The 72,089-nt window shown below is 40.2% G+C and overlaps 1 long non-coding RNA gene across 1 annotated transcript; it reads right to left on the bottom strand.

Moving 5' to 3' along the window:
• Positions 1-42,673: 42,673 nt before the first annotated feature.
• LOC147027599 (uncharacterized) lies at positions 42,674-44,052 on the bottom strand. The gene is made up of 3 exons (XR_015056887.1): positions 43,695-44,052; positions 43,412-43,600; positions 42,674-43,014 (listed from the first exon to the last, which is right to left on the bottom strand). It is a non-coding gene; the product is annotated as an uncharacterized LOC147027599 (long non-coding RNA).
• Between the last annotated feature and the right edge of the window lie 28,037 nt (positions 44,053-72,089).

Raw genomic sequence — 72,089 nt, 5'->3', positions numbered from 1 at the left:
CAAGTATTACTTGTATCATTTTGTGTGCTTCTTCCATGTTCGTTACGCTTTATTCTTGAGGTTTACTGTTGTCGTACCATTGGAACCGCGACATTAAAGCTCCAGGCCGTGCTTTTCTCGATCATGGAAAGACAGTCTTTTAAAACGGGTTGTTGTTTGTTTGTTTTTTCATGATTAAACGTACACAAATTTTTAGTTCAAGTAAATCGATTATTAGCTTTCCAACAATACCATTTTTAATACTGTACAACAGCAGGAACCCTTCAGAATAAAGTGTGATTGATGGATGCTTCTCATTTTAGTTATAGAAACAGAAGTTGTATTTTGACCTTTGAACTTGAATCAGAAGAGGGAGGGGGGAACCCATTTAATGAATGTGAATGGGGGCGGGGGGGGTCAGAAAGGAGGGAACAGGGGATTGGCAAACAAAATAAAACCACAAAGTTCCAAGAACACGTTACCCCATCCAGTGTTCAGGTATAGGTATTCTTCAGTTTAAATAAAATAATGATTTTAAAGATGGTTTAAACATTTTTTTTTTCCCAAGTGTAGCACTATTGAATCGGTTTTATACACCACCCTTGTACTTGTACACCAACAATATACACCACCCTTAAGATGTCCAATACTGTGGAACGGAAGGGTTTTGAAAATGCATAGAAGGTGATTTGAGTTCTACTGTTCAAGTATATAATTCAATTAAAATGAAATAAAGATTGTAAAGGTCGAATAAATAAATGTATTCCCGAATTTACCACCATTGACGCAGTGTCTATTACATCACCCCCATCCGACATGTTATCTCAGTTATTCATGCCTGTTGTTTGTGTCCTTTATGACATTCTTAAAAACAGGAAGTTGCATGTTTGGAATGATTTTCAATTTTGTTTGACTGCCAGACAGGCAAACAGTAAAAAAAAAGGTTATCTTACTCCTCTCTGCACATGTACGATCAGGACAAATTCAGAGACAAAGTACTCTTAAACGGCAAATTTGTCTTCCGCTTCATGTTCAATTTTTTAACATTGAATTTAACTACGCTGTTCCTCAATCATAAACTGATGTTTACAGACAGACGGACGGACATGAACCAATTTCTTAACCTTGTTCCTCGCTTTGCGAGCGCTGGGTGAAAGGGGGGTGGGGGGAGAGTGATTTTGGGAGGGTAAGAGTGAAGAGAAAAATAAGTGTGTGAGGAGATGAGAATAATGGAAGGGGAGGAAAGAGGGCATGTAAGGTGCATCACTCAGAAGGAGAGGGGTTTGGGTGCCACCAATTTTCAGCAATATTAGCCAACGTGTAATAGATGCACCATTCTGCTTCTTTTTCTTTTTTTTTTCATTCTAAAAGAAATCTTGTCATCCAAGTGATGATGCACATGAAAGCAATTAATGTGACTGTGTCATACCAAGATGTATTCAGTAAAAAAAAGGCATGAAATATATCGTGTTGGGAGTAAAGCTGATACAACGCTTCAACTTTTAGTTTAAGACGCGTCGATTCTTTTAAGGTTGACCAATGTATGCGATGGTCCGGCACCCTCTGGGAAATGGTCCCTTCGAGGCGAACTCCAGCAACGTGATGTGTACGCATAGTTAACCCCTTACACCACGTGAGGGCAGGCTTGTACCGTGTTTTCCTCGAGTTTGTAAAGTAATGATTCGTACAATTAATCCCTCCAAACAATGAGCAACCCAACACACTCAAAATGGCCACAAAACCTGAAATAACACCGCTCAACAAATCACCGCAACATCTGCGGATAAAATGAGAGCTTTATGGAAAACGAAAGAAAAAGGAACCTGCCATTTTGCAGGATGTATTGAAGCTAAACCAGTGTAGATGTTTATTGGAGCTTCTTGAGAAGACTCCACGGAAGTGCTGTCTTCGTGGAAATTAAAAAGAGAGAGAGAGAGAGAGAGACAGACAGACAGACAGACAGACAGACAGACAACGTGATGAAAGTGATGAAAGCCACGTCCTAAGGAATGAAAGCTGAAAAACCTTGCCTTAGTGCCATTAATTCCCATAAGTGACGCCACCGCCACGAAAGAAAACGGCATTTACCGTCGCCGTGCAGAGATTGCATCCATCACCTTGTTGGTTAATTTACTACATCGTCAAACACCGCCGCGTATTAAACACGTGCAACGTTGCTTCTTCAGCATCTGGCAGGCGGCCAAGCAATGGAACCAGCGGTTCTGTGTTTAATTATCAAGCCGTTTATGGCTGGCAAGTAATTAAAGGGGAGATAATTAAGATGCAGTAATGAGTGCAGCGGTGTTTAATTACATGGTTAAATGGAGTAACAAGGTGAATGCGCTGTATACGCGATCCTGCCACGAACATCACGAGACACGCGCGCGAGCCCGTGTCGAGCGCTTTCGCAATTTCATTCCATTTGCTTTATCTGGCACTCTTGTTGATTTAAAAAAAATATATTTTTTAATTGTTGTCGAATTGATATATATATATATATATATATATATATATATATATATATATATATATATATATATTTAAATATATTTAAGGGGATTGCACCTGCCTTTCTGAACGTGTTGATCTGTGCTGTTTATCTTCATCTGAGGTGTGCTCTCAAGTTGAGTCGACGCAGGTATAACGCGTGACCCTGAATCCTTCGAGAGCTCCAACTTGTGCGATGTCGAGGTGGCTACGGGAGGAGGAGGAGGAGGAGGTGGTGGGTCAAAAGTAAGGGTGTGTAAATGATGAGAAAACGTCGCCTCTGAGTCGGCCATTGTGAAATCATATGTTGCACGTCTTCATGGGGATCCCCGCTTTGTACCTGATGTAGTTGGGGTGCGGGCCTCGTAGATAGTTCCTGGAAGACTGCACAAGCATCATCCCCCCTCTCTCTCTCTCTCCCCCTTGCTTCACCGTTCCCCCGAGTTAGTCGAAGGCCTACATTATTAATCTTCTTTCAATCCCGACAAAAGAAACTGTGAACTGGACTGGAAAACACGTTTAAACTTGTGACTTGGACGTTCTAAAATTTCTGCTGCCCCGTCTATCATCTCATCATTAAACATTAAACTAAATGTATTTCAACGAAATGCGAATTGGGATTTTTTGGGGGGTTTTAATACGGTAACTACTTCTCTGTGTGCGGATGAAATGCCGAGGGCTCCAACTGTGCACCCTCGATGTCTTGCTGCTTTCACGACTTGTACATCCAGAAAGCTGTCTTAACCTCAAAGCTTATTCCACTAACAAGGTACTGAAACCTTGTGTGGGTGGGGGAGGGGGGTGGTGTGTGTGCACCTCTCGGGGTGCCTGCTGACTTGCATAGCACTCGACGTTATGATGACAGGTCCATTTTACAGGATTCGCGTTTCCACAAGATCTTCGTGTGAATGGTTTCTATACATTAATTTATCGATATTGCAAGGTGCAAATTGTCGATAATCTCAGCTCATTGGGAAACTATAGATGGCACTGGAAGGTGCATGAGGTCTTTGTAAAAAGTAATGAGAAGATAGATTTCCAACTTCTGTCTATCCAATATCCATGAAAGCACAACAAGAAGGGAGAGGGGTTGGTGTGGGTGTTTGGGTGGGATGGGAGGGAGGAGGTGCTTTGGTGGTTGTGATTGTGTTGATTAAGGGCTTGAGTGCAAGTTTACAAGCAACACCTTATCACCGAATGGAACATGAAAGAACTAGAAAGGCACTCGGTAGAGTACCTACCTCCAACCCGCAATGCCGGATCCACAAGAACATATCGGGCCCAATACATTTTTGAAATATCATGTTTATACATCGTTTTTGGCCTAATCTCTCCATCTCTCCATGGTGAAGAATCAGTTAAAATTAAATAATTCTCGTATCCAGATCCGGATTCGGATCTTCAGCAAAATCAAATAAATTCTTTCTTGCAACACACTTTCTTTCTTTTCTTCTTTATTTTTATGACGTCATCATTAAGAGGACGAGGATCTTAGCTCATTTGAGCTTGTTTGTTAACCCCTTCATTCATGGCATCCTTTTCGATTTAAGTCGGGAGACTTTTCATAAATTCCATTTTAACCACTTTGTTATTATTTTTTATTTTACTTTTTTTGCACACAAAGTTGAGGCTCAGGTCAGGTTAGGTATGGGAGCATGCGCCCGAGCAGCACGTCGCTGCATCCACTTTCCACCAGTACTCCAGGGGCCTCTGTCTTGCCATCCCCCAGGCTGATGCCTGGCCCATCCCCATCTCCTTTAGATGCTGATCCACCTACTGCAACCACGAGGCACATGGTCGGCCCATTTCCTGACTCCACTCATGAGACTCCCTTGCTGAGAGAGTCTGATGAGCAGGACCAGCATCAGGAGAATGAGCCACATGTCCAAACAGCCGCATCTGATGCTCACGGACTATGCAGGTTACAAATCTCATTTGAGTCTCTCTCAGCAACCGCTCATTGGACAGAAAGTCTGACCAGCGATAGCCAAGGATTCTCCAAAGAGACCTTGTACAAAAGGAATAAAGTCTCCCTCTCAGATCCCTGGTCAGAGTCTGAGTCTCACATCCATAGAGCAAGACTGGAAGCACCAAGGACCTGAAGTCTCGGACTTTCATCCTCCTGCACAGGTACCGGCAGCACCACACCCCATGATCCAGTGAATCCTAGTAAATAGTCAGAGATGGTACCACCACATCTCACAGCACTCTCAGTACCAGAGTATAGTTCACATATCAGATCGATCAGTTTTGGTGGCACCCCACGAAGACAAAGAATCCTCCAGAGGACATCCCGATTCACTGAATCAAACGCTTTACAGAGATCAACATAGGCTGCAAGCAGCCCCTGCCGAAACTCTCATATGTGTTCAATTAGGACCGGAAGAGCAAGGATACGGTCAATCGTTGACCTCTTTAGTGTAAAGCCTGACTGCTCTGGATGCTGGTGCTCAAGCAGATTGTGGCGAACCCTATCAAGAATTATCTGAGCAAAGACCTTGCCCGGCACCGAGAGCAGCATCACCCCTCGGTAGTTGTTGCAGTCCTGGCGATCACCCTTCCCTTTCCAAAGAGGGACAACAAGGCCCCTCTTCAAGTCAGTTGGGATGATGCCTGTGTTCCAGGCAGAGCACAGAACTGCATGCAACGACACAAGTACAGCATTTTCACCAGCCTTGAGAAGTTCAGCATGGATGCCACAGATTCCTGAAGCTTTACCCCTTTTTAACTGGTTCACCGCAGCCCGTGTTTCCACAAACGAAGGTGGACCACTGTTGATTGGAGGGTCAGCAACAGGGATTGTAACACCCCTGACGTCCAACTCGACAGCTGATCGATCAGCCTGGTACAACCGCTCAAAGTAACCGGCCCAGCGGGCCTTAACTTCGGCTCCTCTGTCAAGAGCCCACCATCCTCTGCTGTAACTGCAGTACACCGAGGGATGGGCTTGGATGAACACAATGCGCAAATTCCCCTGAAAGCAGGAGGAGAATCACTTGACCACAGGTGATGCTCTACCCACTCACAGATTCCTCGCACATAGGCCTCCTTGTCCACCCTTAGTGCACGTACAGTTGTATGCCTCAGCTCCCTGAACAGCTCAGCTCTGTCATTAAGCCTGGCCCTGCAACTCTGGTCAATGGTATCCAGTGTTCCCTGACAGACAAAATTCTTCTTCGCCCTACAGTGAGTTACAAGACATCCACCTGCAACATCAAGGATGGTGGTCTTGAAGGCACTCCACAACTCTTCAGGATTCCCCAAAGCCCCCAGACCCTCCAAATCCCTACCCTGCCTGTTTGCCAACTCCTCAGCTACCCTCTCCTGTTTGAGCTTGCCAACATCTAGCCGAGGCTGGGATGGTACCATTCTTCTGGATTTAAGCTGAAACTTCCGAGTTTCGACCACAAGCCTGTGGTCGATATTGAGGTACTGAGCACTTCGGAAGGCCCTGCAGTTCTGCATCATCCTCCAGCGACCCTCACCAAGCACATGGCCAATCTCCTTTGCCACACCACCGGTGTGAGAATACCAAGTCCAGCGATGAGCCTGTTGGCGCTGAAACCATGAACCAGCCACCCGAAGTCCATGACTTCCTGCAAAGTCAAGCAACCTAGTTCTATTCTTGTTCACAGTTCCAGACCCATGGGGACCAACATATGTCTCGTTGCCATCCCTATCAGTGCCAGTCGATGCATTGAAATCCCCCAAGACTGGAAGAGAATCTCGCCTGGGGCACTGATCAACCACAGACTCGAGTGTGGCATAGAAGGCGTCCTTCACGGTGAGATCACTCACCTTTGTTGGAGTAGATACAGAGACCAGAGAAATGACACCCAGGAGTGATGATGAATCCTTAGTCTCATAATACGCTTGTTAACCGATGTGACCTCAATTATCAATGGAGTCAGCTTTTTGGACATGGCTACAGCAACTCCTTGGGCATGGTAACCATCAGAGCGACCAGACCAAGAGTAAGTGTAACCACCCACCATGATCTCACTGCTGCAATACCGATTTTCAAACGCTTGAGCTCAGATGATAACAGAGACAGGTGATCATCCTCTCGTTGAGATAGTACATTCCAGACACACACCCAAAGGGACCACCTCAGGTTAACCCATGGAGACCGCTGTCTGGTGGACAACATCTCAGCACCATCCTGATGCACAGTACCGCAATCTGACCCAGGAAGTTTACCCCGTGGTTTTCTTCCTATCATCAAAGAGTGGGGGTCCTTACGGCTTTGCCCGTATCCCTTCATGCGGTGAGCTGCCTTGCGGAGGCCAGTTGCACAGGAGTTACTCCCACGGAGTGGGTTTTCAATTTTATTTGCGTAATGAAGGGTTTTATGGTGGCCAGAGTGAAAATCCTGCCACGAACCTCTTAAAAAAAATTTGGAACCCAAATGTCGGAGGACATCCACAGACACAGTTGGGCACGAGATATGGATGGCCGTTGGCTCACGAGGAGCTCCTTCACCCTTCGACAGTTTTTGTTTTTAAACCTGCTGGGTGGCCATATCATACACCCTCCTCACCAAGAAACTTGGGGGGGGAGACAGTTTAGTCGCCGACAACCCGACCATGGAACAGGTTAGTACAGGTTTACATGGTACCTGCAGCAAGTCCCAGATCTAATTTGGACTGACTGTCATTTTTCCAACCTCAGACAGATGACAAACTGAGTCAACCCACCTGGTATTATCTCATGGCACGACAGGAGCTTGAGCTCAAGACCCCAAGATCCGAAGTCAGCCACTTGAACCTTTAATCAATCACTCGGCTTCGGCTCTGCACTGACAAATGCTCGGTCTTGTCTTTTTTTTTCTTAACCCCTTCATTCATCGTGTCCTTTTAGATTTTAGTCGGGAGACTTTTTCAAGTTCCATTTTACCCACTTCTTTTCTTGTTTTGGATACTAAGTCGAGGCTCGTGTCAGAGCAAATACACAGAAACATAGAACGAGGCAGGAGATGAGAGGGAGGCACAAAATGGTGGGGAACAAAGACAATAGGATATCTGTGTAAGGCAGAGGGATGGGGCAGGTTACACAGGGTAAACAAGAATGTACCAAAGGGACTTTCAGGAAGGAAAACAGGGAATTTGAAGAAGGTGAATTTGGGGTGGATTAATGGGGGTAGTAAAGATCAAGATTTTGTATGGGCGAAGATATGACATGGTGGTGAACAGCTGTTTTGAAGAATTGGAGGGAAGAGTGGGATTGAAGAGAGTGTGGGAGTTTGTTCCAGAGGTGGAAAAAAGAGGAATCAAAGAGTGAAGGAAAGCAGTGATTCTTAATTTTGGTAGTTTTACCAGAAGGGTTTTTTTTTGTATACCTTGTCGACGCTCGTGTGAGAGCAAATACACAACGCACAGCAAGGGGGAGGCATGAGACAAGAGGGGCAGGAGTGGGAGGGACAAAACAGTGGGGAACAGAGACATTCGGAGATCTGTGGAAGGGAGTGGAATCGGGTGGGGAACATGGGGAATACAAGATGGACATTACAGGGACTTTCAGGAAGGAAAGCAGGGAATTTGAAGGAGGTGGGTTTGGGGTGAATTGACGTGGGTAGAAAAGATCGAGGATTTGGATGGGGGATGATAAGAGGTGGTGGTGAACAGCTGTTTTGAAAGCCTGGAGGGAAGAATGGGATTGAACAGAGTGAGGGAGTTTATTCCAAAGGTGGGAAAAAGAGGAATGAAAGAGTGAAGGTGAGCAGTGGTTCGTGATTTTGGTAGTTTTACCAGAAAGGGGTTGTTGGCGGACCTTGAGCGCCCTGCGGAAATGTGGTGGGGACAAATCGCAGAGAGAGCAGGGGGGGGGGGGTCGAGGCTGGAGAGGAGACGGTAGAAGACAGAAAGACCACCGACCAGCCTGCAGTGAGAGAGTGAGAGGCCCAAAGACTCAGCCTCATTGCGGGAGATGCCAATGATCCGAAATGCCTTGTTTCCACAGCGTGAAGCCGAGAAAGGTGGGAGGCAGGAGCACCAGCCCAGAGGGGAGAACAGTACTCCATCAGGCTGCGGACGAAAGCTTTGTAAGTGGTCAGGAGCTCAGGTGGGCCGAGGAAGGACTTCACACGATGGAGGATTCTCAGTCGGCGACTGGCTTTGGGGGCGAGGTTTGAAATGTGGCTTTCCCAGGAAAGGTCATGGCAGATGGTGAGACCCAGAAGCTTGAAAGAAAGGACTTATTCCAGAGGATTGTTGAGAAAGTGGATGGGGGGGGGGGGTTCAAGACGGTCCTTTCGGAGAGACATAGTGAGAGTGTGAGATTTGTCTGGATTGAAAGACATGTTCCACGTGTTGGACCAGTTTGTGATTTTATCCAGATCTGCAGTGAGCGAAGAAGCTGCTGCTTGCCGATCTGAGGGATGACAGATGGTACGGCAGAGGGTGGAGTCATCAGCAAAGAGATATAGAGGATTTTCCAGAGAGTCGGAGAGATCATTGATGAAAACCAGAAAAAGAACAGGGCCCAGAACGCTACCTTGAGGAACTCCAGCCTTGACAGGAAGAGGGGATGAAAGAACTCCATTTAGGGCCACACGTTGACTGCGACAGGAAAGGAAGTCTGCGAGCCATGAGTGGTGATGGCCTTGGATTCCATGGGAAGAGAGTTTGGTGAACAGGGCAGGGTGCCAGACTGTCAAAAGCACGTGATATGTCCAAGGATACGGCTTGGATTTCCTGTCTAGCATTGAGTACGTCCATCCATTGTTGGGAGAGCAGAAGCAACATATCCAGGGTAGAGTGACCTGGTTTGAAACCAAATTGATGATCGGAAATCAAGCCATTGGAGAAGAGGAAGGATTTAATATCTGAAGCGATGATGGATTCCATAACCTTGCTGATGATTGGGAGAAGGCTGATTGGTCTGGAGTTGCAGGGATCTGTTTTTGTACCTTTTTTATGCAGGGCAGTGATGTTTGCTGATTTCCAAGCAGATGGCAGATGACCTTGAGCAAATGAGAGGGTGAATAGAACAGAGAGAGGGTGAGCAAGAGCAGAAGAACAGGTTTTTAGGACACGTGGCCTTATGCCGTCTGGACTGGTTGCAGAATCTGAGTCGAGGTTTGACAGCAAGCTCTCCACCTTGTCAGGAGAAAAGGACACAGAGTCCAGGGACAGTTGGGTGCGACTGGGTGAGGTGGGTAGAGAAAGTGATGGGTTTTGGAAACAAGATTTAGCTGCAAACACCGAGTTTCGTCATTCAGCTTTTTCACATGCGGTATCAGCAGTGTGGCCATTTGAGGTAAGGGAGGGGATGGAGGGGGAACATACACCAGAAACAGATTTGATTTGGCGCCACCAGGATTTTGAGGATGGAGAGAGGTTTGAATGTTCAGACTTGAGCTTTTAAAGATGTTGTTTTCTGACTCTCCTGAGGGTAGATACAAACTTGTTCCGAGCTTTACGGAAGGAACTGAGATTACCCTCAGTTGGGTTTGCTTTCCATGAGGCAAAGGCAAGTTACTTCAGGACAACTGCCTCACCACAAGCTCCAGTGAACCAAGGGCGCGAGGAAGGGTAGGGATAAATCTGTGCATGAGGGAGAGCAAGTTTCTTTGAAAGAATTCCCAGGATGAGTTGATGTTTGAGAAAGCAGCGATAGGATACCAGCCTAGAAGTTTAATGGCTGCTTGGAGACCCTGCCAGTCGGCTTGAGTGAAATGCCAGACTCGACGGCGGTGAGGTGGTTCTCTGATAATAGCTGGAGAGATGTCCACTTTGACAAGGACGTGGTCAGAAGAACCGATTGGAGCGGAAGAAGAGCAGCAGATATTGTCAGGGAAATTTGTCAAAATCAGATCCAGAAGAGATGGAGTACCGTTGGTTGAGATCCGGGTCGGGAAGTTGACTGATTGAGTCAGTCCCAATGAGTCGCAGAAAGATTTTGCTGAAGGGCCATGACAGGTGAGAGAGGTACCCACACCGAACCAACTGGCATGATGACAATTGATGTCACTACATCTGAGGAAGAGAGAGTTTGGATGAGACGATAGAAGTTGGTCATGTTTTTGGATAGTGAGTTGTAGATGGAATCATCACTGTAAGGTAGATGGAACAGTACACAAATAAACATGAGGTAGGAGTGGAGGGGAAGCGTTGGGGGTGTGGGGGAGTGAAGGCAGTGCATGGAGAGTGAGGAATAGAGTCTTTGATGAAGAGAACAACTCCTCCACCAGGACGAGGGTCAGGTCTATCATACCGGAGGAGGGAGTCAGACACGTCTTGGGGGAGGAAAGTTTCTGTTCGGCAAATTATGTCTGGTTTGTCAGTGGCAACCTGTATGGAAAGATCTGTCATTTTTGAGCGAAGGCCCCGAATTTTTGAGGTCCACACTATTAATGAAGAGGGAGGGGAGGAGGCTTTGGGTGCAGGGGATGGGAAGGGAGGGGAGGGGAGGACAAGGGACGAGGGGGGGAGGTAATGAGGGTTGTTGAAAGAGTATGGGGATTGCAGAATAGCTTGGGGAGGGGCCGGATGAGGAGGAGAACAGGCTCTGTGGTGCTGGTGGAGAGGGGGGACAAGAGAGGGGGAAGAAGGGAGTTGAGGATTTGAGGAGGTGGAGTGAAGAGATGGAGGTGTGAAGGGAAGGAGGCAGCTTTGTGGATGAGAGGGGGGGGGGCAACTTTTAGAAGGATGAGTGAGGGGGGTGAATGGTGGGAGAAAGGTGAGGGGGGAGTTTTTGAGAGAGGTGAGAGGGAGGCTTGGAGGGAGAAGAGTGGGATGGTTGTTTTGAGAGTGAGGGGTGAGAGGGGTGAGTTGGCACTGAAATTGGAAAAAAAAGAATGGTTGATGGAAAGCGAACATTCAAAGCAAACTGGGTATTTTTAATCTTTTGGTCAGAGATGCGATTTAACACGTTTCTTGATGGATGCAATAAAGGCGAATTCAGAGAATACCACATGTGTGAAAGAGGAAGATGAAGCATTATGAGAGATCGTTTTTATTTTTATTATTATTGTTTGAGAGAGTTTTCATCAGATGAGGTCATGGAAGTGTTGTAGAAAAAAAAATTGTGAGGTGAATGGTGAAATTGAATTGATAAACGCAGGGGCTGGAAACAGATCACGTGGTTACGGGAGAAGCACGTGGTTCTGGGAGGTGTATCGTCAAAAGTGAAATTATTTATTTTAAATAAGGATTGCGTAACATTTGGAAAAGGGAAGGTTGAAGTAAAATCGTGGAAGTGTGTGGTGAATTTGGAACAGTAAACGCAGTGTGAAGCTGCTGGGTCGATGAAAAGTACCAAGGAGAGAGAGAGAGAGAGAGAGAGAGAGAGAGAGAGAGAGAGAGAGAGAGAGAGAGAGAGACAGACAGACAGACAGACAGACAGACAGACAGACAGACAGACAGACAGACAGACAGACAGACAGACAGACAGACAGACAGACAGACAGACAGAGACACACGTGGTTACAGGAGGTTTTGACGAACCTTGAGCACCTTGAGGAAATATACGGGGACACATCACAGACAGAGCTGAGGGGGGCAAGGCCGGAGAGCAGATGGTAGAAGAGAGAAAGACCACCGTCCTGCCTCCGGTGAGAGAGTGAGAGACCCAAAGACTCAGCTTCATCGCAGGAGATGCCAATGATCCTAAAATTCTTGTTTTCCACAGCGTGGTCGAGTTAGGTGTGAGGCAGAGGCACACTCCCAGAGGAGGGAGCAGTACTCCATCAGACTGCGGATGAAAAATTTGTACGTGGTCAGGAGCTCATTTGTGCCAAAGAAAGACTTTGCACGACGGAGGATGTCCAGTCGATCTGGCTTTGTCCTGGCTTTGTCCTGCTGATGAATCCAATGAGGTGGAGACAACACTCTCCAGTGCTGGTGTCATTGTAAACTTGAGGATGTGTGTTTCTCTTTCACGTGACAATTTCATGCATATGAAGATGCACTCGTGTACTTTTAAATCAATGACAAAGATGTCACACCAGGTTTAGTGTTGAAATTTGCTAGTTATTTGCACAATTAAAAATTGTAGTTTAATCTCAATTATAAATTTCCAAACATTACTTGCTTTATCTTTTTCTTTTCTTTTTTGTGCATACTCACATTAAGGATGATCCAATTCCCAATTTTGTTGTTTGCCTGCTCGCAAGTTTGTTCTGTGAAAGTGTAAGGAAAAAGAATAGCGAAGCATCAGTTGAGGTCTAAAAATCATCAAAAATATTTGAGATAGAGGGAGGAGAGTGAGGGGTATAGAGGGTAAGTCATCAGGTTGAGTTTATCGGGAGGGTGGGGGTAGGGAGGGTTGACTCTTTGGATCATATAATGAACACAGACTAGTTGGTGGCCAAGTATTTGATTGCCTAACTTTTGGTCTCATCTCACATGTCCTATCAGGTGTTTGTCCCTCACAAGTTCGACCAGGCTGCACTTGCTCAGCTAGCAACTCAAGCAAGCAAACTTTTTACCCTCTCATAAATTCAGGCAGACTGCTGATATCCACTCTTTTGTCCCGTTATTTCTTAACTGTGGAAATGCCTTTCTGAGTGTCCAATCATTTTGTACTCTGCACAACTTTATAATGTTGAGCCATCACCATCTATTGTTGTTCCCTGTTCCTATTCTCCATCTTTTATATTCTCAATGATTCTCATTTCCAGTCCTCCCACACTCGTTAACATTTACCCTGTTTGCAGCTTTTATTGTGTGTTTACATGTTCCTTGGTTACTTGGCCAACTCAGTTCCTGAGTTTTGTCCACATATCCTGTCTTATCATGCTCTCTCTTTGCTTGTTCCTTCTCCATGTCTTTACCCCCCCACCCCCCACCCCCGCTCCCTTTTACGACGCCTGTCTGCTCCATCCATCACTCTGTGAATGTCATCCCTTTGTCATTCAGTTCTTCCATGAGCCTTGATTCCTAAATTAAACTAGAAGGGCACTCTTTGATGTTGCGACATCGCCGGTTATGCCTCTGCCCACATTATTGCATCATTATATTTGTACAAAGTTTAATTTAAATCCATGAACACGGATTCAAAAATTTAAATAATTCTAGCTGCCACACCATGCTCCACTCAGGTTGAAATTTAAACCATGTATTCTCCACGACAACTGGATCATCATTGGGAAGTTTCACAATGATTGATGAAGTGGTTCAAGAGATAATTTTTTAAAGATTGTTGTTCAATACAATATGGCTGTCAGAACATGTGACCTATTAATTATTCGTCCATGCCCTGTTATCCCCAAGGCTTGGGAAATATGTTGGTGACGTTTCCCCTCGATCTGTCAAGCCATTCTGGAGAAGATTTTTTAAAAGGTTTATTATTCAAAAAATCATACCATGTGACCGAAGATGTCATCGGTGGAGAACCTTTTGTTCCTCATGGATAGGTGATCATACCCATCATATTTTGCCTCGATTTGTTCAGCCGTTTCAAAAAAGGTTTTTGAAGGTTTTTATGTTTTAAAAAAATATGTTGTTGCCGAACCATGTGACCAATGACTTCATCAATCCCCCCCCCCTGCACTCCCATTCAATCAGTTTTTCCTATTTTTCAACATGGCTGCCACACCATGTGACCTATGATGTCATAATTATCATTAAGGCCGAAGTCACATTTGCTCTACGGCGAGGATACGGCGGCCGTACGCCCTCTGAATTGACAGAAACGTGCTGCGGCCGCAGAGTTTCTGCGGTGGCCTCAGGGTGGACCTACGCCGTTTGGCTATATTTTACAGGTCGTAAGGTCGCCATGGAATTATATCGTGGAGTTGTAACTTTTTTCATTTCTACGTTCGCCATAGCAATTCAACAAGCCAAAAAAAGAACTGGTAAAAATTTTTTTTAAATATTAACCCATTCGTTACCGTCCGTCTGGCGCACGTTCGCCTTAGGGCCCCCTGCAGTCGCCTTGCAGGCACCTGGAGGCTACCTTGCGTCTGCCTTGAAAATTCTATGGCCACCGCAGGGCCCCCTTAAGGTCACCGTGCGACATCAAATCAAAGACCGTACGGCAAACCCACGTTTTCGGTCTCCACAATTTCTAAGACCTCGGCCTAAGTCACATTTGCTCTACGGCGAGGATACGGCGGCCGTACGCCCTCTGAATTGACAGAAACGTGCGGCAGCCGCAGAGTTTCTGAGGTGGCCCTATGCCGTATGGCTATATTTTACAGGCCGTAAGGTCGCCGTGGAATTATAACGCGGAGTTGTAACTTTTTTCATTTCTACGTTCGCCGTAGCAATTCGACAAGCCGAAAAAAAAAAAAAACTGGTTAAAAAAAATATATATTAACCCATTCGTTACCGTCTGTCTGGCCGCACGTTCGCCTTAGGGCCCCCCTGCGGTCGCCTTGCGGGCACCTTGCGTCTGCTTTGAAAATTCTATGGCCGCTGCAGGAGCGCCCTCAGGTCACAGTGCGATATCAAATCAAAGACCGTACGGCAACCCCACGTTTTCGGTCTCCACAATTTATAAATGCGCCGTGCAGCTCCCCGAAAAATAAAAACATATGTGACTGCTACATTGTGTGACCGTGCAAATACTGCGGCCGCCATATAATTGCTAGTGGCCGTAGATTTTGGAGACCCCACGGCCTCCGTGGCAAATGTTATTGGCAAAACATTATTTTGAGTGATGGCATGAACAATGTTTCTGTGTCTTTCATCCAAGCTACTGCTGCTGCTTCTCCAAAATCCTACTTTAGAGGCATGCTTCTCCTTTCTTGATTTGGAATTCGTGCTCATAAATCAAAGTAGGAATTGAAATATAGAAAATGCAATACACAGATTGCACAACATATCAGTCTTTTCCATGATGACTAGCTAAGTTTGGCTGTGCAAAGTAAAAGTATATTCAGAGGTGAACAAATGCACGTGTTTTGCATTTGCAGCTGATGCTTAATACTTTTGCATAAATGATGTAATTATGCTGCCTGGAAGTAGAATAATTGTTACAAAAGCAAAGTAACCTCACTTCGGCTCTCAATTTAAATGAAGAAAATCCTGAAGCCTAGAAGCCTTTGCACCCATCCCCCGGGGGTGATGAGAGGAGAGGAGATGGGGGGTGGGGGGGGGTGAGGGCAAGCGGGGTAACTACTCGGGACCCAGACCTAATAGGAGCCTGTAATTATTCCTTCACTTTTTCGGGAGGTTTTTTCATATATAAAAATGATTGTGAAGATAAAACACCGGGGACAACTTTATTTGTGTCTCCCTCCAAGCCACTCAGGGTGATTTCCCCAGCATGCATTGCCATGGACAAACACCCTCCCTCGTAAAATATACTACTGTGGGAACAATTTACATAATCGCAATTGCAGTAATGACATAAATGAACACAGGAGTGATGGCCATACCCATCCGGATGAAGTGTGTTTAACGAATATACAAGTAGGAATAAGTGAATAACACCCCAACTTCCCTTAAACACGGCATGTGTTTCTGATGATGATAATACAGAAACCTCCATGTAGGTTGTTAAGAAAAATTTGAAGGGGGCCCGACACTCAGAATTGCCTCAGGGCCCAATCTGGCTCTCAGTGGCCCTGCATTACCCCACACCCCCCGTCCAACCTCTCCCCTCTTCAGATGGTCCAAGAAATAATGTAAGGCCTGTTGCTTCCAGAGAAAACAAGTAAAAAAGACATTAAATATCATAGCCCCCATTGTTTTAGTAATTTTGCTGTGCAGAGTTGAAGGGCTAGCCCATATTAGTGTGCAACTAAAATGAGGGCCAGTCTACCAGGCGGCCTTCTTTGATCAGGTCGTAAAATAAAGTGAGGGGCATGTGTATGCCATTATGTACTGTGCTTGTGCCAAGATTGAACAAAATCGGACCATGCATGTCTGAGAAATGGTTGGGGACACATTTAAGTAACAAAATGGCCACCAGTCAGCAATCTTGGATCTGATCTCAGGGAAGAAAGAGGACATGCTGATGTAAGCCATCATTCTTTATCTGGGTATCAAGTTTGAACAACATCGATAAATGTGTGTCTGAGAAATGGTTGAGTACGTGTTTGACACGGTTCTTTTTTGCAACTAAAATGGCCGAGAAAAAAACTAAAAAATACAACATGTGAAAGACGGGGATTAAACACAGTCAAAAACCTAAAAACAATGTATGTTCTGTGATTATCTTCTAATGAATGACAATAAAAAATATAAAAAGGAATATAATTCTTTGAGATTTACACAAAAAAATGAATTACTTTACAAGATTGATTAGAGAAATGAATGTAAAGTATGAGGGTGATAATACACCTTTACTTGCAAGAGAAGAGTCTGAAAGAATGATGACTATGTTTCGTGGATTGGTGATTTATATGATTAACGATTGTCATTTTCAGGGAAATATCAACACAAGATATTGTATAAATAAAATAATGGATTATCTTGAAATTAAACCTGAAATTTGGATAAAACAAAGAGCTTCCAAAAAAGCCAATAAAAAATTAAATAATCTGTTTTCCAAATATATAAATGAATGATTTTTTTTACCCATTTGGGAAAATAAGATAAAATTTAACAACCATAAAAATCTTCCAAATTCATGAAGATGTCTCATCGTTGGTTCAAGCGGGTGTTGAAAAACCTGGTACTTTTAAAGATGCTCCTTACTCCCAACTTTTTGGATAATGATAATTTAATAATTTTCACAAAGTCGAATTTTCAACCTGAGTATCAACTACTCTCACAAGGTTTTAATGCTGGTCTTCAAAAAGAAGATATAATCAGTTTATTTAAATTTCAAAACAAACTAAATGATGACAACATTGAAGATATAATACAAATATTTTGTAATACACAGAGATAAAAAGAAATCAAAACTGATAACTTGTATTCTTAGTGATAATACCGATGATATACCTTCTCCCCAAGATTTGGACAAATCAAAAAAGAACCTCGTTATCTTTGATGATTGTGTTAATGAGAGAAACCAAATGGTAATGGATAGCGACTACACAAGAGGGAGACATTCTTCTTATAATTGTATTTATCTTAGTGAATCATACTTTCAACTCCCTCGTTGCTCAATAAGAAATGATGCGAATACTTTTATTTTATTCAAGTTAAATTCAATAGATATAAACAATTTTTGGAGAGACATTTGTTCTACATCATGTTGTACATCTATAAATGACAACTATTATTATAAATCTTGTGGGTAATTCTGCTTCTTGAAAAAACTTTCATAAAACAAGGTTCTTGTATAGTACAAATGAGAATATTGTAAATTTGCTTAATAAGCACCATGTTGTTCGTATTTTATCAACAACGAGAGCAATAAGACCTGGCGAAGTAGAAGGTGAAGATTATTACTATATTTCAGTGGAGGAATATATGTGATTGAGGAATGAAGGTGAAATATTTTAGGAGGTTTCTCTTGGTCCAACAAAATATTCACATTGTAAGAGTGAGTTAAAGAAACTAAAATCTAGTGGTCTTGGGATGTTAGAAACTAATCCAGAAGGAATGAGACAAATTATTAAACATCTGAGTGGTAATGGGGTTAAGATTTTATCATTCGGCTTTGATGTTTAAGAAGAAACTCAACGCAAACGCATGAAAAGCAGAGACACAAGTGTGAGTGAAGAAGAAATTACAACTCGTATTAATGTAAATAATGAATTTGATGAAATATTTAAAGAAAAGGATTTATTTGAACACATCTACATTAATGATGAAGAAAAGGAAAAATTCCCTGTTGACCTTTATAATTCAGTGAATGATATTTTCCAACAAATAAATGGATGCGAAAGGAAGAGCAAGAAGATTTAAGGAGCATCAACAGTTGGTTTCAAAAGTTGTAAAACAACAGGAAGACATAAAGAAGGAATGCAGACAGAAACTAATGGGTGAAGAAGCATTTGAAAGAAAACAAAAGAAATTTTTAAAACCACTTTTAAAAACTTCCCAAGAAAAAATTATACATGCTTCCACAGTTCCCACAATATGTTCCCACAATATGTTCCCACAGTTCCCACGAATATACTCTGAAAAAACTTCAAATGTTAAATGATTTGTCAAATGAAGGAGGAAGAATAAGGGCATATAGGAGAATTAGAATATGATGATGGATTATTTCAACAACTGGAAGAGATTAATCAACCCCCTGATTATATTGTGAAGGCTCTTCAAAACAATGAATATTCAGCAGATTCAAAAACCAAAGCAGGACTCATTCCAACAGAACAACCAGCAATATTTCATCTTGTTCAAGAAAAGGGATTGATATTTAATGATGAATTAAGATTCTTGAGTTCTGCTCAACCTCCTGTGAAACTGACTCTGAGATTAATGTTTCTTCGAACAAAAGATGGAAAGCAAAGGTTCAACTGTGAGGGATGAATCAAAGTATTTTGATAAACCATTGGATATGAAAAATAAGGATGATAGAGTATATATTGATGTGCTCGACTCTCTTAATTATAGGGTTAATCTATCTAGTAAAAGTAGGAAGAATGAGAAGGAGAAACACATTATTCAGGCTTGAAGTAGGCTTGGTTCAGGTTTTGGTTTTCTTCCAAATGACCCATCGCAATTTGTTAATAGACTGTTTTGCTGTCAGGTTGTAAGAAGGCTGGAAATAACAATTGTTTCAATGAAGCATCAGCCATTTTAGACCAGTTGATGAACATGAAAATAATGAATAAATGTCAAAACAAAGACATTTTATCCCATATTAAATAAGATGAGAAGCCCTAGCCTTCGTTTTAATTTCACAAGCGACCACACATCTTCATTCCCAGACCCACTACAACTTGACGCAACAAAAAATATGAGGTGTCTGGAAGGTGAATATACTGATTCTGGCTCACTTTTCCCCATGTAAATGAATAGGGGATTTTCAGCGATTCATTTTTTTTCCCGAAAAAGTAAACCCCCTTTTTATCCCAAGGTATATTTATGTCTCCCCTTTTAACCTCGGGACACTTTTTTTCAAATAACCAATGCAATAAGATAAAGATTTGTTCAAGTAGTAAAGTAGTAATGCGATTTGTTAAAGGTTATTCCAAAGAAATATCTGAAACGTCTAAGCCTCGGTACACTCTTTTTCAAATAACCAATGCATATTGTTTAGCTCACTCATTGAACCTAGAAAGATTTGTTTATTCTCAAATTCCTTCAATAGTTTAATTTTCTTTGCACAATAATCCCCATCTAAAATATTTAAAAACAAAACATTTGAATCTTTATATTTTTTAAGATACCCCTTTTGTGCCATTACGAAATGATAAACTTCTCTTAATGCTCTTGTTTGACCACCTCCTGAGCCACAAGTTATTTTTGTTAAGCCACGCCCACTTTTCGTAAGCCCCGCCCACGTTCTCATGAAAATTTATAAGCCACGCCCACTTTAATTTAAGTCCCGCCCACTTTTCATGAGGTATTTCCGAAAGCCATGCCCACTTCCGCTAAGCCCCGCCCACTTTTGCCAAGCTCCACCCACTTTTCCCTAAGCCCCACCCCTTTTCATGAGGTAGTTTCATAAGCCACGCCCACTTTCCTAAACCCCGCCCACCTTTCCCTATGCCCCACCCACTTTATGAGGTATTTTCATAAGCCACGCCCACTTTTCCTAAGCCCCGCCCACTTTTATGGGGTATTCCGTAAGCCACGCCCACTTTCCCGAAGCCCCGCCCACTTTTGCTAAGCCCCACCAACTCTTACATCATTTCCAGTTCATCTCTGACTCACAAAGAAATCACCAGAAAATTCGAGAATGTTATGCTTTTGAAAAATTTGCCTGGGCTTGCCCAGGGAATTTCCAAAGGAAACCACACCCACCAGTCTTTCCCAAGAAAAGCTTCAAGCCCAGGCTCCATTTTAAACATTTTTTTTGCTGGCAATGGTGTGCTGGTGTGCTTGCCTGGAGATCGACTCCTTGAATGGAACTAAACCTTCAAGTTGATGAACTGAATTCAAACCTCTTATCCATTGAGGTAAGATTTTATTTCCCTATTTTCAGTTTGATTTCAGCATCGACTCATTTAATAATTAAATAACTTAATTAATACATTATTATTTTCTCTCACAGGAAATTGTATCTGAAAATACTGATTTTGCCACAACTTGGGGCGAAATTGTTGGCTTGGTTGAAGACCTTGTGAGCGACCAAGACCCACAGAACGAGCTTAGCCTTGAGTGGGATGACTTTGGGGTTCCTTGGAGATCGACTACTTGTATGAAACTAAACCTTCAAGTTGATGAACTGGATTCAAACCTCTTATCTGTTGAGGTAAGATTTTATTTTTCTATTTTCAAAGTTTGATTGAAGCATACTCATTTAATAATTAAATCACTTCATTAATACATTATTATTTTCTCTCACAGGAAATTGTATCTGAAATACGAAATGAAAACACTGCTTTTGCTACAACTTGGGGCGAAATTGTTGGCTTGGTTGAAGACCTTGTGAGCGACCAAGACCCACAGAACGAGTTCGTCCTTGATGACCCAACCAAAGAGTTATACCTTGGAGACCAGCAAAGTCCTGAAAAAGAGTTTTGCAACAATAGTACTCATTGTGAGTTATCAAGACAATACCCCCTGAACAAGTTATACCTTGATGAGCCAGAATACAAGTTTTACCTTGGAGACTCACAAATTTCAGACATTTTGAAAAATGGAGTTTTCCTTGATGATCCACAGTTATACGATGTGAGATCTATCACCGAAACCCATAAACATTGGAAAAATGGAGATTTCCTTGATGATCCACAGTTATACGATGTGAGATCTATCACTGAAACCCACAATATTTCTGGAAAATGTGATTCTACCTTGGAGTCTTGGATAGATGGTTATATTTTTGGAGACTTGACATGTAGGTTCTGGCTTGATAACTCACAATGTGATACGTATCTTGGAAACTCAACAGGAATGTGGTTATACCTTGGAGACTTGGAAAGTTGGGTTTATTTTGGAGACTTGAAATGCTACCACTCTTTGGGATCTAAACCTATCAAGAAAGTTCTTACTCCCCCTTTCTACATCATCAAACCTGAAAGCCTTAAAAGACAGAATTGGAAGAAGAGAAAAAAACATAAAAAATATATATTGTTAGTTCTGGGAAGAAAGTGCAGGCTTACTCCCCCTTTCGACATCATCAAACCTGAAAGCCTGAAAAGACAGAATTGGAAGAAGAGAGAAAAAAACGAAAAATATATATATATATAGGTGGAAATCTCATTTTGAAAAAGACATTGTGTTGGGCGAGGGTTGGGGGGTTGGGGTTGAGATTTTGAATGTGAGGGTTGGGGTTAAGATTTTGAATGTGAGGGTTGGGACACACACACACACACACACACACACACACACACACACACACACACACACACACACACACACACACACACACACACACCACCACCACCAAACAAAAGTTAAGCCTTGACTATTCAGTTGAGGATTCTGTGTTTGGGGTTCACAGATCTAAGAACGTCCCCCTTGACACACATTATCGACTGTTATACACCTCGGACTTGGCCCTCGAGTGTCCACAACGGTGTATAGTAGGAGGGGGTGAAGCACCAACCCATTGCTCCCATTGCACACACACACACACACACACACACACACACACACACACCACCACCACCACCAAACAAAAGTTAAGCCTTGACTATTCAGCTGAGGATTCTGTGTTTGGGGTTCACAGATCCAAGAACGTCCCCCTTCACACACATTTTATACTGTTATACACCTCGGACTTAGCCCTCGAATGTTCACAACGGTGTGGAGTAGGAGGGAGTGAAGGACCAACCCATTGCTCCCATGGGTATTATCTGCTCAGTTTTGTCTTTTGTAATTCCTGTGAATAAAATGAACCAAAAATCTCTTCCCCTTCTAAATCATATATCTTATAAGTCCAAGGAACCGTATCTATTGCATAAACAATTTCAAAAAGTTCGTTCGTCCATCGTTTAATTATATCCTTTTTCAAAATGAGATTTCCACCAATTCTTCTTATGATATCACCAACTTTGAACTGAGGTTTTCTGATATTAATCTCTTTTTCATATTTTAATTTTGTAAATGTTTCTGATGGTTTCATATTCGCTGACATGTGAATCGTGTGATTATATTTATCCACAATATCCTGAATAAATGATGACCATTGTTGTGAACCGAGTTCTGTGAATTTTTTATATAGTCTCTCTTTTAAGGTACGATTCAAACGTTCAACAACAACGGCCTTCCCTTCATTGAAGGTACTGTATAATGTAATACTGTCATTTTTTCGAAAATTCATAAATGTCTTGTTATAAAACTCTCTACCCTCATCAGTCCACAATTTTTTCGGTTTTCTCTTTCTTTTATTAAATATCTGTTGAAAGGCTAACATAAGAGTATTACCTGTTTTGTTTTTTAAAGGGACAACCCATGCGTATCTACTCCTCAAATCAATAACGGTTAAAGCACACTTGTACCCCTTATCATTATTGAGTTCAATCAAATCAGTGGACCAGATATAATCAACTTCCTTGGAATAAACCTTCCTTCCATGAAACTTTGTGAATATTGGTTGATGTAATTCATCAGTTAATTGCTCTTCAGTCTTAATGACGTCATTAGAGCTTATAAGTTTTTTGAATTTCCAAGTCCAAGTTTCAATTTAGCACTGATCATCTTCTTCACGATGAACCGATCAACTTTTTCTCTCAAGGTTGGATTTTGTATCAGAGACAAATTATACAACATTTCTCTATCAGCTTCATGCTTTTCTTCCAAAGTTGTGGTATTCCCATAATATCGTGTCTCATGCACACTTCATAAACCATATTGATGGGTTTACTCCATGCTTTAGGATTGTCTGTCTCATCTAATCTTTTATCCAAGTTTGTACCTGGACCACAGAAAGAATACCCTGGTAGATGTAATTCCACTGGTATTCCAGTAGTTGTAAATTTACTTCCTGATGAAAAACTTTTGTATATCTCCTCCGAGTTTGTGTTTGGAGATAAATTGATTTTTTTTTGAACCACACACCGAACATATACTTTTTTGCATAACCCTGTTATTTTTACTTTTAATATATGAAATATTTTTAGTATTTGTTTTCTTTTTACATTTGAGGCAATAACTCATTTCTTTATGAGAAAAATTCCTGCAGACTACAAAAACCTTTTTAGTTTCCAACATGCACATTTGAATCTTAATTTTTAAAACATAAAGAATCCTTAGAAATGCCTTCACTCTCTCCTCCATTTATTTAAGAAAAAAATGAAAAACTTGAATTAAAATGAATATCTTGCCGATGTCAATCGTCTTGTCGGAAATATTGCAAATAGACTTGTCAATTCTTTGTTTTCCTCCTCGGTGGGTTGAGTTATTTTCTGTAATACCCCCAATCTTTTTTTAATCTCATCGGTTTCCATATTTTCGTATTTATTCATTCTCGCTCTTTCCTCCCTCTCTCTCTTCTCTCTCTTCTCCCTCTCCTCCTTCTCTTTCTTCTCTCTTTCCTCCTTTCTCTTCTCCTTTTCCTCCTCTTCCCTCTCTTCTTCAACTCCTTCCTCGTCCCTTACTATCCCTGAATAACTTTCACCCCATAGAATATCTTACATATATTCATCAGGATTTCTTGTTATTCCTGTATCCAAAATACTTTTTTTTACAACAGGAAACCAATAAAAAAAATTTGAATTTCTAAAAGAGCCTTACCTTTTCTTAACTTTATAATTTTTTCATTATTTAACATTCTAATTAAATCTAAAGTTGTTGGTTTATCAACATCAGCATAATGCCAATCTTTTATTGAAAATACCTCATTCTTATGTTGTAAAAATGACCGTTTTTACAGCCATTTTTCCCTGCCGTGCAGGGGTTGGGCTTTTTCTTGAGGCAATGTTTTTTATGGCCGGATGCCCATCCTGACGCCAACCCTGGTCGCCTCTTACGACACACAGGGATATGTTACACCTATTCTAACCGGGGCATACACCGGGACCAGTACACTGGTACTCACTTCGCCGACCTCAGATGGATGACAGGCTGAGTGGTGTTAATTCAGCAGCCAACGGGGCTTGAACTTAGGATCCTGGGATCCCAAGCCGCCACCCTAACCACTAAGCCAACACCAGGCTTCTCATTCTTATGTTGTAGAACATATTTATTAAAATACCGAATACCCTTTTCTTGAAGGGATGCTTGGACACAGAAATGATAATTTTCTTGAAGCCTTCTTGCTGTCATTTATGTATTCGAAATATATGTTAGAATAATATAATGGCACAAAACACCTCCCCATCTTCCCATAGTTAAATCATTTTGTATTTCCTGACTTATTATATATAATCCTGTTTTTTTCTGTTTTCATGATATAAACTAGGGCAAAACCATTATTATACTTACCCTTATTTAATTATTTTATTTGTTGTTTACGAATCGTGGCTCCACAAAACTCATTCTCTATACCAAGTGGATAATATTCTTCCTTACGAGACTGATTTCATTGTTCCAGGTCTTCGAGGTTATTTTTAAATGACCAATAATACCCTAAATCATTCATATCATACCCCCATTGTTCTATTCTCATAAAAACGATACGCCCTTCTTTATAAAAATTTATTTTAATTCGAACTGTGAATTCTGTATGACCTGGAGATAAAATCAACACTTCTGTATCTTTGGAATACGGAGGACATATATTGTAAGGACATATATTGTGATAAATCGCTTAATCTCACCAAGTCATTCGCGTCAGTCGGGCTTGGATACTTTTTAAATTTATAAGCGTTTTTCATATTAATATTTTTGGTTATATTATATTTATGTCGTTCAGCCTGTGCCTTTGTGGAATAATTTGATAAATCAATATCCAGTTCTTGGGATACACCAAAGATAGAACCATCTTTCCCAACATAAGTCATTGATATTAGATTAAAAATAATGTCATAAAATTTTTTATTTTTGTTGAGTTGAAATAACACATATAGACATAATTGACCACAACACTTGGAATTTAATTCTTGGCCTTAAAATGTTTGATAAACACCATTCTGTAAGAATTTTATGACTTCAACAGGTGGTGGAAGAACAAAACTATCAAAATAATATTTGTCTTGACTATTAAAAATACAAACCCAATGAGAACCGTTCCCATTATTATCTTCGAAGTTCATAATAATATTCTTTCTATGTTTCGGCACATTTGTTAATTCATCTCTCATACAAATAACCACATTATGAGTTTTTAGTTTCTTACAATATTTGACAAGTTGTAAATTTGATGTTGTATTCTTTCCAAATTCTTTAAACCACTCATCAATGCTCATTTATTTATTAGAAAGATATAATCCATTACCTCTTTTAGTTAATTTTACACCTGCTTGTGCGAGAGAAGAAAGCATATCTCCAACTAACAATCTTGCTTTATCAGGCAGACCTTCAAGTTTTTCAGCAAAATGTACAATTACACCACTTCCACTAATTTGTTTCTCCAACTCTTTGTTATGTCTTTCAAATTCTTTTTGAGCCTGGAGTTGAGCCTTCCTTTCATTGGCAGTTTTCACCGCTGTTGAAATACCACCCATCCATGCTCCAACCGCACTTAAACCAGCAAATAAAGGAATTAGAAATGGGAGAAATCCTCCACTCGTCTCTCTTGTTGAATATTTTTTCAACATTGGTTTTGTCATTTTAATTTTAAGTGAGCCAGTATCATTCAAGATTTTAACCTGTTCTCTTGTGAGCAAAACATCAATTCTTACTGCTCCTTTTCTCTGAATTGTATTAACGTTAATCGTACAGGCTTTTGATTTTGAACACAAGATGATAGTTTTTGAAGATTGATTTGATTAACATATACCCCAGTTGGTACTTTGCCACTCATTTATTCAACAAAAAATTATGTGAGACTAATCATAACACCATTATCTGTATTAATCTGCAATTCTGTTTCTTCCAAAAGCAAACAATATGTATCAACTTCTTCACTCTCTCCTCTTTCAATGTAAAGGGAAGTATCCACTCGATTAGACTTTATAGTTTCCTTTTGAGCACTCAGGTCAAACGCATGGATTGTATTCAAACTTTTAAATGCTGTCATATCCAAAATAGGTTCTTTATTTCCATTACTTTCACACACCTTTTGGTAAGACTTGTATGCTTCAGCAAAATCATTTTTTTCCCAATTAATTTCCAACTATCTCGTGGATAAAATGTTCCATCTGGAGAAAAGCGAAGTCTCAATGCAATGCATTATTGCATTATTCTTATCAGTCGCAGTATCACCATCTGGCTTTTTTAAAATGATCCACAGATATCATGGCTTTCCTTCCAGAACACCCAAATTCCATGTTTAAGTGGTTTGGTTGAGTTTAACGTGTTGACATCTTCTTTTGAGGTATGATACACTGAGTGGTTTATTTGAGTGAAGTCTTCTATTCAACATCTCTTCTGTTTTAAGATTAGGAGTATATTCACTGATATACCAACTCATTTCATCAATTACAAATTTATTCTGCTCACCAAAAGCACTACCAACACCAAAAAGCAATCTATTTTCATTATCATTCCTTTGCAGTTGAAATCTAATTTTTAGACCATCCAGAACTTTATCATGATCACAAAATCCAAATATACATTTAAGAGGAACTGCCACAGTAAAACTATTGACTGCTTTTGTATCATCATGATACGCTCCTTTCCTTTGAGTATATCAAGGGTCTGTGGTTCTTCCCGTTGACATATCAAGAATAAAACCTTCGACAGACCCCTTTCCCATTCTATCACTGAACGTATAGAGTGTAAATTTCATCATTTCAGATACAGCAGAGACATTATCAACCGCTTCAACTTCTTGTGTTCCAATGTACAAACGCACACTATCAAACATTTTCCAGAAGAAATCATTTACGAGTGTAGCGTTTGTGTTATTCCCAGCCTTCGTGAATTTAAATTTACACAACAAGAAACTTTCGGATAGATTCAAATAGTTGATTATTTATTTCAAAACTTTTTGTACCATTTGCATTCCAGTCTGTTCCAGTCATTGCATTTACCTTGAAGTAATCTTCTTTTTTCATGGAGTTTGGGATAATAATAGTATCATCCAAATCATAGATACTATCAATTGCTTCCATACTTGTATTTATTTTGGAAAAAAGATGTTAAAACTTTTGAAACCCTGATCCAAGTATTCGAATTATTTTCTGTCATTCTTGGGGGGACAACTGAGTTTTGCCTTTATTAATTTCTTTAATTGCTTGTAATTTATGAGATTCCTTCTGGGCATCTTTTATGCTCTTACAGCACCTGCAACATTTCCTACAGCAGAAGCAGTTGAACCAATTAGGTCTTTATGTTTAAGAATAGTTGAACCAATACCCATTAGAGTATCAATTTTCCCATCTCCTCTAAATTGATGTCCAACACCCCTTTGTCTCTTAGGTTTATAGTATCCTCTACCAAGATACATGCCTTCACCCTTGTAGTATGGGGAAAGGAACATCCCTTCCCCTGTAATTATTTTAAATTTTCCCAACTCGTGTTTCCTCACAATAACCATCGTATTTATTTATTGGAAAACTTCACGAAGGTGAATTCTGATGGATATAACTTCCCCATTAAAAGAAATCAAACGATTATCTTGGTCGGTTGTCCTAAAATTTACTCTGTGTATGTTTTTTCCTGACACAGGGAGATAAACCAAATTTTTGGGTTCCATATTGAATTTATAACCAATTGGGGTTGAGTATGCACTGAATGAAAATATTGTATTTGTTTCTATTCCATCATTATAAGCACCACCAATCAAATCACAGTGAATTAATACCGAATTTATTCCTGAGGATATTTGAATGACATTATCACTGTAAAACGTCCCATGAGTTTCAATCTTTTTTGAGGAGAAACCCAATAACTCTCAAAATGAATTATCAATTGTGAAATCAACCTTGTAGTTATTTTTAACTTTAATTGTTGATTTTGAAGTATGTTTTTGAATGTCTATAACAATATTTTTTGATTCATCACCCTGTTCTTTCATAAGACGAGCAATTTCGGAAGATATTTGAGAAATCTCATATGCTCCGGGTGAGACTGTTATCATTTTGTATCCATTTCCGGGATTATAACTGAACTTGTCATTTTTATCAGTTATATTAAATAAGGCATTATAAGTTTCCATGGACAATAAAGATGCCTCATATTCTTTTGTTGGGTCAAGTTGTAGTGGGTATGGGAATGAAGATGTGTGGTCACTTGTTGTGAAATTAAAACTCAGGATTGTGCTTCTCATCTTATTTAATGAGATAGAATGTCTTTATATTGAGATTTATTAATTATTTTCATGTTCATCAACTAGTCTAAAATGGCTGATGCTTCATTAAAACAATTGTTATTTCCAGCCTTCTTACTACCTAACAAAAGCCTGGTGTTGGCTTAGTGGTTAGGGTGGTGGCTTGGGATCCCAGGGTCCTGAGTTCAAGCCCCGTTGGCTGCTGAATTAACACCAGGGGGTTGACTCAGCCTGTCATCCTTCCGAGGTCGTCGAAATGAGTACCAGTGTACTGGTCCCGGTGTATGCCCCGGTTAGAATAGGTGTACCATATCCCTGTGTGTCGTAAGAGGCGACCAGGGTTGGCGTCAGGAAGGGCATCCGGCCATAAAACATTGCCTCAAGAAAAAAAGCCCAACCCCTGCACAGCAGGGAAAAATGGCTGTAAAAAACGGTCATTTACTACCTAACAACAATAACAGTTTATGAACTAATTGTGATGTGTCATTTGGAAGAAAACTAACACCTGAATAATGTGTTTCTCCTTCTCATTTTTCCTACTTTTAGCAGAAATACTAACCCTATAATTTAGAGTGTTCAGCAGATCAATATATACTCTATCATCATTATTTTTCATGTCCAATGGTTTATCAAAATACTTTGATTCATCCCTCACAGTTGAACCTTGTCTTCCATCTTTTGTGAGAAGAAACATTAATCTCGGAGTTGAGGTTGAGGAGGTTGAGCTCAACAGGAGGTTGAGCAGAACCCAAGATCTTTAATTCATCATTAAATATCAATACCTTTTCTTGAACAAGATGAAATATTGCTGGTTGTTCTGTTGGAATGAGTCCTGCTTTGGTTTTTGAATCCGCTGAATATTCATTGTTTTGAAGAGCATTCACAATATAATCAGGGGGTCGATTAATCTCTTCCAGTTGTTGAAATAAACCTTCATCATCATATTCTAATTCTCCTAAATGCTCAAATTCTTCCTCGTTCATTTGATCCAAATCTTTTAACATTTGAAATTTTTTAGGAGTATATTCTTCTGTGGGAACTGTGGAAACATCTTTCATTTTTTCTTGGGAAGTTTTTAAAATTGGTTTAAAAAATTTATCTTGTTTTCTTTCAAATGCTTCTTCACCCGTTGGTTTATGTCTGCGTTTCTTCTTTATTTCTTCCTGTTGTTTTATAACTTTTGAAACCAACTCTTGATATTCCTTAAATCTTCTTGCTCTTTCTTTCGCATCCATTTATTTATTGGAAAATATCATTTAATGAATTGTAAAGATCAAAAGGGAAATTTTCCTTTTCTTCATCATCCAAGTAGATGTGTTCAAATAAATCCTTTTCTTTAAATATTTCATGAAATTCTTTATTAACATTAATACGAGTTGTAATTTCTTCTTCACTAATACTTGCATCTCTGCTTTTCATACGTTTGCGTTGAGTTTCTTCATCAACATCAAAATCGAATGATAAAATCTTCACTCCGCTCAGATGTTTAATAATTTGTCTCGTTCCTTCTGAATTAGTTTCTAATATTTTTAGATTTTAGTTTCTTTAACTCACTCTTACAATGTGAATATTTTGTTGTACAAAGAGAAACCTCCTCAAATATTTGACCTTCATTCCTCAATCGCATGTTTTCCTCCACTGAAATGAAGTGATAATCTTCACCTTTTACTTCTCCAGGTCTTATTGCTCCAGTTGTTGTTGATACAATGCGTATCACGTGGTGTTTTTTTCAAGTAAATTTACAATGTTCTCATTTGTACAAAACAAGAACCTTGATTTCTGAAAGTTTTTTCCAGAAGCAGATTTACCCACAAGATTTATAATAATAGTTGTCATTTATATTTGTAATTGTTAATAAAACAAAAAATATATCCCTAAATATCTCATCTTGTTTCACAACAATATATTAATATTTTTTATTCGTGTGCTTCATGTAATCCCCAAATTCCTTTTTACTACATAATGTAGAACAATTATCTCTCCAAAAATTATTTATATCTTTTGAATTTAACTTGAATAAAATAAAAGTATTAGCATTGTTTCTGATGGAATGACGAGGAAGTTGAAAGTACGATTGACTAAGATAAATACAATTACAAGAAGAATGTCTCCCTCTTGTGTTGTTGCTGTCCATTACCGTTTGGTTTCTCTCATTAACACAATCATCAAAGATAACAAGGTTCTTTTTTGATTTATCCAAATCTTGGGGAGATGGTATATCATCCGTATTATCACGAAGAATACAAGTTCTCGGTTTTGATTTCTTTTTACATCTCTGTGTATCACAAAATAGTTGAATTATATCTTCAATGTTATAATCATTTAGTTTTTTTTGAAGTTTAAATAAACCAATTATATCTTCTTTTTGAAGACCAGCATTAAAACCTTGTGAGAGTAGTTGATACTCTGGTTCAAAACTCGACTTTGTGAAAATTATTAAATTATCATAATATAAAAAGTTGGGAGTCAGGAGCATCTTCAAAAGTAAGCAGGTTTTTCCACATCCGCTTGAACCAACTATGAGACTCACACTATAAGCATCTTAATGATAAGACATATTTTAACAACTAACATTAAGACATATTTAACAACTATGAGACATCTTAATGAATTTGGAAGATTTTTATGATTGTTAAATTTTATATTATTTTCACAAATGGGTAAAAAATTATTCATTTATCTATTTGGAAAACAGGTTATTTAATTTATTATTGGCTTTTTTTGACCTCTATATTTTATCCGAAGTTCAGGTTTAATTTCAAGATAATCCATTATTTTATTTATGCAATATCTTGTGTTGATATTTCCCTGAAAATCAGATCCATGAATAATATATAACAACAATCCTTTGAACATTTCTCTAATACGTTCAGTTTCTTCCCTTGTAAGGAAAGGTGTGTTATCACCCTCATACTTTGCATTCATTTCTCCAATCAATCTTGCAAAGTAATTCATTTTTGGTGTAAATCTAAAAGAATTATTTTCCTTTGTAATTTTTTATTATCATTAATTAGAAGATAATCACAGAATATACATTGTTTATAGGCTTTTGACTCTGTGTTTAATCCCCGTCTTTCACATGCAGGACAATTCTCAAATTTGTCAGTTGGAGAATCAGGGAAGTCTAGCATATTTATAAAGTAAAACTTTACTTAAACTGAAATTCATCTGTACTTTCAGTTGCATATTGACTCATATTTAATAATATTACCATCGATATCTATATACTTTTTTTCATTCCCAGATTCAACAACAACATTTTTTATATTAAAGGTAATTTTAAAATGATCCTTAATTACTATTGAAGGAAATGTCATTTCACCTGATATATTAACATCCTTTATTTCATCAGGATTTACATCTTTAGGGTTGTTGAAAAAATACAAATTTCTCCTTGCATATCACAGATGGTCTTATCTTTTCTTTCTAAAGCTTCATCCATAAGGTTTTTGATTTTTGATACTTTTTCTTGTTTCATTGCTTTTTCTTGTTTTGAATATATTACCAGAAGGAGAGGAGAAACTTTTGTTAGAGATACTTTAATTGATGTTCTACCAGGTAAACTAAAAGCCCTTCCACTGAAGGAAATTGAAGAACTCATCTTATCCACCATAATTGTTTTTATCCAATAGTTGTTATATTTATCTTTGTTCAATTTTACATCCTTGACGTATTTCTCAGTATCTTTTACAAATGAAGTGATTGATTGAAACTTCCCTTTTGTGTCTTGAAACATTGTATTTATTAAGTGAAAAAAGTTGGAGGATAAAATGGTTTTAAGCACAGATTCACCTATAAATTAAACGAAATTTTCATCAAGAAAATTTTAGTTTCAGCAAAGTTTTATTGTATAAATATGGTGAATACAATGTACTGCGGTGTTTGGAATCACGAATATATATATTATAAAAGAACACCTGCAAATCAACAAACATACATTTAATCTATTTCATCAAATATCTCCTCTTGAGTTGGAAAGAAAATATTGTGATATCTGCTCAAAGGATGTTTTGAAGAGTAGTTATAAGAGACATCTTCAATCACAAAAACACAAGAAAAATTAGTTTAAAGTAAAGGGAGACTGTTATCTTGAAAACACTGATGGGGCATTTAAAGGGCATATAAAAAAAAAGGATTTTTCAATTTGGAGAACCCGGTCCATCATCAATGGCTGAATCAATTGAAATCGTGAAACCTGATGTTGAAAAAGTTATTAGAAAGACATTAAAAGAAATGAAAACTTTAAAGTTTTATATGGGAGTGAAAATGAATATGAAAAGACAAGATGAAGGACAAACTCCTTATTTGAGAACAGATCTTCATTTTATAACATCATTTCAAGATTTTTTGAATAGTGGGGTTTCTGAAGAGCTTTCAAGGCAAGAGGTGGATGTTGATAATACAGCGGTAGGAAGTGGATTTCATATTTTAAAAATCATCTTTTTAGATATACACATTCTAAAATCAAACCCTCTTAAAGCTTCTTCTTATATTGAATTACCAAAAGAAATAAAACTAAAGAAGGCAGTTGTTAATATTAAGAACAATGATAATAAATGTTTTCTCTGGTCTGTTCTTGCTCACTTACATCCACTAAATTGTAATTCAGAAAGAGTAAAACAATATATGAAATATGAGAATACTTTGGACATTAAAGATTTTAAATTCCCAATGCCACTAACAGATATTCCTAAATTTGAGAAAAAGAAAAATCTTTCTCTTAATGTATGTGGATTAACGGATACAAACAAAGTTCAAATATTAAAAATTTCAAACAACTCTAAAAATGAAGAAACACACATTGATCTTTTATATTTTAGTGTTGGAAAGAATTCACATGATACATACATCAATAATTTATCAAGATTAATCTCTTCTCAGGTATTCAGAACAGCAAACAAAATATATCCTTGTAAGCGATGTCTTAATTCATTACATACAAAAGAACGATTCGAACAACATTCAAAATATTGTAGTAATCATAAATCAGCTAATCTAATTAAAATGCCTAAACCTGGTAAAAAGATTTATTTTGAAGATTATAATAAATCTATCATGCACCCATTTGTGATATACGCTGATTTTGAATGTATCCTAAAAAAAGATAAATACTGCTTCTCCTCATCCAAAAGAATCGCATACAAATAAATATCAAAAACATATTCTAGTGGAAAAAAAGCTTTACAAGAGTTTGTAAAACGATTAGAAAAGGATTGTATAAGACGAACGAAATTAATGAAAGAAACAAATGAACTGATGAAATTAACCGAAGAAGAAAAATTAGAATTTAGAAAGAACAATATCTGTCATATTTGTGAGGAGGAAATTGAGGAGTCTAAAGTTAGGGATCATTGTCATCTTACTGGTAAATATAGAGGTCCTGCTCATTCCTGTTGTAATCTTAAATATAAATTTTCTTCTTTTATTCCAGTCTTTCTTCACAACAGCGCCAACTATGATACACATCTATTTATAAATGAACTTTCAAAAACACCAGGGAATATTTCTGCCACAACAAACACAAGTCAAAAGTATATTTCATTTACAAAAATGATATTCACAAAACCTTAAACTCGTATTCGGTTTCTCGATTCTTACAAGTTTATGGGAACACCACTCGCCTCCCTAGCATCAAATCTAAGCTCCACGGGGTCTTTTCCAAATCTTAATTCATTCTTTCCAAAAGAGGAAATTCTAACTAAAGAGGAAATTCAGATTAAAGAGAGAATTCAAACTAAAGAGGAAATTCTAATTAATGAGGAAATTAATGAAGAAATTCTAACTGAAGATGAAATTCTAATTATAAAGAAAATTCAAACAATGAATGAAATTCTAACTTAAGAGGAAATTCTGATTAAAGTTGAAATTCTGATTGAAGAGGGAATTCTAACTTGAGAGGAAATTCAAACAAGGAATGAAATTCAAAGTAAAGAGAAAATTCTTACAAGTAAGGGAATTTATCCTAATGATTATATGGATTCATTTATGAGATTTAAACAAACACAACTTCCTTCAAAAGAAAGTGTTTTCTCATAACCTTTATGAAGAAGAGATAAGTGATCAGGAATAAACCAAACAATATTGGAACAGCAGTTCTTGATTTATCAAAGATATTGATGTATGATTATTTGTATAATGGCTTAACGAAAGAGTATGGTGAAAATGTTTCATTGTTGTATATGGACACTGATAGTTTTATCCTCGATGTAAAAACTGATGATGTTTATGAAGATATGAAGAAAAATATTTGAGTATATGATACCAGTAATTTTACGAAGAAGAGCGAGTTATTTTCCAAAAAGAATGAAAAGGTTATTGGTAAGTTTAAGGATGAGTTGGGTGGAAAAGTCATGAGTGAGTTAATTGGATTGAGAGCAAAGGTGGCATATCCTTATAAGTATGGTGATCAGATTGATCAGAGGTTAAAGGGGATAAAGAAATATGTTATAAAGAAATCAATAACTTTGAGAAATTATTAAAATTGTTTGATGAATAAGAAAGAAGAATATAGGAAAATGAATACAATAAGAAGTTATAAACATAACATATATAGTGAAGAAGTAAATAAAAAGGCATTAGGAGCCTTTGATGATAAGAGATTTATTTTAGATAATGGAATAGATTGTGTTTCATATGGATATTGTATGATAGAGTGTATAAAATAGATTGTGTTTTAACGATGGGAATATGGGTTAAGGTTTTTTTTAGGGCTACTGCCGCGTTTTTTCACAATATATAAATGGTCAAACCAAGTATTAATCAAACTAAAGAGTGGAGAAAATCTCAGTCTTGGTATAAAAATGGAAAACATAATGAATGTGAAAATTATCAAATAAGTCTTATTGAAAAAATAACTAAAACAAAGGGAAATAAAACAAAAAAGCAAATCAATTAAAAAACTCGTAAGTTAGAGGATGTAAAGAAAAAAATAAATATACTTGAATGGACTGAAAACTTTGATGGTTATCAATTGAACAATGAAAAACAATTTACTATCATCTCAAAATGATATGTGGCTCAGGAGGTGGTCAAACAAGAGCATTAAGGGAAGTTTATCATTTTGTAATGGCACAAAAGGGGTATCTTAAAAAAATATAAAGATTCAAATGTTTTGTTTTTAAAAAATTTAGATGGGGATTATTGTACAAAGAAAATTAAACTATTGAAGGAATTTGAGAATGAACAAATCTTTATAGGTTCAATGAGTGAGCTAAACAATATGCATTGGTTATTTGAAAAAGAGTGTCCCTCGGCTTGCATGTTTCAGATATTTCTTCAGAATCACCTTCAACAAATCACATTACTACTTTACCACTTGAACATATCTTTATCTTATTGCATTGGTTATTTGAAAAAAGTGTCCCGAGGTTAAAAGGGAAGACAAATAAATATACCTTAGGATAAAAAGGGGGTTTACTTTTTATGGAAAAAAATGAATCGCTGAAAATCCCCCATTCATTTACATGGGGAAAAGTGAGCCAGAATCAGCATATTCACCCTACTGGCGTCTTTATTGTCAATGGAAACTTATAATACCTTATTTAATATCACCGAGAAAAATGACAATTTAGTTGTAATCCGTGAAGTGGATACAAAACGATAACATTTTCACCCGGAGCATATGAGATTTCTCAAATATCTTCAGAAATTGCTCGCCTTATGAAAGAACAGGGTGATGAACCAAAAATATTGTTATAGATATTCAAAAACATTCTTCAAAATCATCGATTAAACAAAAATAACTACAAGGTTGATTTCACAATTGATAATTCATTTAGAGAGTTGTTGGGTTTCTCCTCAAAAAAGATTGAAACTAATGGGACATTTTACAGTGATAATGTCATTCAAATATCCTCAGGAATAAATTCGGTATTAATTCACTGTGATTTGATTGATGGCGCTTATAATGATGGAATAAGAACAAATACAATATTTTAATTCAGTGCATACTCAACCCCAATTGGTTATAAATTGAATATGGAACCCAAAAATCTGGTTTATCTCTACCTGTGTCAGGAAAAAACATATACAGAGGAAATTTAGGATAACCGACCAAGATAATCGCATTATTTCTTTCAATGGAGAAATTATATCCATCAGAATTCACCTCCGTGAAGTTTTCCAATAAATAAATAGGATGGTTATTGTGAGTCTATTGTGATAGTGACAAGACAACAACAAATAGTTGTCTCCCCAAGAACGACAGAAATGAATTTGAATACTTGGATCAGGGTTTCAAAAGTTTTAACATCTTTTTTCCTCAATAAATACATGTATGGAAGCAATTGATAGTATCTATGATTTGGATGATACCATTGTCATCTCAAACTCCATTAAAAAAGAAGACTACTTCAAGGTAAATGCAATAGCTGCAACAGACTGGAATGCAAATGGAACAAAAAGTTTTGAAATAAAGAATCAAGAAACTGATATGAATCTAGCCGAAAGTTTCTTGTGTAAATTTAAATTCACTGAGGCTGTGAATACCGCAAATGCTACACCCGTAAATGATTTATTCTGGAAAATGTTTGGTAATGTTCGTTTGTACATTGGAACACAAGAAGTTGAAGCAGTTGATTATGTCTCTGCTACCTCTGAAATGATGAAATTTACATGATATTCATTTTGTGATAGAATGGGAAAGGTTGCTGTCAAAGGTTTTATTCCTGATATGGCAACGGGAACAAACACAGACCCTCGATATCGTCAAAGGAAATGATGTATAATGATGATACAAAAACAGGTAATAGTTTTACTGTGACAGTTCCTCTTCAAGGAATATTTGGATTTTGTGATCATGATAAAGTTCTGGATGGTCTTAAAATTAGATTTCAACGACAAAGGAATGATAATGAAAATAGATTGCTTTTTGGTGTGGCTAATGCTTTTGCTGATCAGAATCAATTTCTAATTGATGAAATTAGTTGGTATATTAGTGAATATACTCCTAATCTTAAAACAGAAGAGATGTTGAATGGAAGACAACTCAAAGGAACCACTCAATGTATCATACCTGAAAAGAAGATGCTAACACGTTAAACTGAACCAAACCACTTACACGTGAAATTTCGGTGTTCTGGAAGGAAAGCCACGATATCTGTGGCTCATTTTTTTAAAACCAGTTGGTGATACTGCTCCTGATAAGAATAATGCATTGAGTGATAATGCGATGGTGAAACAACTTCGTGTTTCTCGAGAAGGAACATTTTATCCATGAGATAGATTGGAAATTAATTGCGAAAAAATGATTATGCTGAAGCATACGAGTCTTCCCAAAAGGTGTGTGAAAGCAATGGGAATAAAGAACCCATTTTGGAAATGACAACATTTAAAAGTCTATATGCAATCTATGCGATTGACCTGAGTGCTCAAAAGGAAACTATAAAGTGTAATCGAGTGGATACTTCCCTATACATTGAAAGAGAAGAGAGTGAAGAAGTTGATACATATTGTTTGCTTTTGGAAGAAACAGAATTACAGATTAATACAGATAATGGTGTTACGATTAGTCTCACATAATTTTTTTGATAAATAAATGAGTAATAAAGTGCCAACTGGGGTTTATGTTAATCAAATCAATCTTCATAAAATATCATCTGATATTCAAAATAACAAGCCTTGTATGATTAAGGTTAATACAATTCAGAGAAAAGGAGCAGTAAGAATTGATGTTTTGCTCACAAGAGAACAGGTGAAAATCTTGAACGATACTGGCTCACTTAAAATTTAAAATGTCAAAACCAATGTTGAAGAAATATTCAATAAGAGAGATGAGTGGAGGATTTCTCCCATTTCTAATTCCTTTATTTGCTGGTTTAAGTGCGGCTTGACAATTGCCGGGTGGTATTTCAGCAGCGGTGAAAACTGCCAACGAAAGGAAGGCTCAAATCCGGGCTCAAAAAGAATTGGGAAGACATAATAAAGAGTTGGAGAAACAAATTAGTGGAAGTGGTGTAATTGTGGATTTTGCTGAAAAACTTGAAAGTCTGCCTGATAAAGCAAGATTGTTAGTTGGAGATATGCTTTCTTCTATCGCACAAGCAGGTGTTGAAGAAACTGAGACAACAGAGAAGGAGGAGAGGGAGAAGAGAGAGAAGGAGGATTGGGAGAAGAGAGAGAAGGAGGATTGGGAGAAGAGAGAGAAGGAGGAGAGGGAGAATAGAGAGAAGGAGGAGAGGGAGAAGAGAGAGGAGGAGAGGGAGAGGGAGGAAAGAGAGAATAAATAAATATAAAAATGTGGAAACCAGTGAGATTATAAAAAGATCAAAGGTATTACAGAAAATAAATAAATCTCAATGCACCGAGGAGGAAAACAAAGAATTGGCAAGTCCATTAGAAATATATGCATCAAGACTATTAACATCAGTTTCATGGAGAAGATTAAAACGAGAAAGTGGAGAAAAAGAAGAGAAAGAAGGAAAAGATTATATTATTGATGATGTTGATGTAATTGACTTTTATTAAAGTTTGACATTTTTTTCTTAAATAAATGGAAGAGAGAGTGAGGACATTTCTAAGGATTCTTGATGTTTTAAAATCCAAGATACAAACGTGCATGTTGGAAACCAAAAAGGTTTTCACACTCTGTCAGAATTTTTCACATAAATATGTGAGTTATTGTCTCAAATGTAAGAAGAAAACTAATACTAAAAATATCTCGTATTTTAAAAGTAAAAATAACAGGGTTATACAAAACGGCAGATGTTCGGTGTGTGGCTCTAAAAAGAGTAAATTTATCTCCAAACACAAATGTGGTGGAGATATACAAAAGTTTTTATCAGGAAGTAAATTTACAACTTCTGGAATACCAGGGGAATTACATCGACCAGAGTATTCTTTCTTTGGTCCAGGAACAAACTTGATTAAAAGATTAGATGAGGCTGACAATCCTAAATCATGGAGCAAACCTATCAATAGGGTTGATGAAGTGTGCATGAGGCATGATATTGATTTTGCAAATAGCACATTGTTGGAAGAAAAACACGAAGCCGATAGAGAAATGTTGTATAATTTATCTCTGATACAAAATCCAACCTTGAGAGAAAAAGTTGATGTGTTCATCGTGATGAAGATGATCAGTGCTAAATTGAAACTTGGTCTTGGAAATTCAAAAAACTTATTGGCTCTAATGATGTCATTAAGATTGAAGAGCAATTAGCTGATTAATTACATAAACCAATAATCACAAAGAAGGAAGGTTTATTCCAAGGAAGTTGATTATATCTGGTCTGATGATTTACTTGAACTCAATTATGATAAAGGGTACAAGTATGCTTTAACCGTTAGTGATTTGAGGAGAAGATATGCGTGGGTTGTTCCTTTGAAAAACAAAACAGGTTTTGTTTTTATGTTGGCCTTTCTCTTATGTTAGCCTTTCAACAGATATTCAATAAAAGCAAGAGAAAACCTCAAAAATTGTAGACTGATGAGGGTACAGAGTTCTACAACAAAACATTTATGAATTTTCTTTAATATAACAACATTACATTATACAGCACCTTTCATGAAAATATAACATTACATTATACAGCACCTTTCATGAAGGAAAAGCGGTTGTTATTGAGCAATTTAATCGCACTTTAAAAGAGAGACTAAATAAAAAATTTACTCAACTCGGTTCTCAACAATGGTTATCTTTAATTCACGACATTGTAGATAAGTACAACGACATGATTCATTCCTCAACAAAAACGAAGCCATCAGAAACATTTACAAAATTAAAATATGAAAAAGAGATTAATGCCAGAAAGCTTCAGTTCAAAGTTGGTGATATTGTGTCGTGGGCCGGGTGTCGGCAGTGAGCATGACCACTAGGTGGAGCAGTAGAGTCGGCTCCACCGAACACCCGGAATCTAGATCGTGCTCCCCGGAGAACTCCGAAGGGCACGGGTCCCTTACAGGACCATGAATCGCCAATAATTCGACCGCGTGGAATAGGGTCGATTGCCAATTTCAATTTACTTCAGTATCCACGCGGCAAAGCTATTGGGGAATTCACACCCTCGGCAGGCCTCGAGCGGAACGAGCCATGATCGTGCTCGAACCGTGCGTAACCCGAGCGGATGGTTACCAAGACCCATCAGACCGAATGCACAATTTTCCGCTTCCCAATTTCCCAACATGCACCGTGCTAAGCCAATGAAAGAAGCACAGAAACAAGGTGATACATTTAACAAGAGGGGTATTTATTTACAATTATAATTGGCAAAAACCGAGAAGGGAGACAAAGAGCAGATTACAACCGAATATGAAATGTAAATAATGTACAAGCAAAAGCACTTAACAATTCTACTTGACAAGACAGGCCCGCCCGCAGACGCACACCAAAGAAATGGACCCCGTAGGATCTTTATTGAAGGTTCCCAGCTCAAGGGAAGATGAGCTGGAAACCAGAGCTATCTTGGTCCTGTCCACCTTGTGTGGTCTTCAACGTCCTGGACCGGCGGGACTCGAACCCGCAACCACGATACCACTCCAAGTACCCAGGACAGAGGATAAAGGGCGGACCCCAACCAGTCTGAGCGCGGACGAGGCAGCGAGCGCCAGCAGGCAAGGCCAGGCGATCTGGCAGAGCAAAACCAACTCTCCTCACCAGTCGGATCGCGCCGAACAATTATTCACTCCCTCTTCAGAGGGGAGGAGCCGCCTACTCCGACCCGCTCTCCCTCACTGGACGGTTTTGGCGTGCAAACGTGCTCGTCACCCCCGTGATTGGCCAGAAGGGGCGCCAAGTCCGCTGATTGGACTGGGGGGGGGGGGCGTGGCGGGCGTCACGGTGGACCGCCCCTCAAACAGGAAGAGGAGTAACAATGTCCTGCGTGGGCTCTCATTGGCCGACCGACGGCAAACTCGCTCGCATCTATTTGATTGGTCGAGAGAGATGCCATGTCCTTCTTGAACTCCACCCACCATGAGCGTTATGGCGTCAGGATGGAGCAAAGGTGTTGTAGTTGTAAGTGATGTAAAACTGTAAAAGAAAACCCTGACTATCAAAATAACTCCACAGCGCACGAACATTTAATTCCCATTAGACTCGGGACGGGACCCGAACGAGAAACACATACTGACCGTTATAACTGATCTATAGGGACTCTGGCTGTTGTGTGCAGTAAGCTTCCAAATTCGTAACAATAGCATGAATATACAGGTGGAAATCTCATTTTTAAAAAGGTTATACCAAGCGATGGACAAATGAACTTTTTAAAATTGTTGATGTCATCGGTACATTTACTTGGACTTACAAATTATGTGATTTAAAGGAGGAAGAGATTTTAGGTTCATTTTATTCACAGGAATTACAAAAGACAAAGATAAATTGGGAAAAAAATTTTTGGACTCTGCCCCTTTTTTAACTCCGCCCACATAAGCCACATCCACGCAAACCCATCACAAAATCCACATCCACATAAGCCCCGCCCACATAAGCCACATCCATGCAAACCCCTCACAAAATCCACATCCACACAAACCCCACCCACATAAGCCACATCCACATCCATCATATCCACATAATTAGTTTATTAGTTCCCACACACATGTTTAATTAAAAAAAATTGCTCCTCCCACACAAGCCACATCCACACAAACCCCGCCGACCCACATAAGCCCCACCCACACAAGTCCCACCCACCCACATAAGCCCTACCCACACAAGTCCCTCCCACCCACATAAGCCCTAGCCACACAAGTCCCACCCACCCATATAAGCCCTACCCACACAAGTCCCACCACCCACATAAGCCCTACCCACACAAGTCCCACCCACCCACATAAACCCAACCCACACAAGCTCCATCCATGCAAACCTCACTCACAAAAGCCACACCCACCCACACAAGCCCCACCCACCCCCCCAACCTCCACCCACACAAGCCCCACCCCCATGTGTGCCCCCACCTTTGACCCACCACCCCCTCATCCCACCTCCCACCCTTCCCCGCACACACACACAGGGAGGGGAGAGGGATGAGGGGGGTTGTAAGTCGTTGGGGGAGTGCACCAACCACCCCTCCCCTTTACATCTTCCTTTATTCTTTTCTTGTAATTCAAAATCAGATAATTATAAGGAAAGCAAATATATTTAAACAAAAGTAGTAACATTGAACAAAATCTTCTTTCGCAGCAGTCTGATGGTTTTTTTGGTTTTGAAACTCGATCAACATATTCTATTCAAAACAAAGAGTGAAGAACAATTAGGGTATATAAAGATGATTATAATATGATATTAATAAAATAATAAATATAACATTTACCTCCAGAAGATGGAGTGCCGTGTCAGATTCCTCCAGAACATTAAGTTGTGTGTTTGGTTCATCCAGACAGGTGTTTAAACTGAAAAATAAAAAATAAAAATATTAATGATTCAAAGATACAGACAGACAGACAGACACACACACACACACATACACATATAAACATGCACACACACATCCACAAACACAAATACACACATACACACACACATACACATATAAACACGCACACACACATCCACAAACACAAATACACACATGCACACACACATACACACACACACACATATAAACACGCACACACACATCCACAAACACAAATACACACATGCACACACACATACACACACACACACACACACACACACACACGCACACACACATACACATATAAACACGCACACGCATGCACAAACAAAAATACACACATGCACACACATAAACACATAAAGACACACAGAGGGATAATTTCTCACCTTTGACTCAACTCATTCAAGATGAGAGGACGTGAGAGAACTTCTTTCCATCCAACAAAAATATCGTTCAATTATTTTCTGAACGATCGAATGTCTTCAAGGAAGTCATTCATTTTTAGCCACTCATCGTGTAATTCAAAGGCCTCCTGTTCTAGATCAGTTATCAACGATGTTCTTATTGGGGACAACCTGTTAGAAAAAGAAACACAATCATAATTATTGGTTGTATTGTCATTTAATTCTGAATAAAACAACAAATGATGAATTGGGTTAAGGATCTCACCTGTCATCTTGTGAAAACGATTGATCCGCAAGGTCGGAGAAATTATCTGCACAATCCATTCTCTAAATAAAACACTCGGCACACAAGTTGGTTTAAATAAGCAACTTGATGACATAATGGGAGATTGCACAACAATGGGGTTTTCAGGGTGTGTCCTACATAGGAAATGACTTCGGAATTTTTTTGGCTTGGTTCGGGCGAGGCAGCTTGGCTGACTCCAGACTGACTCATTTAACACGAAAATGCAACAGCTTGCTTTGAATGATTTTGAGAAAAAAACTACGTTTAAAAGCTGTTTTTGCTTGTTTTCAGCTAAACTTTGTTCTGTTTGTGTTCTGATGATTTCAGATATAACCACGAGAGACATGGGCACAGAATACTTCCTCACCTTCACAGCACGGCTGTGCTCTTAAAGGCACTTCCCAATTTTACAGAACCGAAGGAGGGATCATGAACTTCCCTTTCTTTCGTGCTTGAAGAGATAAAGTGAATATACTCTGGAAATGAATGTTATAAGAAAATTAAGTTATTCCCTAAAGTTGAACATGAGCAAATATTCGTTGGTTCGCTCTTTGAGTGGAATGAAAATATGAAAGGGAAGAAGTGCTTTAATCAGTAAGTCTCAATCCTTCATAGTCTCAATTTTACATTTGCTTTTCTGGGAGGGAAGGGGATAGGTGGAGAGAAAATCAGTCTCCTATTTTGCGCTTTTGGGGCTTGAGTCAGAAAGTTTTTCCCTTTTCCCCCATTCATTCGAATGAGAGTCCCAGAAACCCCATTTATCATCTACTATCCTGAGTTCAAATCCCAGTTTGCTGTTGAACTAATACCAGGTGGGGTTGACTCTCCGAGTCATCTTTCTGAGGTTGACAAAATGAGTACCAGCTTGCTGGTATCCTGTGTCGGAGTGGTGACCTGTCTGGGTTTGTGCCCAATATCCAAGGAGACTGTTTTGGCAGCACCAACGCTCTGCAAAGAGTATGGTCCCAATGGATGGATGGATTCGACTTGTCTGCTAATGCAGAGCGACATGAGCCTTCATGACCAAGACTGGTTCTTCATTCCATAAAATATACTTTCTCTGTTGAGTGGAATGATCTTCAGTTTCAATGGAGAAGAGTAAATCATTTTGATTTACCTCGTAAACTTTTCTTACGAAAATATCTTCTTCTTTTTTTCACCGGTGACTGGCATTACCATGAAAATAATTATTTGTGCTCAGTGTGAGAATAACAGGCATCGAGCAAGCATGAAAGCAAGTGCAAGTGCAACCTTTATTATAAGCAGAATAGAAACGCCTCTCCCTTGACGTGCACTCCACAAAGGCATCTTGAAATCGGGACACGACAGTCGTTTGCGATAATGAGGGAGAATTTCCATTTTGCTCTAAGACGTAACATTACTCAGACTGGGTGCACACCTCAAATAATTCTGCCAAAATTGTCGATTTCATGCAAATTGACAACTTGATGCACGTATGCGCGCACACACACACACACACACACACACACACACACACACACACACACACACACACACACACACACACACACACACACACACACACACACACATCCTGTAAGATTGTAATACCCTGAAGATATCAGTTTGAAGAGATGTGTGGGACTTTGCAAATCAAAGATTCTCAGATGAAAACTCAAGTCCCACATTATGATTCATCGATGAAAGAAAGGTTCCTCATTAAGTGGGAGATAAAAATTGTTGTTTTTTTTTAAAGATGACATTAAAATATCTTTGTAGGTTTCTAAATTTTATACCAATGATGTCTAAACTGCAACACAGAATGGTTGAAGCTGGTATTTGGCACATACAAAATGTAGAACCTGCGTTTGACAAGTTCATCAGTGCATGGCATATTGTGCAAATAAAAATTTTTAAACCTGTTTGAATCTTGGTTTCTCCTCCTTCCCTGAGTGGGAGGATGCCATCTCGTTTCACGTGAATGGGAAGATGTCAAATGCATCTCCACACTTTATCTCACTGCCTTCCAGAAACTACTTGATAATTCGTTGAGATACGCTGTTGTTAGTAATGTCATAGAGAGAGAGAGAGAGAGAGAGAGAGAGAGAGAGAGAGAGAGAGAGAGAGAGAGAGAGAGAGAGAGAGAGAGAGAGAGAGAGAGAGAGACAGACAGACAAAGAGAGACAAAGAGAGACAAAGAGAGAGAGAGAGACAAAGAGAGAGAGAGAGACAGAGAGAGAGAGAGAGAGACAAAGAGACAAAGAGACAAAGAGAGAGAGAGAGAGAGAGAGAGAGAGAGAGAGAGAGAGAGAGAGAGAGAGAGAGAGAGAGAGAGAGAGAGAGAGAGAGAGAGAGAGAGAGAGATAGAGATAGAGATAGAGATAGAGATAGAGATAGAGATAGAGATAGAGATAGAGATAGAGAACTCACAAGTGCCTCTTCAATGCAGCTTTCTGGCAAGTGTGAAATGGCTGGACATGATTACCTTTTCAAAAGTTCACACTTTTTTTCCAAGTTATTTTATTCATTTGCTTAATAGAAGCAAATGAGGAGGTGTTGTATTCATTGGACTCGTTCCAGTTGCTTGGTCTGAATCCTGACCAACAGTGCAAAAGCATTCACGCCGTCAACTGAGCAAGTTCCCAGGCCTGTTTGCCACATCACTGTGCTCAAATGGAACGCCTGAGCCAGTTGTGCAACGTACATATCGGTGCTGTACACCCGATTGCCCAGAGTCCCAACCCGAGCGGTGGTTGTGCGTTTTGTGCTGGGTGCTAATCGCCCGAACCCAATCTGTGGTTTAACAGATATATATATATATATATATATATATATATATATATATATATATATATATATATATATATATATATATATAATTCATATACTAACTGGAGAGCTCATAGCACACCTTACTCCAAACCAAACATACACACATAGCACACCAAACAGCATTGAGAAAAAGGTTTGGGAAGAATCTCTTAAACTCTTGCTTTGTGTTAGTGAGTACAATCTACGTTCGTTTTGATGGTGAACTTTGAATAACAGGCGTGATGGTCACCATACAGCACTATGTGCCGCCATATTTGTCAGATGCAGATTCTCAAACTGTTATTCTGCCTTCACATCATGATGAATGCCGATTCGCATTGTTATTCCGATTCCCATTGTTATTCTCATTGTTACTCTGCACTCAGTGCATGAATATTTTTTCCAAGACCTGCTAAACGGAACGTTTTTGAAAGTGACGAAAAGGTGATTTGTGTTCTGTCGTGTTCAAGCATATAATTCAATTGAAATGAAATGAAAATTTTTAGAGGTTGTAGAAAGAAAAAAAATTCAGAAGTTTACTGCCGTTGATGCAGCGTCTTTCACACCACCTTGTTTCACACATTACATTAGTTATCTGTGTCTGTTGTTTGTCCTTTATGGCGTCCTTAAAATAATAAGTTTACTGTTTGGAATGATTTTCAATTTTTTTTGACTACCAGACAGGCAAACAGAGTAAAAAAATTGCCCCCTTGTCCGAAGGAAGCGGTGCAGTTTAGCATTTCCTTCTCGTGATGCTCGTCAGCGAGAGCTCCCCGTTGTCAATTCAGCGTCTGCACCACTTAAAAAAATTTTTATGGACGGATGGACATCAAATATTGAAGCAGCTACACCGCTTAAAAATGATCTCACTCCTCTCTGAGCATATGCGATCAGGATAAATTCAGAGCCAAACTAGAATGGCACTCAGTAGAGCGCATACCTCTGCCACGCTATGCCTGATCCAGTCGAGCATATCTGGCCCAATAATTTTTGCAATATCATGTGATGGATCGTTTTTGGTGCCATCTCTCAATGGTGAAGAATCACTTCTGTAAAGTAAAAATATTATTGGATTCGGATCTTCACCAAAATTGAATCTATTCATCCTTGTCACACACCCAACACCGTTTCACCAAGTTTCACCGTGCACCAAGTTTCGGCCGAATCCGTCCACAACTTTTTCAGATATGTTATATATTGTTTTTGGCCCTATCTCTCAATGGTGAAGGATCAGTTTAAAAATTCCAGTGTCCGGATCCAGATCTTCACCAAAATAAAATCAGTTCTCCCTTGTCACATCCCCAACCCGCTCACCAAATTTCATCTGAATCCGTTCACAACTTTTTGAGATGTCCTGCATACAAGCAAACAAACAGACAGATAGACAGGGTTGAAAACATAAGTTCCTTCCACCTTCGGTGGCGGAGGTCATTACTGTTAAGCTGCGGGTTCATTTTCTGATTCATGTTCTATTTTGTGTTTAAAATATAACATTCAATTAAAATCGAGTTGTTCCTCAATCGTGAACTGACATTTGTGGAGACAGACAGACAGACAGACAGACAGACAGACAGAAGTGAACTAATTTCTTAACCCTGCTTTTCGCTTCACATTCACTGTGGGTAACTATTCGAGCAACTCGAATATTCAGAGACCAAGTGGATTTTTATTGTGTATTAAAAAAGCAAAGGGCAGGAATACAAAAAGAAGCAATACAATTATTTGTATAATAATAAACCCCGTGTGCACCCTCAAGCAAACTCGCGATCAGCATAATATGTCCTTATCTATTTAATCCCGAAGACCTCAAGCACACCACAGAAGAAAAGACCACAATAAATTGACAAAACGAAAAATACTGCAGGCTGCACCCGACAGGATGCAACTTCGTTCCACGTGTTGATATTCCCAGCAGGAAGACAATTCGTGCTGTAGACATGGGCTGGCATGAGGGGAAAATGGGCACGGCCTGCGTCGTGGGCGTGTCAGAAGGCTGCGGATTGATGCGTGTCATGCCATGCAGAAAACCCCAGGAGTCTGCGAGCAGGCTTTCCAGTGAAGTTTCCGTGTGTCGCTTCACCCTGACCCACCCACACTGGTTCACACCACACACTTTTAAAGTCTCTGTCCCCACCCTCATCTATGATGCAACTGGCCCCACTCCACTCAGCTACTATTGGTTGGTGTTCTAGCCCGTGGGTGAGCCAACCTGCCCTGGCCTCTCACTCATCACAGCAGTATATTACAGTGAATTGTAAAATTAGAGGCAGTAAGAGGCTGGAGTGGTTGAGCAGTGAGATAAGGAGTTCTATTAAGGAGAAGCAGAAAGCATTTTTTCGGGACGAGCAAATACAATACATCCCGTTGCTTCGCTGATGGGAATATTAAGTTTGTGTGTGTGTGGGGAGGCAGGGTGGAGTAAGAGGGAGGAGGGAGTAAGGAGGAGGGAGGGGAAGTAAGGAGGAGGGAGGGGGGAGAAAGGAGATAGTGTGGCAAGGGAAGGCAGCGTGAGGGGAAGGGTGGGCAAGGGAAGGCAGGCTGAGGGACGTAACCACTGTGTGGACGACTGATATACTAAGGAGGGGGGAGAGGTGGAGGACTGAGGAGGTATGGAGACCGAGGAGGGGTGGGGGGCGAGGAAGCAGGGGGGAGTGAAGTGTGGGGGAGCAAGGAAGCAGAGGGGAGTGAGTAGGGGCAAAACAGTAAACGATGTGTAAATAAAACGTATTTCAAATAAAAACATTAAATGAAATACCTTTTCATAAGTGTCGTCATGATTGGGGTTGGAAACAGGACATATTGCCTGTACTGTGGCAGGCTTATTCACCTGTGGCAGGCTGTCCAGTTGAGGTTGAAGGCTCAGAAGATGAAATGGAGGCTGATTTGCTTGGGTTTCTTTTGCAGAACTTCAGAATGGAGACTTCAGTGGTTGCCTTCATTTTCTGTTCCAAAACCTCCTTATAACATTTCAGGACATTCTCCATCTCCCTCCACACCTTGGAACTTCTCATGCAGTTGGGATCGTGCTCAGCACAGGCAACTAGCTCAGGACGATGGAGCATGGGAACCCCGCTCAGGACGACGGAGCACGGGCAACCCGCTCAGGACGATATGGCGCGGCAAAAGCATCCACAGTAAGTGAATGATTTGCTCAGAATGACGTAGCACAGTTGTTTTGTGGTTGTTGTTGTTGAATTAAAGCCACGTCACAGCAAAAACGTGGTCTCAGAACATGCTCTACCTTGTCGCAACTGCTGTTTGTGAACTCTGGTGAAGGAAAGGAAAAGGGCGTCTTCTGAGGAAGAAAGAAATGGTAGAGCGAGATGACTGGGCCCTTTCTTTCTTCTCCCACCAAGTCCTGCTCACACTCGAGTGGATGAAACCGTCCTTCAAACAGGCCTGAACCCCATTCTCTTCCTTATCTCCTGTTTTGTTTGGATTCCCTTTCCTCACACTGGGTTAGATAGAGTTCCATGTTTGTGATGTTGTCTCGGCTTTAAGTGTCGGTTGTGTGGCTTGCGTTGCACTTAATTCAGTCCGTCGTTATTAATTGATGAATTGAGTCCGTCATCGTTCCTGTATCGTTTTGCCTTCTGTGTACCCCATCCCTTGATGTAAGTAAATTGATTGTATTATATTGTGTTTGACTTTGTGACATTGTTCCATGGGGTTGTGTTGTAAAAACTCCATTTGGAAAATCAAATGCATGACGTGGAACCCCATGAGATGGTCGCGTGGCAGTCTAGAACTCCACTCCTTGTGCTTAACCTCAAGTTCAAGCTTCCACAAACCGCTCGGCTGGCTTGCGAGCCTTGACCCGGCAGGCTGGGACTAGGACCAAGGGTCGATGGGGTCACTGGTTCACCCTTTAACACTCATCGGAGTGACGTTTGGGACCCTGGTTCGAATCCGGTCACTGGCAACAATATTAATCAGTAAACAATGTAAATAGTCATTCAGGAGATTTAAAAAGCAGAAAGAGTTGAGTAAAGTTATTATGAGAGTAGATATAAATAAAGTAAGTAATGTTGGACCTTGAGCCTTGACATTCGTGGGGGATACATTCCTGAAAAAATGCTGCGAATGTGATTTCTTGCAAAATCGAAGATTTTTTTTGAAGTATTTTCGTCAGTCGATTTTGTTACCCTCGCCAAAGGAGAGGGTGTTGCATTTGGGTCTGTTTGTTTGTCTGTTTGTCTGTCTCTTTGTCTATCTGTTTTTCCGGACAGAATTTTCTTGTTTTTCTCTGCAACTGCTTGTCGGATTGAGACAAAATTTTCCCCAAAGAAGTGACTTCTCATATGGAATGTTTTATTGATGACAAAGGTCATATTTCACAAGGTGTGAAATATGACTTCATATTTTGTTGGAATTTTGCAGCCATGTTGGAAAAAGGAAAAACTTTGGACCTCTATCGCTGAAAGCGAACCAAGGAAAAAATTAAACTTGCCACATGGCAAGTAGTCCTCATGGGGAATAAATGTGATTTTTTTTATGTCATAGGTGCCTTCATTATGATGTCATAATTGCATATGTAGAACGCTACATGTGATCAGTATTTACATTTTTGAGGGTCATCTATGGATAAATTGGTCCACAGAAAAAAAAAATTGATGTCATCGGTCATGTGGTTCAGCAGCCATATTGTTTTGTTTTTTTTTAAACCTTCAAAAATCTTCTCTGAAACCGCTGGATAGATCAAGATGAAACTTCAAAGGTATGACTGCCTATCCATGACGAACAAAATGTTCATACTGATGACATCATAGGTCACATGGTTTGGCAGCCATATTGGATTTACCCAAAAACCTATAAAAGTTTTCTTCTCCAGAATGGCTGGACAGATCGAGGGGAAACTTGACACACATGTTCCGCAAACATTGGGGATACCAGGGTATTTACGAATAATTGATGGGTCAACATGGTCAGGCAGCCATATTGTATTGAGCAAAAAATATTTTAAAAATTATTTCACTTTAACCGTTTCATTGATCAAAGTGAAACTTCGCAGTTATGATCTTCAAGTGATGGGGAATGTAGATTTGAAATTTTAACCTGATCGGACGCATGGTCTGGCAGTAGAATTCTTTAATTACTTTGATCTGGGTTGTTTTTTGTTTTTGTTTTTAATAAATAAGGCTCCAGTCCTATTCAGGTTCCTCCTGATGACTTAATCTTTGCTTTTTACTTGTTCGGGTTCCTTCTGATGACTCCAATGCAGGACTGTACCTATTTGTTCTTCCATTTGATTTGAATTGAATTTATTTTAATCCTATTCTGAATTCAATTGAATAATAATAAACGTCATGGGTTGGGGTCAAGTGGCCAATCAAAGCAGGACATGTTAGTTCCTGGTCATCACTGCCAGTAGTTATAAAGTGGCAGTTCTAGTTATATCTTATGTTTTGGTTGTTAATTACGTTACACAAAACTACACAAACACTGTGCAAAACAAGTCCTGGCGAGGGTCTGCAATCGACTTTTTCATGTTATTTATTTATTTATTTTGCATTGTCTAGGCTTGTGGAAGAGGGATGACACAGAACAAATCAAATCACAACATAACAAAGGGAACAGCATGAGAAAGGGGAAACACCAACAGCAGGGCGGAGGGAGAAAGTAGATGAAGATGGATAAATAAGGGATGCGGGTACTGATGAGGGGTCAGGTAGAATGCAATGTGTGAACAATACTGCGAGTCCCCCCTGCTTTATGCGCAGAATACACTTTGCAGTGAAGGATGATTTCCTTCTCCTCTAAACCTCGGCTCTGTTCATTTAATCTTCACCGATTTATCTGGAACTTCGTAGTTGTTGGTTGTAGAACAGGTGAGACGTTTTTAGCTTTTCACTTTGGTGTAGAGCTCTATCCTATTGTGAGGCAGAATCCCGTTCCTCACTTTCCATTTTTTTTGGTCTCATTTCTGACAAACTATTTGTGTGAATCGGGCTTCTCGACTGGTAACAAAAAAACAAAGTCCAGGAATCGCCTGGAAGTCAAAAATGGCATGCGCGTTGTGTTGTCGGACTGTTCCACAAATTCAGAATCTCTCAGCCAAAATACAAGAGCAGTTTGAATTGGCAATTTTCGCGTTGTGATACCATCCTGTTGTTTTTGTTCATTATTTTGAAAAGGAAACTATTGAGAATTTGAAGAGAAAAATCTTGATTAACCTGTGCAACCAATAAATCCTCGAGTTTTTTTTTTCACATCTTTCTTGTAATATGCATTATGCTGACATAATTGAATACTGATTTATTGTTTGTTTTTTTTTAAGTAAAATAGGTAATGCCATTTTCCATTTTCAAGTAGCCTCTTGTGAATTGTTATTGCATCTATTTGCCTGTCTTTTTAAAAGGTTTTTAAGTCCGTACCTTAACATGAAGGTTGTAATTATTACAATTAAATCAAACTAAACTGTTGAAGTTCCCGACTGTGTTGGTAGTACCTTTGGTAGTTTGTCCATGTTGCTACGTTTTAGCCTGGGGAGTAACTGCTGAAATCTATCTATACAGGTTCTTCTCGACCTCTTTGTTCATTTCATATTTCTTTTTACTTTTTCGCATTTCTCTTTATTGATTCTTTTTCTTTTCTTTCATCTCTTTTACCCTATGTTTCTCTTTCATTATCTATCTGTCTAGGAGAACTGAATTCTTGCAGAAATGTTTCTGTAAGGCTCACTTGGATACACCTAGATGGTTTTGAGTGTTGTGGAGTAGTGGCTGAAACCCGAATCATATTCAGGTTCTTCCTGATAACTCCAACTTTGCTCTTCATTTATTTGGGTTCCTTCTGAAGACTCCAATGCAGTATTTGGTCTTCTGTTTGATTGAGTTTTGGAAGGCCGATGGAACTGGGGGAACACGGCCATACAGTCTGATGCGAAGGGGTACTCGTCCTCAAAAAGGTTGAAAAACCACTGATATAGAGGAACAGTACATAAAACAAGCTGGAGAATCGTTATCAGCAATGTCTTGTTGCAAATTACATTTTGTCACTGTTCACTCTGTGAGAGTGAGCAGATTAACGTTTAATTGCTCACCTAATTGGCAAACGTTCCAGATAATGATTTATGTGCAGTACAGTGCACAACATTTTTAATGTGAAATTTTTAAGTATTCTCTTCTTCTCGACACAAGATTCATATTTGTATTTCCTTGGCATTCTGATCTCACCATCTCGTGTTTCCTCGGTTATGACGTCTCCGATCCAGATTCAATGTTCATCCCACTCAATGGTGGCTTGATGGGAGATTTCTCGATTTCCAGATTCGCCGTACAACTCACCTGGAAACCCGATCAGGGCGATTGGAGTACCATATCGCTTCGGGCTAAACCTCCCCTTTGCGTTTCCAGCCCACAAATTATTTAAGCAGTCCGTCCAGGACACGAGGGCCTGCCTCTCCCTTCCAGCAATCCCTTCACTCCACACCCGCACCTCTCTCGGCCCAACAAGTAACTTAGGCTATACATTTTGTTGAGTACCTCTGTAACTGTTCATTTAATTGTCCATGCAAGTATTTCATTTGTGTTCTTTCTTGATTTGTTTCAAATAATTTTGTTTCTAATATGTCGTTAAGTGAGGTTAAAGTTAAATTTGAGAGACTGAAAACGTGCCCTGGGAACACATCCCCCCCCCCCCCCAACAGTTATTTTCACACTACGTCCATGGGAATATCTCGTTTGCTTAGCGTCACACTTTCTAGGAATGCATCCACGACATTAAGTGGAAACTTGCTGTAGTGTGTTTTCACTTCACCATTATACAATTTATTTCAGAAAATATCACACTTTGCAATTTTTTTCATGGATGCAATTAAATGTCTTAAATCATAGGTGTGTCGATTCCGAATATAATTTGAGGCCATGGCTTCCGGGGAAAAATTATCGACTTGTGTGGTACATACTGTTTGAGTTGGACCATGAATACGTCCATTAATTCCATATTATTGGATCAAGACTACATCTATTAATTTTGTCTATGCATTACAGACCACCAGCAAATTGCCCCGTGCCGGCACTGGATTTGAAACAAGATAGGCATGGAGATGGCAAAAATGCAAATGGTGTCTTCTGTCTTTGAGTCAGCAAGCTGGGAGCAGAGATTCAAATTTATTGCCACTTCGGATGCAATTTAAGTGCACTAATGTCAGCGAGGTGCTCCATTTCAAACCATTTGTTCGATTATACAGGAAACCCTCCAATATCATGGGTTCTACTATCATGGGTTTCTACCAATCGTGGGCAATCAATTGTGTTCTGATTCCATTGTCGTGGGATTTCATATCAACCAATCAAAGTTTTTGAGCTGAGTTGAGTTGAGTTGAGTCATCGTTTGCATCCCGTGCATGAACGATTACCTTGAATTACAAGGCTTGTGGTGATTCTTGCGTTCCACCGTTTTTAATGAGCCCAAATCTAAAGCGATGGACAAAGTTAGTTGCACCAAAAGGCAGAGAAAGGTTATAATGTTGGGTGAAAATATCGAGTTGTTACATCGTTTGGTTCGAGGAGAAAATGGGGCATCTGGATGGTCCATCATTTTGGGGTCAACAATTGTCAGGAGAACCTTCTCCATTGTACTGTTCCTCATTCGTAAACCTTCATTTTCCTTCAAATCTCATTCCCAAATATTCATTTTCCAACTCCGTATTCGAACATTATTGCCAAACATTTAATTTCCAACTTATGAATTTGAACCCCTGCTCTCAAACACATTCTCCACCCTACCCCCACTCCACTCCACCCTACCCCCACTCCACTCCACCCTACCCCCACTCCACTCCACCCTCCCTCCTCCAACATCATCCCAAGATAAGTCTTGTGGTTTCTATTTATGGCAAAGTACAGTGTGAGTCCGTAATATGTTAACCATCACCCACCTCGTTGTTTTGTAATAAATTTAAAAGGTAAAGTCATGGTTTTGTGTAATTTACATGATTTGTTATTTTATTTACGTGGTTATTTTAATGTTAACATGCTATATATACACACAACCAGTTCAGAGTTTTAGAACACCCCCATTTTTCAAGTTTTCACTTAACTTTAAGCAGTTTAATGTTTCAATGTACTCTGAAATTAAAGCATACAACAAATAAACAATTGCAGATAAAAAATAAATAATGGAATCGTTTTGTTGAACAAAATTTAATCGAAATTTTTGACTCGTCAAGTTGCCACCTTTTGCAGATATAACAGCCGAACATACTCGTGGCATTCTTTCTACAATGGAAATCAAATATTGTTCAGAAAGTTCTTCCCAACACTGTTGAAGAAGTTCCCACAAATGTGTTGCACTTGCAGGTTGCTTTGCTTTCACCTTCTGTCCAGTTCATCCCAAACCAGCTCAATGGGGTTTAAGTCTGAAGACTGTGCTGGCCATTCCATGATTTGAAGCCTACCGTCTTGTTCTTTTCTTTTAAGGTAGTTCTGACATAGCCTGGAGGTATGTTTTGGGTCGTTATCTTGTTGTAGGATGAACCGCTGACCAACTAGGCATAGACCAGAGGGTATTGCATGGCACTGCAAAATGCTGTGGTAGCCCTTTTGGTTCAGAGTGTCAGTCACTCTGTGCAAGTCGCCGACTCTGTATCCAGCTAAAGAGCCCCAGATCATCACGCTTCCTCCTTCATGTTTGACAGTTGGTGTCACACACTGAGGAACCATCCTTTCGTCTACTCGATGGCGTACAAAAACCCTGCATGATGAACCGAAGATTTCAAATTTTGATTCATCAGCCCATAAGACCTTCTTTCAGTTATTTGGAGTCCACTGGCGGTGCTTCATGGCCCAGGCAAGCCGCCTTTTCTTATTTTGCCATATTGGCAATGGTTTTCTTACTGCCGCTCGACCTGTCAAACCTGCAGCTCGAATTCTTCTCTTCACAGTTGAAACTGAGACTTCCTTATTTCGGCCAGTGATAAACTGTGCTTGAAGCTCCTGTCCTGTGAGCCGCCTATCATGCAAGCTGTTGACTCTCAGAAACTTGTCTTCTGATTGTGTTGTTGCTTTGGGTCTGCCAGACCTCTTCCTGTCAGAGTTTCCTCCAGTTTCCAAGTACCTTTTGATGGTGCAGGAAACTGTACTCACTGACACCTTGGCTTGTTTTGCAAATTCTCTAAAGGAAATACCGACACTTTTAAGGGTTATAATGGTCTGTCTGTCTTCCTTTGTTAATTGTCTTTTTCTCACCATTATGATAGCAATATATGACTTCCTCCAGGGAAATATTGTCCAAATAATGCTTTAGAGGGTGGAGCAACACAGTCTGTTCCAACACTGCTTTTACAGTATATATATATATATATATATATATATATATATATATATATATATATATATATATATATATATATATATATATATATATATATATGGATGGGATTTCAAGGGATGGATGGTGCGAAGGGGTACACGTTTCCTATCTATCCTTGCATTTATTAAATGTTAATCTATCCCCGGGGCTTTTCAACACGCCTGTCTCTTTTAACTATCGGTTCTAGCAACCTCGATTCCCGTCGCCTGTGTTGGTGTTCGTTATTAATTTGGGCCTGGCCCGTAAATTTTCTCTTGTGCTCTTGCACAATTTTGTGGCTGGGCATTGTGGCTCCATTGGCAGGGATACCCATCTGCCGAACTGGAACTTCGGCACTCCCGGGTCGCTGAGGCTGTCTCCAAGCCTACCTACTCCTTATGAATGTGGGGAATGCCCTCTCTGGCATCTTCCCCGTCGATGCCCACGTAGCATTTTGGTGCTCCGGGTCCCATTTCCGTGGGCTACCCATGCCCATTACACTAACTCGGTCCCTTGGACCCAGGGCCTACTCTGGCCGACTACTTTGGTGCCCGGGGTGCCCTCTACTCAGTACGCATATTTCAACAGCCACGCTCCCAGCTGGTCAAGAGACTCCTGCACCCTTCAAAAGGTTTCGTGCTTCCGTTCGACACCAACAACAAACCGACATCCGTTTTGGTTCATTTAACTAACCCGCTAACTGTTATTACACTAACCCCTGGTTCCCTTGGGTGGGATTCACTCCTGTCTTTGGCATCTGCAAACCAGATACATTCAGCTTGGTGTGCATCTCTCTCCCATGAAGCAGTTCAGCAGGTGATCGCTGTGTTGTCAAGTTGCCCAGTATGTTTGAAGAAAGTCCGTTGTAAATGTTCTCCAGTCTTTCCCCTCAATGTTAGCAGTGAGCAAGCTTTCCTTTAAGCTTCTATTGAATCGCTCAATTTCCCCATTCGCTCGTGGGTAGAACACTGCTGACTTCCTGTGGATAATGTCTCTGTCTTTCAGAAAGGTTTCAAATTCCTGAGATGTGAATTGTGAACCATTGTCAGATATCAACTCTTTTGCGTTACCTTCTCTGTTAAAGTCAGTTGACAGCAACTTGATCACTGTAGTGGAAGTCACCTGGGAGGTGAAGGCAATTTCTGGTAATTTGCTAAAGTAATCAATGAGAGTGATTGTGCCACTGGATTGTCATTTTGCGAAGTCAAAGGGCCCCACTATGTCGATTGCCAATTTCTCCCAAGCGGCATCGGGATAAGGAACTGGCTGTAGTGGTGATGCGTGTGTCACGGCTGTGTTGTCATGCTGCTGGCAAGTAATGCAAGCCTCGATAGCGGACTCGAGCATTAATTTGTGTGCGCGTCCATTCCCGGCCACCAATACAGATCTCTTAACCGCTGCTTTGGCCTCACTCTGCCCTGGTGCATATCATGCGCTAATTTGATGAAATGCGGCTGCAACGCCTCCGGGACAAGAAGGCGGTGAGTACCTCTCATCACGCAGTCCTCTTGTCATGACAATTCAGTTTGCAAACTGAAGTAAGGAAGGAGATCAGGATCCGGGCCTTTGAAAATTTTCAGCCAGCGCTTTGTAAGCAATTCACACAACTTTCTTTGAATGGGGCAGGAAATACAGGCTATTTTGAATTCTTCAGCAGTCACTGCAGTGAGGGTTGACGTGAGCACGACAACCTCAACATCATCCTCCAGACTGGGCTCTGAAGTAGGTAGTGGAAGGTGAGACAAGCAATGAGCTGAAGCGTTTTCAGAGCAAGGCCTGCACTGAATGTCATAATTAAATGACAGAAGTTGTGCGGACCATCTGGTCACGTGCATTCCAGCTCTTCCAAATTATTTCGTGGAAAGTGATAGGACTGTGGTCAGTGTGCAAAGTGAAATGTCTACCCCAGAGATAAGTCCTCCACTTTTTGTCGTCCACACGCATCCAAGTGCTTCCTTTTCCCCCGTGGAATATTTTCTTTCTGATTCAGTCAGAATTTGGGATGCAAATGCGATAGTTTTCTCCGTTTTGTCAGCATTAATTTACGTTCGGACCGCTCCAAGGCCATAATCGGAGGCATCACTTGTCACTATAGTGTTTAGCTCTGGATCAAAGAGAGCGAGAGCTGGACTCCTGACAATCAGTTGTTGAACCGAATCGAAACTTTGCTGTGCTGTGACTGACCAGGAGAAGGTGGATTGTCCCCACAGTAATTCTCTCAGGGGTTCAACGGCCGATGCATAGTTAGGGATGAACTTCACATACCATGATGGGAGCCCCAGAAAAGATCACAAACTCTGCACATCTTTCGATTGGGGTGCTTCTCACACCGCAACAACATGGGCAGGGTCAGGTTTCAGTCCTGTGTGTGACAATACATGTCCTAAAAATGACAGCTCTGGCTGTCTGAAGTGGCATTTTGAAAGGTTCAGTTTCAGTCCAGCTGCATCGATGTGCTCCAGCACCGCTCTGATGTGTTTGCCATTTTAATAAACCAACCAGGAGCTCGGTGTTACCTTGACAATTAAATTGTTTTTGGAGGGACTCCCGAAGCACATGACAGACATCATCCTCTGAAAACAGTTTGGTGCTGAAGCAAGCCCGTAAGTGATTTGTTTGTAGCGAAACAGTCCCTCATGTGTAATGAAGGCTGTAAGGTCCCTGCTCTTCTCATGCAGTACAACCTGGTGGTACGCACTTTGCAGATCCAATGTGGAGAAAAGTGTGCCACCTCGCAGCTCCGCAAACATTTCCTCCAGAAGAGGATATCCATCAATCACCTCCGCTTTATTTGGTTCTCTTAAATCCACGCACAGACGAATCCCTCTGTTTTTCTGCATCCTCATGGCAATTGGTGAGACCCACTCTGATGATTCGATCGGCTCAGTTACATCCAGTATAATGAGCTTTCTCAGTTCCTGTGAGACGGCATCTCTCACAAACAAATGTAAACGGCACAACTTTTGCTGGACTGGAGTCACATTGGGTCTCCTTTTAACGAGATGAATAAATCCCTTTGCACAACCCAGGATGCCCTCCATGCTGTGTCACCTGAAACATTTGCCACTGGGGTTTGATTTGCAGTGCTTTGGGTGGTATAAGTGATGTGACTATTCAGTAGTTGCATGTCAAGTGCAGCAACCAGGTCTCTGCCCAGAATGGCAGTGCCGCTCCACACCATATAAAATTGAGCGGGCGCACAGTAATTCTCGAAAGTCACATCCACATGCAGGCAACCACGCACAGGTATCAGATTTCTCAGGTAGCTAACCAGGTGTAGTTTTGGCTCAGTCAGTGATACATAATTGAAACATTACACGTAGACGGATTCGGGAAGTATTGATACTGCCGAGCCTGTATCGAACATTAGTTCAATGTCCATCGGCTCTTCCCCGGCAGCAGTAACTTGTATAGTGCACATTATCTTATCAGCATCTCGAGCCCTATTGTCTACACTCAACACATTCATGTCAGGGACAATCACTTCGTGAACCGGTTTGGAACCCCGGCATACTTTAACAAAGTGTCCTCTCTTTTTGAAGCTGTTGTACTGGGCGTCCTTTGCTGGGCATCCATAGTAGTTGGCTGTGTGATTTACAGATCCACATCTATAGCACGTTTTCTCTTGAGCCGGTTGAGGTCGCTCATCTGAAGTCCCTCTCACAGCGAGCCTAAAGGGTCTCTTACTGCTCTGCGAATCCTGTGTCTGAAGAGGGTGTATGGCCTGTATGTCACTAGCAGTGCCTTGGCCTATGATCTGAACCTCCGTCATTGCCGACTCAATCTTCTGTCTCGCCATGGTTATAGCTTTCTGTAACGTCAGTTCCATTTCTAGCAGTAAACGTTCCCCAATACGAGGTGAGTTTGTTTTCTCGACGAGCTGCTCCTGGATCATTTTGTCTGCCAGGTCTCCAAACTCGCATGTAATGACCATCTCCCTTTAAGAAGCGATATATTGTTCCGTAGAGTCGCCATTTTTCTGACCACGTTGATAAAATTGAAATTGTTATGCCACGACATTAACTCTTGGGACAAAAAAGTTCCTCAAGGCCGTAAGTGCAGTCTCGTAGCTATTATCAGGTTCAGTTGGTGTACAGGTCCACCTTCGGTGGCAGAGGTAATAAATGTATGGTTCCCTTCATGGGCAGCCTTTTTGGCTGATGGTTGCATCATTGGATAGGGGCACAACTTTGCCACTGATACAGTGCCCCTATTACCAGTATACTGGTACTCATTTCGCCGACCTCGGAAGGCTAACAGGCTGAGTCAACCCCATGGTGTATGAATTCAGCGGCCAACGGAGCTTGAACTCAGGACCCTCGGACCCAACGACTTAGTTGGTTCGTTTTTTTGTGTTATTGTTTAGTTTGTGTTTTATTGTTTGGCCTGTTGGGGAAGTAACCGTCAGTCCCCCACGGGGCTACTTTTTAGGCGGTGCAGCAGTTTCGCTGCACAGCTTCCTTCCGACATGGGTGGGTTTGTATTTCATTTTATTTTATTAATAAATATTACCCCCCCCCTCCCTCCTCATGATGTTTGACAAAAATAACAAATTATAAATAAAAAAGTGCCAGCTTCAAAAAAGTAATTGGGCGGGGACGATCAACTGATATGTTTTTTTTGTTTTTCTTCGCCGATTATTATGTTATTTTTTGTTTGTTTGTTTCAATCAAATTCGAGTGTGTTCCGCTTTTAGAACCATTTCACTTTGAGAACAGACTCCAGAAATGTAACTCATTCTCAAACGTACAACTTAATGGCGTCGGTTGAGAGTGGAGGACCTACAGGGAAAGGGAGGCAGGCTCAACCGCGGAGCAGGCGGAGGTGCTTTGGTGGAACGTCTTATCTGGCTAAGCAACGTGCTGGTACTCCCTCACATCCGGCACCAAAATGGTGGGTTTAGTGGTCACCACGCCGGACGTGAGGTGTTTTCCGTGCGGACGCTAATAGTCTCAAACCCAATCTCTCCTTTAATGGATGATAAGTACCTTAAGCCTCTTACAATCAGGGCGACTCAAATTGCTTAGAGATTAATTGACTTCCTTTGCATATTTAATAAGTAAATGGGGAGGGAGAACAAAAGACACTAAAGCATTTATTCACAGAGTTTATTCATAAAGATATGCAGCCCCCGGGTATCGGACGAATGGAAGTGAACTGTAGTTAAAAATTTTGAACGATGTTATATTGGAGTGGTGATACTAAAATATACTATTGTCCCATAATGTGTTAATGACATTCTTTAGAAACGACGCAAATAGGCTCCACATAAATTGGTGACTTCCTTTTGCATCAGGAAGAAGATAATTGCTTTAGGGACGTTTATTGGCACAATCGGGCTGCTCGTGGTCACTTGAGAGTGCAGTTCCACAAGGTGTCCACATATCTCGTGAGATTGAGTTGGACAGGTGATTGTGATGGGCTATGACATGAACGGGCCATGCTGTTACTGTTTCGATTGTGCTTTCTGTGTTCAGTGAGGGGATGGGGGGTTGAGGAGTTGTGATGTGGTGGGATGTGGGGAGGGAGTTTAAAGGCTTGGAGTGAGGATGGAATTAAAGCCTTGGGGTTAGGAGGCGGAGGTTGTGGACCTGCGATGAGCAGGCGGAGGTTGTGGACCTGGGGTGAGGAGGTGGAGGTTGTGGACTGGGATTTAGGTGGCGGTGGTTGTGGACCGGGGGTTTGGAGGCGGAGGTTGTGCACCTGGGGTGAGGAGGTGGAGGTTGTGGACCTGGGGTTAGGAGGCGGAGGTTGTGGACCTGGGCTTAGGAGGCGGAGGTTGTGGACCTCGGGTTTGGAGGCAGAGGTTGTGGACCTGGGGTTTTAAGGCGGAGGTTGTGGTCCTGGGCTTAGGAGGCAGAGGTTGTGGACCTCGGGTTTGGAGGCAGAGGTTGTGGACCTGGGGTGAGGACATGGAGGTTGTGGTCCTGGGGTTTTAAGGCGGAGGTTGTGGACCTGGGCTTAGGAGGTGGAGGTTGTGGACCTGGGATTTGGAGGTGGAGGTTGTAGACCTGGGGTGAATAGGTGGAGGTTGTGGACTTGTTGTAAGGAGGCGGAGGTTGTGGACTTGAGGTTCGGGAGAGGGGTTGATGACTTGGGGTTTGTGGGGGTTTGGGTGGTGGGGAGTTGAGGACTTGAAGTAACATTTCACATGATGTGGATGTTCTGCAGGTTTCTGCTAGTATTTCAGTCAGACTTGTGGCACTTTATAATTTTAATAGGGGCATTCTTCAAATCATTTAGCCAGGAAGCAAAATGTATTGAGACAAATCATAAAATTAACTTCAAAGGTCAGTCCTCATTCGTTTTTTTTATGAGGAGAATGTTTCATATCATTGCAGTATTGGTTCACGAGTCAGTAAGTGACCACTATATTCGTTATGGGTGTGTCTGTCTGTCTGTCTGTCTGTCTGTCTGTCTGTCTGTCCCGAGCATAGCTCCGTGGGTTTTGATCCGATCTTGATAAAATTTGGGTGTGAGCTTTGTATCATGATCTCGTTGTGTTTTCCGGAGAAAACTAGTGTTTTTAGGGGGTAGCCGGTTTCAAGTTACATCTTCTCCGAGGGGGTTTGTCGAATCTGGCAGATGTTTCGGTATTTGGTTAGCCCAATGGCACCTGCATAGCCCCACAGAGCTCGATTTTTCATTTTCGTCCCAAGGTCAAGGTCACAAGGTCACGAACTTCGAAAATGTCAAAAAAATCAATAAATTGGGCATCGATTCCTTGGGTTTTCAACTGTTTCGAATGAAAGTTGGTATGCAAGTAGTGCTCTTCGAGTACTACAACTTTCATCATTTACGTTTTTTCCGATTCCTGCCAGTTTGCCCGTGGCGTCCCCTCGAAGGTCAAAAAATAAAAAATAAAAATCGAACCGTGTACATTGCTCGTGAACCATCGCCGTCTCCAGACTTGTTTTATTTCCCCTATTTTGTCTGTTGAAACATTTTTTTTTTGTAGCAATAAAATTGTCACGCACATGTATAATTTAATCGATCTCCATATAATACACAAAAAGCAAATTGCCATTCATTATGAAGTCTTTACTCCTCCTCTGGCACCCTCAACCAAGTTTGTCTTCTCGCTCGACGTACATCTATTCAATTGAATTTGAGATGTCACATAATTTATTTTTCTTGTACAAGGGTCTTGACTTGTGGAGGAGTTTAATAAACAGTGGTCACTGTGATCATAATTCCATGGGCATTCTTTTCCTGCAGTGCTCGATTTTACAATAGGATTTAGCATGTGGAAATTATTTGTTTTGAATCGAGATTACATGATGCATGCATATTCGGTTTACACTTAGAGTTTGTAGTTCAGAAGTTTTGGGTGCAACAGAGTTGAAAATGACTTGCAAGCTTGACAACAATTTGCGGGCCCTGGGCCTGAGCAGTGTTCCACGCAATGTTTATCGTGGAATAGAGAGGGCCCTGACCAATGAAAGACTTGTTTCGAGGTCGAGTGACTTTTATAGGAACACGCTGTACATGGTGCTGCGCACAGGGTGTTGAGCTCCCCACGAGGACGCCATGCAAGGGGGCGCGGGCCGGTCCGTTTGTGTCCCGGGCACGACCGCAGCCTCTGGTGCTGCTGCTGCCGTTGACACAATACGAGGCGACAGAGCAATCAGTTATAGTCAAAACGGCACTGACAGTGATGAAAGACCACAATCCCGCATTCATCTCCCAGAATTGGGAGTTGACAGGATAGGGTTAGTTTGACTAATGCCATTGTTTGTGGCAGCAAGTTGCCCCGGCTCTCCCTCATTCAAAAACTGGGTCGGAGGTTTGGTCGAACCTTGTACTGCCAGCCTTGTCTGTCGCTTGTCTCCTCCGTGGTTTCAACAACTTTCACGATGTGAACAATGTCCTCTTTTCATTTGCTTTCCTGACAGCAGCGCCTTGGGAGATGGAAAAAGGCCGATAACACGAACTGTTTTTTTTTTTTTTATCCTATTTCATTTCATCTCGACTCAAACAAACTTTAACGTACACAGGTCATCACGTCACACTTGGACAATGTAGAACGAAGCACTTTGCAGCAATAGCCCTGTCTGTTTACAAAGAGTGTTGAGAGGTGGGAGATCGCCCTGAGATCTAACCTTATAAATGCTTTCACATAACAAACACTGTGACCAGCAATTGATCTAGCCCCCATCCAGCCTGATTTCATGGTACACTTTACACACGTCTCAATGATAGACACTTGTTTTCCAGACTATTTCCATAAGAATTTATGAAAATAACGTGTGTATATATATATACATATATGTACTTTTTTTAATGAGTTGTGTTATTTATGTTTAGAAAATGAATGTTTGATGAATATTGATCATTCGGTCCAGAAACTGACAAAAATAATCAAATCACATTGAGGTGATTGTAAAATCAAAAGGTAAAAATTGATTTTTGTAAAAGGACTATGCAAACTAAATCAGTTTAAATGTAAAAAACAAACGACGACAAAAAAAATACTTGTATCGGAAGCACCTGATCATTGATAGATGCTGATTATGTCGTCTTCCCTTAGTACTATTGTTCGACAGTATGACAATGTAAAATAACCATATTTGATTGTTAAACAGTGGATATAAATAAGATAACTCAGAGCTCGCATCCTCACCCATGAGTTGTCTAATTGGAGTCTTATTTCTGATAGAATAGGAGTTGATTATAAACTGTGCCCTGGTGTTTTGTTGGCAGGGACTTGAATTGTAAGGTTTGATTTTATTGTGCTTAAATGGCCAATAGTTCCTGCCGGGTCGACTATACGCACACATTTACATCTTGTTTAAACCCTCGCAAGTATCAAAGCCAGCAGGAATTGTGGGCCATTTGGAATGCCAATGTCAAGGAATGGCTGAGTAAGACTTGGAGGGTTTTCATCATTTTGTTTGTGCGTTCATTGTCACACTTGGCGAATTTGATCATTATAACCCAGACAATGACAAGTTGAGGAAAGGGGTGTAATGGTGGCTAACAGTCCAAGTGTGCCAGATTTTTATTATTTTTATTTTTCAGATAAACTTCCATTTTCAAAATAATTGCAAAATTCCATATCATACATCTCATAGACCTGGAAAAAAAATTAAAAATAAAAAAACGTACATCTCGTCGACGTCACGAAAGACCACTTTTATGCGAAATCATTTGGTTGAGTTTGGTTGAGAAATAAAGCATAAGCAATTTCGAAACCTATTACTTTTGCTTTAAGCCAACAAGGTTTCTAGTCTTACCAACTCAAAAGTTCATCACTTTTTCTTTGTAATACAGAACATGATCGATGCTCGTGGGAGAGCTAGAGCAGAATGGAAGGGAACAAAATTAAAAGGGGGAAAACACCAACATCAGAGAGATAGATGGACAGAGAGACAGACAGACACAGAGACTGTTACGTCCTTTTATTATAAAAGTAGAAAACACTTCGCAAGGAAAATTTAAACAAAGAAATTATCTTGAGGCAACATTTGCCTGAGGTTCATAAAAGCATCAACACATGAGAATCAAGTGCCATTCTTTAAGTACAGGTGCTCAAGCAGAGTCAGAAAAACAATGAAAGTTCAAGGATTAATAATATTGTTACAACTCACAAAAAAATGTGAACTTCATTCTCAACACATTTACACAAGACACCACCATTGCACTATAAGTCCTCAAACACAGGAAAACTACCAATGTTTACATGATTTGCATGTTCTAGTTTTATACGAGCAGACATCTTGCTTTTGAAACAAAAAAGTGCATTTTCATTTTTCTTATTCACCAATCTGGCTTTTCTGGTCTTATAAATTGCAAGCTAAGCAATTTCAAGTAAAAAAATTCAAACACAAAACCACAGATTTATTCCCAGTGTTGAAAGCGAGCGCATAAATAAAGACTGGAAAGGAAAAAACAATTTTAAATTTACCAAAAATTCGACTCAGGTACAGAAACAGAGGTGACAACCTCTTGCACTCAATAATCGCATGATTCAGATTTTCGATACTCGTACAAAAGGGGCATGAATTAGACACAGAGGAGTTAAACTTCTGTCGTAAAACCTGTGTGGCCAGGGCTTGATGGACCAGTCTCCAATTTAAGTCTCCCATGCGACCAACGGTCGGAGATCTGTACATCACCTTCCAATTGGGAGTAAGGAAAGCTCCTGCAGGTAAAGTTTCTTTCCAATGGTTTCTTAACGGTGCCGTACAGCCCGGTAAACACACTTCTCAACATATTCCATATACAGTATTGTTTTTCCCCATGAAGTGGAACACACCAGACTCGTCACTGTTTGAAGAGAACACGTCATGGTGTTTTTGGGCAGTGATTGAAAGTTCAGGAAAATTCGGCGAAAATCTACTTCTTCACTTACCTCACTCCACCCAATATTTAAATGTAGAAAAGTCTGGGTTACTATCCTCATGACCTCACCCACTACTCTCATTGAATGCAAGCCAATTTTTTTAGAAACCGAGCCAGCAGGCAACCATCGCTTCAAGGAAGCTCCATAATATCTCACACTTTATTTATTCCACTATTTGTGAAGTACTTTATGAAGGATCGGCTGGTAGATATTCCAGCAAATAATAAGTTTTGGAATAGTGGCTCATGCACAAATTTCCTGGCATCAGAGGAGATCTCTAGCCGCTGCACTCCAAGAGCTTGCCAAGCATTCAGAAGAGATTGATGAAACGCAGGGAGCCGAGCTCTATCAACCTGCTTTAGGTCCATGAGGAAGAGTTCCCGGTCATAGTCCAATCCACCTGTTTGCCGAAGCAAGATGTTGGTGAGAGGACGCAGGGACACAACTGCATATTGTAGACGTTTTATTGTCATGAGTCAAAAAGCCATTATTGGACTCGGGATGTGCACCAAGTTTTGGCCACCAGACATTCGTAGCCTGCACAATACATCTAGCTGGAGCCAGTGGTGGCCTCCCCAGAAAAAAAACAAACAATCAGGCTCTTCTGAATGCTTGTGATCACAGCTTGAGGAGGTTGGAGTGCGATGACCTTGTACCATTCAGTTGGAAGTATCAGGTTATTTATGATTATTACCTGCGCCTTAAGTGACAAGAACTGGAGCATTCCTTTCCACCTTGATAGTTTATGCTTAATGTTGTCGAGGAACCCATCCCAAATTCTTTGCATATAGCTTGTAGTTCCCAAATGGATTCCAAAGTATTTAAACCCATCTGTTTTCCATTACATTCCTCCTGGAAGAGTTGGGAGAAGTGCACATGAAGAGTGTGATGAGGAGAGTGTATTTGGGTAGAGCCAAAGAGCTACACTCTTGTTCCAATTTACTCTTGCTGATGAGGCAAGTTCAAATTTGGCAAGACAACAGGATAGCTCACTGACATCTTTTGGGTTTTTGACCACAACACACAGGTCATCTGCATAAGCTGAAGTAACAATGTTCGGACTGTTTGACAAGGATAACCCAGACAATGAGGTGCGAAGGAGAGCCAGTAGGGGTTCAACGGAAAGTGTGTACAACATGCCTGATGGTGGACAACCCTGACAGATACCACGCTGAAAAGGGAAGGGAAAAGGAAAACACAAACTATTATTTACTTTTTGCAGGCATGATGCATTTCTGTACAAAAGTTTCATGCAAGAGATGAATATTTCCCCAAAACCTGCTCTCGTAAGAACTGCAAATAAGAACAAATGATCCACACTGTCAAAAGCTTTTTCCTGGTCCAGGAGTGGAAACCCAAAACCATGAGGCACGGTTTGCCCAATGGCAATTGAATCTCTCACCAAAAAAATGCTGTCATAGATGGATCGTTCAGGTATGCAATTGATACGTTTGGTCATTTCCAATCAGGAGAGAGATGACATTTTTAAGACGTATTGCAAGCACTTTTTACACAATCTTATAATCAGTGTTTAGCAATGACACAGGCCACCAGTTTGTAATCTGCTGCAAATCCCCTTTCTTTGGGAGGAGACACAAAACCGCTCTCCTGTAGCTCAGGGGTAATTCACCCTGATCTAGGCTTTCAAGCAGGGTCTCCATTAGAGCAGGACCCAAAATATTCCAAAAATATTTGTAAAATTCAGCAGGACGTCCGTCAAGTCCGGGGGCTTTGCCGTCCTCAAGCAGTTCTGATGTCGCAGAGAGCTCCTCGAACGAAATGTCACATTTGATTTGCTGTTGCTGTTCTTGAGAAAGGGTTGGGAGAAGTTCAATCACCTCATTTTTTTATAGTTGTTTTGTCCACAGTTCTCGGTGTAAACAGATTTGAGTAGAAATCCTGTATCGAGTGTTTAATGTCACTCTGGCAAGTCAAAACACCGTCAGAAGAGTGTAAACTGTGAATCTGCCGAGAGGTCTTGACGGCCTTCTCAAGGTTGAAGACTTCCTTATTTGGAGTCTCCAGTTGAATTATACTCATCCGAAGGTGAACCATTGCTCCAGCCACACGCTCCTTGACTAGTTCAGCCAGTTGGGGCTTTTTTTCCACCAACTGCTGATAGTGATCACTTCCACTGGATGTTCCAGCTTCTCGCTCATATTTAAGTACATCTTCTTTGAGAGCACTTATCAACCCAGATGCATTACTGGTGGCATGTGAGCAATATTATTGACAGAAAATCTGAATTTGAGATTTTGTACAGTCCCACCGCAGTCGAGTATTAGGATTGGAACACTTGTTTTTCTAACTTCTTCCATACCAGTCTGAAGGCATTTTCAAACCGTACATCTTGTAATAATTTAACATTGAAAGTCCAGTGTGCACTATTACAGCAATGGAAGGGTTACATACATTCCATTATAATTATATGATGATCAGAAAAGCCAAATGGACTTATGCATGTTCTCAACCAGATTCACCATTCCCTGGTTTACAAACAATCTGTCCAGTCGGCCCATGGTTATCCGGTTCTTTGAACAGCACACCCATGTATAATGATGGGTGTTTGGATTTTGCAGATGCCAAACATCCCCAAATTTAATTTTTGTACAAGTTTTGCCAAAAACCTTGCACTGGGTGGATGGGGGCTCAGGAGTATTCCTGTCCAGTCGGGGGTTGAGTGTGCAGTTATAATCTCCCCCTCCCCATACAAATTAAACTAGTCAAGTCAACAGTGTTTAAAAAACCTGCTAACTTTGGAAGGAATAGAATCCTTTCAGCGCTGTCGCTGGGGCAATACACATCAATAATACAAATTTTATGATTAGATTACTGCTAATCAATTCCACAGCAATTAAGAAGCCCTTACCAACCACCCCACAGGAAATCTCCGAGGGTTGGACTCGAGGGTGCACAATAATTGTCACACCTGCCTTAGCATCCTCAAAGGCACTTGAGAAAAAAGGCAACCTTTAAAAACCCTGCGCCACTCGTCCTCACAAGGTTGGTTGGTGTGTGTCTCTTGTAACATTAGAATATCAATTTTTTCTTTCTTAAATATCTGCAACACCTCGAGGTGACGCACACAACTGTGGCCTCCATTTATGTTGAGGGATGCTACCTTCATTTACTTTTTAAAAAATACTACTACGATTACGACTCTTGGAGTTCTTTTCCGGCCTTGGTGGCACACTTCCTCAACCGCTGGAATTGAGGTTCTGAGATCCTGACTTGCTGAAGTTTGTGAATCATATTTTTCGCAGTTTTTAGAAAGGCATGGATATTCGGGGAAAAATCCTGAATTCTCACATGCTTTTTCCTGAAGGTTTCATTGAAGAATTTAATAATTTCATCTTCTGTAACCATGGTGTCTCCATCATCATCCTCTTGGGCACAACACCCACTAACTGACAGGGTAGAAGAGGTATCATCGTAGTCAGCCTCATCATCTGTCATTCTCTTCCTGACCCAAACTTATTTCTAAGGCACAAATCTCCATAGAATTTGAACCATCGATCTTTTTTTCATTCCCATTTAGCGGTCCACTATCACATGCAACTTCCTTTTTACCATCCCTTGCATTTTGTTCCACAAGTATATGATTACAGATTTCCTCTGAGAGGCTTTCCGGCTTTCATCACAAGCACACACCTTTGCGCACACCTCAGTGACAAATTCCTTTTTAGATCCTCGTGAAGGATCTCCAAGTCTTACTCGCGTTGTTGTTCTTCATCTTCTTCTTGTGGACTTTTTTGTTTCACAGCCTACAGTTATCATCGAAACTTCCTGAAACTTGGCATATATATATATATATATATATATATATATATATATATATATATATATATATATATATATATATATATATATATATATATATATATATATGTAAAAATACGCTGCGCAGACAGTAACCATCTCCGATTTTGAAAATTCCTCCTAGAAAAAAAAGTTATGACGTCAAAATATCTCCGCTAATGGAAATTGCGTAAAAAATTATCTCCGAAACTAGGCAAGCTTTTTGAATTCTGTTTGCGGGAATCGAACAGGGCATTAGCTATGATGAATTACCGCACATATGATACATCACTATGACGTCATATCAATTTTTATGACGTCATTCCTAATTTTTTGACATTTTTTGTTTCACAACCCAGAGTTTTCATCGGATCTTCGTGAAACTTGCCATGTATGTGCAGAAAGCCCACGCGCAGGCAGTAACCATCTCCGATTATGTAAATCCTTCTGAGAAAAAAACTTGACGTCATAATATCGCCGCTAATAGAAATCGCCTATACCATTATCTCCAAAACTAGGCAAGCTGTTTGAATTTTGTTTGCGGGAATCAAGCCGGGCGTTAGCACAGTTAATTTATCGCAAACCTGATACATCACAATGACGTCATATTCGTTTTTTATGACGTCATCATTAAGAGGACGAGGAACTTAGCTCATTTGAGCTTGTTCTCACTGCAGAGACCATGAATATCAGAATCCCCACTTGTAGCCTCCTGATAGGCACGAGTATTCTCAATGTCTACATCACACTCGTGCAACTCAGGCAATTCAGCGAGTGGTGCAAATAAATTATTCAGAGTTATAATCGGTTCCGGTTCAATTTCCAGTCCCGAAGAGGGATTCTCAATGTGAGATGCATCTTGCAAGCTCGGCACATCTGACACAACGAGTATCTTACTTTGTGTTATCTTTTTCTCATTGACGACTGGACACAAACATTTTTGCCCTTTTTTATGAGACACTGTCACGAACCCCTCCATATCGTCATCAGTACAGTCCTGTACAGTGGAGGTCGAGGGACCAACCACTTCTTGTACATTAGAAGGTCAAGAGGAGGGGCCTACCGTTTGCCGCTCACCAATATGTGGTGGGGAGGGTTCTACCATTTCACACCCCACAGTAAGTGGGGGGGGGGTCTGTTGCTTCCCACTTACGATCAGGTGGTGA

Source organism: Eptatretus burgeri, chromosome 4, assembly GCF_056783735.1.
Source record: "Eptatretus burgeri isolate ZD-2024b chromosome 4, Ebu_testis_v1, whole genome shotgun sequence".
Lineage (NCBI taxonomy): Eukaryota > Metazoa > Chordata > Myxini > Myxiniformes > Myxinidae > Eptatretus > Eptatretus burgeri.
The sequence above is the reverse complement of the archived record's forward strand: the minus strand, read 5'-3'. Positions and strand labels throughout refer to the sequence as shown.